The sequence below is a fragment of the Macaca fascicularis genome, chromosome 2, assembly GCF_037993035.2.
Source record: "Macaca fascicularis isolate 582-1 chromosome 2, T2T-MFA8v1.1".
Classification (NCBI taxonomy): Eukaryota; Metazoa; Chordata; class Mammalia; order Primates; family Cercopithecidae; genus Macaca; species Macaca fascicularis.
In genome coordinates this window covers 15841248-15909265 of record NC_088376.1, presented here as the reverse complement: position 1 = coordinate 15909265, position 68018 = coordinate 15841248, and the positions used below count along the sequence as shown (strand labels likewise).

General features: G+C 41.1%; 1 protein-coding gene across 1 annotated transcript; it reads right to left on the bottom strand.

Annotated features, from left to right (window-relative positions):
- Positions 1-17183: 17183 nt before the first annotated feature.
- DYNC1LI1 (dynein cytoplasmic 1 light intermediate chain 1) lies at positions 17184-65941 on the bottom strand. The gene is made up of 13 exons (XM_045387079.3): positions 65771-65941; positions 65492-65565; positions 36938-37054; positions 35964-36194; positions 32080-32249; positions 28432-28525; positions 26031-26166; positions 24484-24595; positions 21624-21683; positions 21451-21495; positions 20709-20829; positions 19641-19796; positions 17184-18116 (listed from the first exon to the last, which is right to left on the bottom strand). The coding sequence occupies exons 1-13, from the start codon at positions 65914-65916 to the stop codon at positions 18007-18009; spliced, it is 1572 nt and encodes a 523-aa protein (XP_045243014.1). The 5' UTR covers positions 65917-65941; the 3' UTR covers positions 17184-18006.
- Between the last annotated feature and the right edge of the window lie 2077 nt (positions 65942-68018).

The window sequence follows — 68018 nt, the reverse complement described above, 5'->3', positions numbered from 1 at the left end:
AAATGAGAAATCTTATTTATGGTGAAAAAAATACCACAAAAAGAAGAAAGGAAGATACACTAAATTTAGGTTTTAAAGAATATTCACTGTTTTCCTTTAAAAATAGATATTAATTTTTTAAAAAAGAAAGAAAAACATTCACAAGAAGAGATTGGGGAACATAATTTGATGGGATTTCAGACATTCAAAAAATAATGTGGTAGTGTTGGAGGCTGCTGCAAGACCTCAGTTCTTGTCTTCTTAGTTTAAAATAATTTAAACAAGAGACACACAGCAAAAGAGATGCAGCATAATTTATTGCGAAAGAAAAAAATATTTGGAAAACTAAATACAGAATAGACATCACACCCTGAGAGACAGAGAGAATTCAGGGCAGGCTGCTCGAAAGGACGAGACAGCGTTGATTAATGCTGGAGATTATTGCTAATCATGTATTATTTGCATGATTATTCATAAGGAGGTGGGAAGAAGTGTTACCGTTAGGTTCGTGCAAGAGTAATCGCGGTTTTGGCCATTACTTTAAATGCAAAAACCACAATTACTTTTGCACCAACCTAGTAGTAAGCATCTTCTGGCTGGTCCTCTGGCTGCACATGTGCAGTAGCTGTGCACGCATGTTCATCCCTCAGGTGTCCCATTAGCATCGTAAATCTCCACCCAGGGGTGTGTTTTATGCTATTATAATGAGCAAAGGGTCAGTCTGAGGACGGTAAAATCAAAGTGCTCATGCTGTCTACAGGAGAAATTCCCTATTGAAGATAGCTTTGCTCGATTGAGTTCAATCACAATTCAAATGCTAAGGCTTATTGTATTGACTGTTCGGGTCACCACGGTTGCTGCGTCCTGAAGATATGGGCACTTCCTTGACTATCTATCCTGCCTCAGTACTACTTTTTCAGTTCAGAGTTTAATTTTTTCAGCAGCTCCTGCTAAACAATTTTTCACTGGCTCTCTTATGGATATTAGCACAGTTAGGCAATAATGTGGATACAAAGTTAGATTATAGACGCTATCCTACAATGATACCACAGTAATGTCCACAAAGGACTATGTTACAAAATAGAAAGAGATATGTGTTATAGAAGAGATACAAATTAAATATGTTGCTAATTCAGAGCAGAGAGAGATAACTTTCAGTTAAAAGGATCACTACAGTGGAGCTTCAAGTTGGGGTTAAACTATACTTCGGTTTGGACATACAGATACAGGGCAGAATGTATTCAGGCAGTAGGGTGGTATGAAGGAAGGCAAAGAAAGTATGCATAGTGAATGAAGTACAGTGAATGAAGGGAACAGGGAAGGACAGAGTAGTTAAGGAATATAAGCTGGAGATCAAATTTTGGAAGGCTTTGAAAATCAAGCTAAGGAACTGGGCCTTTCCATTATTGTTGGGTAATGAAGAACCGCAGCAAGTTTTAGCAAAGGGAGTGGAATTATCGGAGCTTTTCCTTGGGGATATTTTTCTAGCAGCCTTGGGCACACTGGTTACAGAGATCCAGGTAAGGGCTGTTATAAAACTTCAGGAGAGAGGGAATAGAAGCTTAAACTCTGACGGTAGTCATGGGGATGGCGCCAAGAGAACATTGAAGGTAAAACCAGTGAGATTTGAGGACTGATTTGTTTAGAGAGTAAGAAAGGAATTGGAGCAGGTGCCAATATTTCAAGTCTGGATAACGAAGAGATTGAGGGAGAATAATAACAGACAGAGGTAATATAGGAGGCAGTAACACTTGTTGGTGTCAAAGTACAAATTTCAAAAAATTAAAAAGATAACTTTCATACAAGCATATGGTAAGCATGCTTCAAAGATTTATCTAACTTATTAATAGACCAGGCTCATGCCTGTAATCCAGGCAGGAGGATTCCTTGTGTCCAGGAGTTCAAGACCAGACTGGATCCCATCTCTAAAATAATAATAATAATAATAATAATAATACAAAATTAGCTGAGTGTGGAGGCATAGGCCTGTAGTCCCAGCTACTTGGGAGGTTGAGGTAGGAGGATCGCTTGAGCCCGGGAAGTTGAGGCTACAGTGAGCCTTGACTGTGCCATTGTGTCACTGCACTTCAGCCTAGGTGACAAGAGTGAGACCTTGTCTTAAAAATAAAATAAAATAAAATAAAATAAAATAAAATATTGCCTTTCCAGCTTGGACCCAGCAGAATGGTTCCCGCAAAGAAGTGTGCAAAGAGCAAAAGGGCGGTTCCCCATCAACGAGGTGGTGACCCGAGAATACACCATTAACATTCACAAGCACATCCATGGAGTGGGCTTCAAGAAGCGTGCCCCTTGGGCACTCAAAGAGATTCGGAAATTTGCCATGAAGGAGATGGGAGCTCCAGATGAGATGTGCGAGTTGATACCAGGCTCAACAAAGCTGTCTGGGCCAAAGGAATAAGGAATGTCACATACCGAATCCACGTGTGATTATCCAGAATAAGGATGAAGATTCACCAAATAAGCTCTATACTTTGGCTACATATGTACCTGTTACCACTTTCTTTCTTTCTTTCTTTTTTTCAGACGGAGCCTCACTCTGTTGCCCAGGCTGGAGTGCAGTGGTGCAATCTCGGCTCACTGCAAGCTCCGCCTCCCAGGTTCCCGCCATTCTCCTGCCTCAGCCTCCCGAGTAGCTGGGACTACAGTTGCCCGCAACCACGCCCGGCTAATTTTTGTATTTGTAGTAGAGACGGAGTTTCACTGTGTTAGCCAGGATGGTCTCGATCTCCTGACCTCATGATCCACCCGCCTCGGTCTCCCAAAGTGCTGGGATTACAGGCGTGAGCCACCGCGCCTGGCCAACACTTTAAAAAATCTACAGACAGTCAATGTGGATGAGAACTAATTGCTGATCATTAAATACATCAAATAAAGTTATAAAGTTAAAAAAAAAACAACTACCTAATTTATTAGTCAAGTAATCAGAAGAATGTAAAACTGGTTTAGAGGAGGATATGAGAGACGTGTGAGTGTGTGTATTCAGTAAAGAAAAAAAATAATGCTAGAATAAGATTGCTAGGTTAAATCCAAAACTGGTTAATGGTCTACCGGACAATAAAATTGTTAGCTTTGTGATGAACTCTAACACAGAGAAATCATTTTTATCTCCCTCTAACAAAAATCATTTGCAATTTACCAATTTTCTATAATTGATACCTTAATTACAGAATCTGGGTCCAAGTCAGTAATAAATACTAACTCAAAGAAAATTGTCTTTCCCTAGACCATCAGATGACCCTTAGGAGGGTTTTGTAGACAATGGTCTAGTCTAGAGGCCGGCAAATTTTTTCTTTAAAGAACCAGATAGTAACTATTTTAGGCTATGAGAGCCATATGGTCTCTGTCGCAACTACTCAACTCAACTCTGTTGTAAAATAAAAGTAGTTGTAGGTGATATATTAACAAATGTGTGTGTCTGTGTTCCAATACAACTTTTACAATAGCAGGCAATAGGCTGAGCACAGTGGCTCATGCCTGTAATCCTAGCACTTTGGGAGGGCAAGGCGGGCGGAGCACTGGAAGTCAGGAGTTCAAGAGCAGCTTGGCCAACATGGTGAAACCCCGTCTAAAATACAAAAATTGGCCGGGCGCGGTGGCTCAAGCCTGTAATCCCAGCACTTTGGGAGGCCGAGGCGGGTGGATCACGAGGTCAGGAGATCGAGACTATCCTGGCTAACATGGTGAAACCCCGTCTCTACTAAAAATACAAAAAAAAAAACTAGCCGGGCGTGGTGGCGGGCGCCTGTAGTCTCAGCTACTTGGGAGGCTGAGGCGGGAGAATGGCGTGAACCCGGGAGGCGGAGCTTGCAGTGAGCCGAGATCACGCCACTGCACTCCAGCCTGGGAGACACAGTGAGACTCCGTCTCAAAAAAAAAAAAAAAAAAAATTAGCCGGGCTTAATGGCGGGTGCCTGTAATCCCAGCTACGCAGGAGGCTGAGACAGGAGAATCGCTTGAACCCGGGAGATGGTGGTTGCAGTGAGCCGAGATCATGCCACTGCACTCCAGCCTGAGCGGCTGAGCGAGACTCCATCTCAAAAAAATAAAATTAAATTAAAAATTAAAATTAAAAAAAATAAAGCAGGCAGTAGGCTGGCTTTGGCCAACAAACCACAGTTTGCTAGCTCCTGCTTTAGTTCAGTAGTTCTCAAACTTAAGGGATCATCAGAATCCCCTGGAAGGCTTGTTAAGCCACAGACTGCTGGGTCCAACCCCCAGACTTTCAGACTCAGTAGATCTTGGGTGGAACCTGAAAATTTGCACTCCTAAGAAGTTCCCAGGTGATGGTGATGCTGCTGGTCCAGGGACCACACTTTGAGAACTAGCGTGCTAGTGTGACATTGAAAGGGTACTTGGTAATCCTTATTTCCAGGTCTGGGGTCATTTGTTCCAACAGAGGGAAGATGAACTCAGATTAGGGCATACTGAGATTGAGGTGCCAGAGGGGATCAAGTGGAATTTGTGATAAATAGTTTCAAATTTGGATCTGGAGGCTGGGTGTGGTGGCTCACACCTGTAATGCCAGCACTTTGGAAGGCCGACATGGGCCAATCACTTGAGTCTAGAAGTTCAAGATCAGCCTGGCCAACATGGTGAAACCCTGTCTCTACTACAAATACAAAAATTAGTCAGGCATGGTGGTGCATGACTGTAATCCCAGCTGCTACTCGGGAGGCTGAGGCACCAGCTCTGTTTCAAAAAAAAAAAAAAAAAAAAAAGGATCTGGAGCATTGGAGGGAGGAAATAAAGCATTTGGGAAATACTCATAGAACTAAATAGTTACAGCCATAAAAGTACTAAAGGGATGAACTTATAGGAAGAAGAGGATTGAGGCCAGAACTTTGGAGGGAGTAGGAAAGAAGGTGAAGAAGAACCAAGGAAAAGCAGTGGTTAAAGAGCAGGAGGAGACAAGAGCAGTGATGTGAAAGGCAAAGGAAAAGGAAACGTCTTGAATTGTATGAATATTTCCAAATTCCACAAAGTGCCCAAGAATACCAGATAAGCAAGAAGTTTGGGTCAGAGATCTCCTAGGAAAGACAGCTTATCAATGCTCCTCTCCCAACAAAACTAGACTAGAGAATAAGCAAGTAACATCATCAACCTCCACATTTTCTTTACACCAGCAGAGGGCCACAAAAGCAAAGGAATGCTAAGGCTTCTGTACTCAACCAGTGCAGGGTTAGTTCTTAGGTGTCGTTAGGGGGAAAAGATGGTGTGTCACTTAACCTCCTTGCTTTTATCATTATTTGGGTATTTTAGTCCAGGACAGTTTGACCACGTGAGTGAGGGATGTGATAAAGAAAGGTAGGAGCTTCTGAGTGCCTGGGGAAGGGAAAGGGTGGGGTCCAATATGAAATTTGGATTGCAGGGAGACCCCATCATCCCCAAGCAGCCCTAACACAGTCTAACCTCATAATGAGTGCCATTGCAGGTCATAGAATCAATCTTAGAGGTTTTGTCTTCATTATGGGTTAAATTTTATTTTTTGAAAATATGAAACCTTGATATGAAACTGCTCGGCTCAAGCAGTTCTCCTGCCTTAGCCTCCTGAGTAGCTGGGACTACAGGCATGCACCACCACGCCCAACTAATTTTTGTATTTTTAGGGTTTTTGTATTTTTAGGGTTTCACCATGTCGGCCAGGCGGGTCTCAAACTCCTGACCACCCACCTTGACCTCCCAAAGCATTGAGATTACAGGCGTGAGCCACCGCGCCTGGCCTCAGTGTAGTTTTAATGTGTACTTCTCCATGAGGAAAGCTGATCACATTTTCATATCAAGGGCCATTTTTATGTTATTTTTGATTTGTCTGTTCATGTCTTTTTTTTTTTTTTTTTTGAGATGGAGGCTTGCTCTGTTGCCAGGCTGGAGTGTAGTGGCGCGATCTTGGATCACAGCAATTTCTGCCTCCCAGGTTCAAGTGATTCTCCTGCCTCAGCCTCCTAAGTAGCTAGGACTACATGTACCACATGCACCACAACACTCGGCTAATTTTTTGTATCTTAGTAGAGATGGGGTTTCACCATGTTGGCCAGGATGGTCTCAATCTCCTGATCTTGTGATCCGTCTGCCCCAGTCTCCCAAAGTGCTGGGATTACAGGCGTGAGCCACCGCGCCCAGCCGAGACAGGGTTTTGCTTTGTTGCCCAGAGCTGGATGGAGTACAATGGCTCAATCTCAGCTTACTGCAACCTCTGCCACCCAGGCTCAAGCCATCCTCCCGCCTCAGCCTCCCAGGTAGCTGGGACTATAGGCATGCACACCCCGCTAATTTTTGTATTTTTTGTAGACCACCAGGGGTTCCTTACAGGGGTTGTATAAGGTAGACTATTTTCAAAAGACGACTAAGAGGTCATTTGCCTTTTTCACTGTGAGGACATTTGTTTGCACTGCTAATGGAGTAAAACTGCCAGCACCATAGCATGAAACAAGACAGTGATGCCAAGCTCCATTTGTAGTCATTGTATTCTTCACCACTACATGGGAAAAAATAAAGCCAATTTCACTTAAAAATTCCCTTGATGAACAAGTAAATGATTAATTTTGTTAAACTGCAGTCATTTAGTACAAGTCCTTTTACAATTCTATATGATAAGATAGGAAGTACACATATAGCATTTCTGCTGCACGCTGAGTGACAATGGCAGCTCTAGGAGAACAACTCATGCTATTGAGTTATAAGTAAGCAAAACTAGCCACTTTTTTAACCATCTTACTTGAAAGAACAGGTTTCCAGATTTAGGTATTTGGCAGACATTTTCTCAAAAATGAACAAAATAAGCCTGTCAATACAAGGTATACAACTGACAGTATTTGTTGCCATTCATAACATTTGAACTTTCCAGCAAAATTAGCACTTTGGAACACTTGTATGTACCAGTGAGCTTGATACCTTCCCAACACTTAGACTTTTCTAGTGAGATTAGTAGTAATATTAACAGATGGGACTTTTTTTTGGTTTTTTTTTTTTTTTTTTGAGACAGTCTCCCTATGTTGCCCAGGCTGGTCTCAAACTCCTAGGCTCAAATGGTCCTTGCATCTCAGCCTCCTGAGTAGCTGGGACTACAGGTGTTCACCACCGTGTCAGGCTACGGTGTGATTTTTTTTTTTTTTTTTTTTTTTTAAGACGGAGTCTTGCTCTGTCGCCCAGGCTGGAGTGCAATGGCCAGATCTCAGCTCACTGCAAGCTCCGCCTCCCAGGTTCACGCCATTCTCCTGCCTCAGCCTCCCGAGTAGCTGGGACTACAGGCGCCTGCCACCTCGCCTGGCTAGTTTTTTGTATTTTTTTAGTAGAAACGGGGTTTCAACGTGTTAGCCAGGATGGTCTCTATCTCCTGACCTTGTGATCCGCCCATCTCGGCCTCCCAAAGTGCTGGGATTACAGGCTTAAGCCACCGTGCCCGGCCGTCCAAATGTTTTAAATAATTCCTCATGTAAGCCAATTTTGCTACCTGTTGGCTTAACCTATGATAAAGGAAGCTTCTCGACATAATAGTCATGATTTTCCTCAACCAAACCAAACACCTGTAATCAGTTAAGAATTATACTTCCGGATGTTTCCAAATAAGGTATTCATACATCTTAGCTATTTTCTAGGCCATGTGGCTCAAGAAAGAAGAGGTGAGAATTCTAGCAAATTATCCTATACTATACATAGCTTGAATTTCTCCCTAGGGTTTATTAAAGTTTAAGCTATTATAGTGAAAGATTCACTCATTTTTCCTATAATTTTATAAAATGATAATGATCACAGGATAAGTCTTACACATTCAGCAAGAATTGCCTGGCATCATTTTCTACAATCTTATTTCAGCATGGGGAACATCTATTTAGTAAAAACATTAGTAACCATTACGTGAAGGAAGAACTCCCATATTCTGGGATTCTGCCAGTTTAAACAGCTAGTAATTTCTGTCTAAATGAAAGCCCACAAGTAAGAAAACTATACTGGATATTACCATTAGGTTCATTATTCCGTTCCATGAGGGGACTTATAAAGTGACATTTGATCATTCTACAGAAACAAATTTGACAGGTACTACAGCAATCTTACATGAACTCTTTACAAAGAACACAAACGGAATTGTCTTAGGAGGTCAACATAATCTTGATATAAAACACTGAAAAAAACATTAGGGGAAATGAAAATTACAGGTTAGCCTTTCTCAGGAGCATAATGCAAAATTCTAAAAAAGTTAGCAAATCAAAATCAGGAATACAATACAACTAATATATCAAGGAATACAAAGTTGGCATAATTTTTTTTTTTTTTTTTTTTTTTTTTTTTTTTTGAGACGGAGTCTCGCTCTGTGGCTCAGGCCAGAGTGCAGTGGCCGATCTCAGCTCACTGCAACCTCTGCCTCCCGGGTTCAAGTGATTCCCCTGCCTCAGCCTCCTGAGTAGCTAGGAGTACAGGCATCCACCACCACACCTGGCTAATTTTTGTCTTTATAGTATTTACAGTAGAGACAGGGTTTCACAGTGTTGGCCAGGATGGTCTTTATCTCCTGACCTCATGATCCGCCCATCTCCGCCTCCCAAAGTGCTGGGATTACAAGCGTGAGCCACCGCGTCTGGCTGGCTTTGTATTGTATTATATTGTATTGTATTGTACTGTACTGTATTGTATTGTATTGTATTTTTTATTTTTGGAGACGGAGTCTTGCTGTCGCCCAGGCTGGAGTGCAGTGGCGTGATCTCGGCTCACTGCAAGCTCTGCCTCCGGGGTTCACGCCATTCTCCTGCCTCAGCCTCCCGAGTAGCTGGGATCACAGGCGCCCGCTCCCCACGTCAGGTTAATTTTTTTTTTTTTTTTTTTTTTTTTAGTAGAAACGGGGTTTCACCATGCTAGCCAGGATGGTCTCGATCTCCTGACCTCGGGATCCACCCGCCTCGGCCTCCCAAGGTGCTGGGATTACAGGCGTGAGCCACCGCGCGCGGCTGGCTTAATATTTTAGAAGGTAATGTAGGCCGGGTGTGAACCTGGGAGGCGGAGCTTGCAGTGAGCGGAGATAGCGCCACTGCCCTTCAGTCTGGGCCACAGAGTGAGACTCCGTCTCACCAAAACAAAAAAAAAAGAAAAAAAGAAAAAAAACGAAAAAGAAAAAAAGAAAAAATAATAATGTACTCATACCATTAGTGGAAAAAAAGAAAACAATCTGTATAGATGAAGACAGCATTTGATAAAATTAAACACCCATTCATGACAAAACTCGTAACATAAACTGACTAGAAAAAAGGAGCACTTCCAGGTGGGGCGCAGTGGCTCGCGCCTGTAATCCCAGCACTTTGGGAGGCCGAAGTGGGCAGATCACTTGAGGTCGGGAATTGGAGACCAGCTCTGACCAACATGGAAAAACCTCGTCTCTACTAAAAATACAAAATTGGCCGGGCGTTGTGGTGCGTGCCTGTAATCCAGCTACTCGGGAGGCTGAGGCAGGAGAATCGCTTGAACCCGGGAGGCGGAGGTTGCAGTGAGCCGAGATTGTGCCACTGCACTCCAGCCTGGGCAACAAGAGTGAAACTCCATCTCAAACAAAGAACAGAAAAAAAGCACTTCCTTTTTTTTTTTTTTTTTTTTGCCAGGACATGTTCTCATCTGAGAGTACTTCCTTTTTTGACAGAGTCTCTGCAGAAAGCATGCAGCGAATATACTTAATGGTGAAATATCGAAAGCTTTTACTCTGGGATGGGGAACAATTAAAGGTGTTTCCTCTCACGAGTTCTATAATATTCTGTATTGGAGTGCAGGTGTAATAAACAAGAAGACATTACAAAGGAAGAGATAAAAGAGTGAGACTGAAAAAAAAGAGGAAGGAAGGAAGGAGCGAGAGAGAGGGAAAAAAAAGAAAGAAAGAAAGAAAAAGAAAGAAAGAGAAAGAGAGAGAGAAAGAAAGAAAAAGAAAGAAAGAAAGAAAGAAAGAAAGAAGGAAGGAAGGAAGGAAAGAAGGAAAGAAAGAAAGAAAGAAAAAGAAAGAAAGAAAGAAAGAAAGAAAGAAAGAAAGAAAGAAAGAAAGAAAGAAAGAAAGAAAGAAAGAAAGAAAGAAAGAAAGAAAGAAAGAAAATAAGAAAAAGTCAGGCCGGGCATGGTGACTCACACCTGTAATCCCAGCACTTTGGGAGGCCGAGGCAGGTGGACCACCTAAAGTCACGAGTTCGAGACCTGCCTGACCAACATGGAAAAACCCTATCTCTACTAAAAATACAAAATAGCCCAGCGTGAGAGCGCATACCTATAATCCCAGCTACTTGGGAGGCCGTGGCGGGAGAATCACTTGAACCTGGGAGGCGGAGGCTATGGTGAGCCGAGATCATGCCATCGCACTCCAGCTGGGCAACAAGGGCAAAACTCTGTCTCAAATAAATAAATAAATAAATAAGAAAAAGTCATATAGCCGCCCTCTCCACCTCCAAAAAGGACAAGACTCTTAAACAAGTACTTTACAAAAGAGGATATCCAAAGGCCAGTAAACATGAAATATGTTTCATTTCATTAGTTATCAAGGAAATACAATTTAAACCACAAGATCCTACCATACATCGGCAGAATGTCTAAAATTGCAGACAGTCAATAGTTTGTGTAGACAAGGATGTGGAGCAACTGCAACTCTCATGTTGCTGGTAAGTTATGGAAATTCTTTTTTAAAAAATTATATATAATTAACATAAAATTCACCTTTTTTTTTTTTTTTTTTTTGAGATGAGGAGTCTCTCTGTCACCCAGGCTGGAGCACAGTGGCGTGATCTCAGCTCACTGCAACCTCTGCCTCCTAGGTTCAAGCGATTCTCCTGCCTCAGCTTCCTGAGTAGCTGGGATTACAGGGGCACGCCACCACGCGCAGCAAAGTTTTTGTATTTTTAGTAGAGACAGGGTTTCACTGTGTTAGCCAGGATGGTCTCGATCTCCTGACCTCATCGTGATCCACCCACCTCAGCCTCCCAAAGTGCTGGGATTACAGGCGTGAGCCACTGCACCCGGCCCAAAATTCACCCTTTTGAAGTGTACAAGTCAGTAGTTTTTAGTATATTCACAAGATTGTGCAACTACCACCACTATATAATTCCAGAGTAGTTTCCTTACCCCCCAAATAAACCCCACTAGCAGCCACTCCTTATTTCCTCCTTTCTCTACCTTCTAGCAACCCACTAATCTACTTTCTGTCTCAGAGAATTTGCTGTTCTAGATATTTCACATAAATGAAATCACACAACATGACTTTTTGTGACTAGCTTCTTTGACTTAACACGTTTTCAAGGTTCGTTCATGTTATAGCATACATCAACACTCCATTTCTTTTCATGACTAATATTTTATTGTATGGATATGTCGTTTCATTTATCTGTCTGCTGATGGATGTTTGAGTTGCTTCTGCCTTTTGGCTATTATGAATAATGCTGCTGTACACATTTGTATACAAGTTTCTGTGAGGACATATGTTCTCATTTCTGTTTGGTATAAACCTTGACATGGAATGGCCAGGTCATATGGTAACATTTAACCTTATGAAGAACCACTAAACTGTTTGCCAAAGCAGTTGCACCACTTTACATTCCCACCAGCAATGGATGGGGGTTCCAGTTTCTTCAAGTGCTCACCAACACTCATTATTTTAGCCATCCTAGTGGTTGTGAAGTGGTATCTTATTGTGGTTTTGATTTGCATATTCCCAATGACTAAAGACGTTAAGTACCGTTTCACATGCTTATTTTACATTTTTATATCTCCTTTGGAGAAGTGCCTCTTCAAATCCCTTACCCATCTTTAAATTGGGCTGTCTTGTTATTGATTTGTAAGAGTTCTTTATATATTCTGGATACTGGGCCTTTCTCAGATCTATGATTGCAAATATTTCCTCCCAAGAATGGGAATTCTCAAAACCACTTTGGAAAAACTTTGGCTTTCTCTGCTAAGGTTGGAAACATATATAATCTATGGACCCAATAATCCACTCCTGCATATACACCCAACAGAAATGAAAACATGTTTTCCATCAGAAATATTCAACAGTGTTTACAACAGCATCATTCATAATAACAATTGAAATACTAAAAATCACCCAGGCATCCTGTGGTTAGGCTGAGTAACAGTGCCCCAAAAAACGTCCACTTTCAAATCCCTGGAACCTGCAAATGTTACATGACTTGGCAAAGAAACTTTGCAGATATGACTGAGGATCTTGAGGGGGATAAATAAGATTTCCAGTTCAGCATGTAAGGAGTTTTGAGGTCATCATTTTGTCCTAAGAAGTAGAGCTGTCAGGGCCGGGAGTGGTGGCTCATGCCTGTAATCCCAGCACTTTGGGAGGCTAAGGCAGGTGGATCACCTAAGGTCAGAAGTTCAAGACCAGCCTGGTCAACATGGTGAAACCCCGTCTCTACTAAATATACAAAAATTAGCCGGGCGTGTTGGCAGGTGCCTGTAGTCCCAGCTACTTGGGAGGCTGAGGCAGGAGAATCGCTTGAACTCGGGAGGTAGAGGTTGCAGTGAGCTGAGATGGTGCCATTGTGCTCCAGCCTCGGCAACAAGAGCAAAACTCTGTCTCAAAAAAAAAAAAAAGAAGTAGAGCTGTCAGAGAAATGGTCACAGGGCAAACCACTGCCTCCCAAATTGGAGGCAGACCAGTGACACACAATCACAACTTACTGGAGCAGAAACCAGTGGGCATACACCTCTGCGGGAACCGGTACTGGGACAGAGGAATCTGAACTGTAATTGATGAATTGCCCAGAGGCTCAGTTTGGGTAAGTGTGTGAGTTAGTAATCCTACAAAGACCCAGTCATAAGAGGGTCCCCACACTTCATGAGTTTTACCTCTAGGAGCTCTCCCAGGTTCTCACAGTGAAGATCAGAGTGAAGATCTCCCATGCTTCTAGCAGGGGAGGGGTAAAAAGTAACCATTTTGAAATATGCCAGAGCATTCTGTTCTTAACAAGCCCTGTCCTCAAGAGAAATTATTCTACCACAGTCTCACCTGTTGAGGTTTTATCAGAGCCAAACCAACCTGGTGGAAGGGAAACACCTAACTCCAGCCCCTTCTAGACATCCTGTCCCACCTAAAAGGGGTGGGGGTACTGAAAGGCACCTGTGAGGTTTACATCCCAGGAGCACAGGCTTGCTAAAACTGAGACCTTATCATAGGAATATAGAAAGCTTCCTCTCTCTACATACCACTAAAACACTACTTACCAGAGTTCCTTTTACTGCACATCATATCCAACTGTTAACACAAAAGTGTGAAGCATACAAAAAAACAGTTTGAAGACAGAGCAAGCATCAGAACCAGGCTGGGATATAGCAGGGATGTTGGAATTATCAGACCATGAGTTTAAAACAACTATGACTAATACGCTAAGGACTCTAGTGGAAAAAGTAGACAACATGCAAGAACAGATGGGTAATGTAAGCAGAGAGGTGAAGTCTAAGAGTGAATCAAAAAGAAATGCTAGAGACTAAGAAAAAGCTAACAAAGAATGCCTTTGATGGGCTCACTAATAGACTGGACCGAAGGAGACAATTGCTGAGCTGAGGAAAGAATTGCTGAGCTGGAGGACATGTCAATAGCAACTTCCAAAACTGAAAAGCAAACAGAAAACAGACACACATGCACACACACGCACACAAAGGAACAAAATGTCCAAGAACTGTGGGGCAACTACAAACGGTGTAATATATAGATAGATAGTAGGCATACCAAGAGAAGAAAGGAATAAAATCAATATCTGAAGCAATGACTGAGAATTTCCCCAAATTAATGTGACACCAAACTACAGATCCATGAAGTTCGGGAAGCATTAAGAAAGAAAAATGGGCCAGGCGCAGTGGCTCACGCCTGTAATCCCAGCACTTTGGGAGGCCAAGGCGCGCGGATCACAAGGTCAGCAGATCGAGACCATCCTGGCTAACTTGGTGAAACCCCGTCTCTACTAAAAATACAAAAAATTAGCCGGGCGTGGTGGCGGGCGCCTGTAGTCCCAGCTACCGGGGAGGCTGAGGCAGGAGAATGGTGTGAACCCGGGAGGTGGAGCTTGCAGTGAGCCGAGATGGCGCCACTGCACTCCAGCCTAGGTAACAGAGCGAGACTCTGTCTCAAAAAAAAAAAAAAAAAAAAAAGAAAGATAAATGGGCTGCGTGCGGTGGCTCACACCTGTAATCCCAACACTTTGGGAGGTCGAGGCAAGAGGCTTGAGCCCAGGAATCTGAGACCAGCCTGGACAACACGGTGAAACCCTGTCTTCACAAACAATACAAAAATTAGCTGGGTGTGGTGGTGCGTGCCTGTAGCCCCAGCTACTAGGGAGGCTGAGATGGGAGGATTGCTTGAGCCTGGGAGGCAGAGGTTGCAGTGAGCCCTGATTGAGTCACTGCACTCCAGCCTGAGTGACAGAGTGAGACCTTGCCTCAAAAAATAAAATTAAATTAATAAAATAAAATGAAAATAAATGAAAAAAAAAAACAAAACAAAACCCTACACCTAGGCATATCATATTCAAATTGCAGAAAATTAAAGAAAAAGTCTTGAAAGAAGCCAGAGGAAAAAAGCCCCTTTAGAGGAGCAAAGATAAGAATTTCATCTGATTCCTTTTCAGAAACAATGCAAGCAAGAGAGTGCAGTGAAATATTTAAAGTGTTGAGGGAGGGTATATGGAATTATTCAAGGGGGCCCAATTTAATCACTTCAATCCTTACAAGAGGGAGGCAGGGAGATCAGAAAGAAAGTGATGTGATGGATGCAGAGTTGAAGATGCTAGGCTGCTGACTTTGGAGAAGCGGCCAAGAGCCAAAGAATGCAGGCAGCTTCTAGATGCCAGAAAGAAAGACAACAGATACTCTTCTAGAGCCTCAAAAAAAAAAAAAAAAAAAAAAGCCAGCTCTGCTGACACTTAACTTTAGCCAAGTAAGGCTTATTTTGGACTTTTAACCTCCAGCATGGTAAAATAATAAATTTGTATGGTTTTAAGTCACCAAATTTGTGGTAATTTCCTGCAGTAACAGGAAACTAATACATACCCATCTATAGCATAATAGATACTGTATTTGCACAATGGAATAACATGCTGCAATAACTATTGATACATGCAACAAAATGGATTAACCACAAACCTGATATTGAAAGATGCCTGGCACTAAAATAATACTAACTCTGTAAGATTCAATTTATATAAAGCTTACAAATAAGTCAAACTTATCTGCGTATTTGTAAGTTAGGCAGTGGTTACTTGGTGGGTGGTGATACTGATTGAGGGGGCACACCGGAAGCTTCTGTGAGTGCTGGCTAATGTTCTGTTGCTTATTTTGGTGCTGGTTATATGTGGTCACCTTGTGATACTTCAAACCATACACTTGTACATTTTTTCTGTATTGTGTACTTCAATAAAGTTTGCTTAAAAACAAATAGCTTTAAAACAAATTTACTTGCAAAAAAATGCTACAAAAATAGGTTTCAGATTTTTTTATTTTTACTTTTTTTGAGACAGAGTCTCACTCTGTCACTGGGGCTGAAGTGCAGTGGTGGGAGCTTGGCTGACTGCAACCTCCGCCTCCCAGCTTCAAGTGATTCTCCTGCCTCAGCCTCCCGAGTAGCTGGGATTACAGGCACCCGCCACTATGCCCAGCTAATTTTTTGTATTTTTAGTAGAGACGGGGTTTCACCGTATTGGCCAGGCTGGTCTTGAACTCCTGACCTTGTGATTCGCCCGTCTCGGCCTCCCAAAGTGCTGGGATTATAGGCATGAACCACCGTGCCCGGCCTACCTCAAATATTTTATCAGACAAAATGTTTTCATAAATTTTGGTATGTCCATGAACACCATTTTATCCTCTCATATACACGCACGTGTATATCTATATTTATACATGTATATATACATATACACATATACATCTATGCATATATTTATACATATATATTATATATATATGTATTTTTTTGCAACAAGGTTTAGCTCCCAAACTGGAGTGCAGTGGCACAATCACAGTTCACTGCAGCCTCGACTTTCTGGGCTCAAGTGATCCTCCCACCTCAGCCTCCCAAGTAGCTGGAACTACAGGCATGTGCCACCACACCCTGATAACTTTTTGTAAAGATGTCGTCTCATGTTGCCCAGGCTGGTCTCAAACTCCTGGGCTCAAGCAATCCTCCCACCTCAGCCTCCCAAAGTGCTGGGATTACAGGTGTGAACCACCCACACCCAATCTCTCATGTATTTTTAACATTTATATTAAATATAAGGTGTCAAATACTGTTAAGACTAAATAGATTTTAAAGTTTTAATGAAGTGACTGTGTTAGATAATAGAGGTATTGTCTTCAAACTTTTTGTTTAAAAAAACTTCGGAATATTGATTTCAAAGCAGCAACAAAGACCAATTTAAAGGGCAGTAACCATTTTGCCCCCAACTATATAAATGACTCAGGTCAAATGTAGATGTGTTCTTTAGCTGAACTTCAATAAAAAGATCCATGTGTTCTTACTAAAGTTTCTAAAACAGTAATTGAAAACTGAGTATTGAAAAGGTGGACTCAGTAACAGGTGTTCTCACCTGTAAGGGAGTGGCTATGTGTTAGTGCAACTGCCAAGCTTTTAAAACAACTTCTTCCCGTTAAATGATAAAAGGCTGTATTTTTATCTACTAGATATGCTGACATACGATTCTACAGTTTGAGGCAGGCCTGTGAAGAAGATGTATTGACCAAGGCAAATTCCCAAATTAAGGAAATTTATAGGATAGGGAATCTCATGTATTCATTTATCTCTTAGGTCAGAATGCTTAATAATTATATTACTAATTAGGTCAAACATTTTAAATTAGTCAGCCCTCTGTATCTGTGGGTTCCATATCCATGGATTGAACCAATGGCAGAAGGAAAATATTTGGAAAAAAAAAATTGCAACTAAACAGGCACTTTGTTATTTTTCTCTGAACAACACAATGTAAGTATATACATAGCATTTACAGTGAATTAGTATTATCATCTAGAGATGATTTAAAGTAAACAGGAGGATGTGAATGTTATATGCAAATACTATGCCATTTTATATCTGGGACTTGGGCATCTGTAGATTTTGGTACCTGAGGTGGGTCCTGGAACCAATCCCTCATGGATACCAAGGGATGACTGTACTAATGAATCTCATTTATTAGCTGACACATGTAAATTTAAACATAAGAGAATGCAACAAGTTATTTGAACCTGAATGCAGAGAATAAATACTTTATTAACTGATTACAGTTGAAAGTCACAAACAAAAAAGGGGGTATATTAAGGCAAAGCCATATATATATATATATATGTATAGACAAATCCAAAGATTGTTACCTCTTTACATTTGAATAACCTCTGCATTTTTCTTTTATACATTTAGGCAGTGTGCTTTCTTTTCTTCTCAGTTAAAGAAACACCTTGGCCAGTATTTCTAAATCATATTTTGGTGACAACTTACAGGATCAGTGATTGAGACAATGACTAGTGTATCAAACGCTATCTGATAATTTTCTTAGCATATTCCGTGTGTGGTGGTACGTTTATTTTGGTGTGCAAAATCTGACAACTGACGATTTTTCTCTGTCAGCAAAACGAACAAATTTTTAAAAATGATTTTAATAGTTATAACTAAAATAAGCTTAGACTTCCAAGTCAGTCAATGCCCAGATTGCATGTTTTCTGCCCTTCCCCTAAACCCTTTTACGTTTTAAATAGCCTTTAGAATACGATCACATGGTTGTATTTCAGATCTAAAAGTTTTGAGATTTTCAAAATCAAAAATTACTTCCTTATGCAAAATGGCAATGCAAACAGCAATCCTACATAATGTAGAATAATTTTTCTTCTGTATAGCTCCTTCTAAAAAATGGGCAACCACACACACACACACACACACACACAAAAGACATAAATTTAGTCCATCTGAAGAAGCACTCCAGCTTTGTAATTCCACTTTTGAAGGAAAAGGCAGAGGCATGTTTACTTTATCCCAGAAAACTGAATAAATGGCTTTATTTGGTATCTTCAAGAAGCTTCTCCTTCCGTAGGAGATGTAGGTGTTGTGGGAGAAACTGTAACTGGTTTTCGTGTAATTCTATCTAGTTCCGCATGAACATCTAAGACAGGCTTCTGGCCTACATTGAAGAAAAAGAAAAGAAACAAGATTTAGATATAAGTGAAAGTATCGTTTTCACCAATATCTCTTCATTTAAAAATTGCTAACACTTTCATTAACTTTATTTAGCACACTAAATTATATAAACAACCCTTAATTTAAAAATTTCAAGCCAGATGTGGTGGCTCACGCCTGTAATCTCAGCACTTTGGGAGGACAAGGTGGGAGGATCACTTCAAGTGAGGAGTTCGACACCAGCCTGGCCAACATGGTGAAACCCTGCTGTAATCCCAGCTACTCGGGAGGCTGAGGCAGGAGAACTGCTTGAACCCGGGAGGTGGAGGTTGCAGTGAGCTGAGATCACACCACTGCACTCCAGCCTGGGCAAGAGTGAGACTCTGTCTAAAAAATAAAAAATAAAAATAAATACATTTCAAGAAAAAACAAATTCCCTCATTTTAAATTATAGATCTGTTACCAAATGGAGTTAAAACTGGCACCTATCATTTAACCTCATAAAGGTTTTTTGTTTTTTTTTTTTAAGGCACAGGACAATAAGAACAGTAAAACAGAAAACAGCAACAAAAATTTAGCATCTAGAGAAGATGATGAGTGGTAACAATAGATGACAATAAAAATGTAGCAAGGATATGGAGAAACAAACTTTCCTAACCTTCTGACTATTTAAAATGATACAGCATTTTGGAAAACATTCTGGCAGTTCTTCAAAACCTTTGTTTAAACCGAGTTACTACACAACCCAGTAATTCCACTTAGGTAGTTACCCAAGAGAATTACAAACAAATATCCACACAAAAATGGATGTTCAAAGCAGCACCATATTAATAATAGTCAAAAAGTAGATGAAACTCAGATGTCCATCACCCAGTAAATGGATAAATGAAATGCGGTATAGCCATATAATGAAATATTATTCAGCAATTAAAAAGGAATGAAGGCTGGGCGTGGTGGCTCACACCTGTAATCCCAATACTTTGGGAGGCTGAGGTGGGCAGATCACTTGAGGCCAGGAGTTTGAGACCAGCCTGGCCAACATGGTGAAACACCATCTCTACTAAAAATACAAAAACTAGCTGGGCATGGTGGCAGGTGCCTGTGATCCCAGCTACTCGGGAGGCTGAGGCAAGAGACTCACTTGAACCCTGGAGGCAGAGGCTACAGTATCACGCCACTGTACTCCAGCCTGGGCAACAGAGTGAGACTCCGTCTAAAAAAAAAAAAAGAAAAAGAAATGAAGTATTGATACATACTACAACATGTATGACTTTCAAAAACATTTGTTAAAGCCATACATTGTATAACTCCATTTACATGAAATGTCCAGATAGGCAAATCCACAGAAGAAAGAGAGAAGATTCAAGGTTTCTTTTGGGGAGATAAAAATGTTCTAAAATCAGATTATGGTAATGGCCTGCCCAACTTAGTAAAGATACCAAAACCACAGAATTATGCATCAGTGAACTTCATTATATCTCAATAAAGCTGTTATTTTAAAAAAGTGACTTGCTCCCCATACGCATACCTGACTTTTTGGCGGATGGTGGTAAACCACTGCTTCCACCTCCAGCCCCACCTGCAGGGCTACCACCACTTACACCAGGGCCTCCTGGAGAGCCAGTCTTTTTACTCAACAAACTGTTGAAGAAATTTGCCAGAACGCCTTCACTTGTAGCTCCAGCTATTTAAAAAAAAAAAAAAAAAAAAGCTTTAGTCAAAACATAAGATTTTTCCATAATTATTATAGTAATCACACACAGAAAATGAATAAACTTAAAATTTAAGAGTTTTATATTCCAAATTCAAGTCTAGTTTGATCTTTTGATGCTGAGTAATTTCTTTAATGAGTAAACTTTAAGAGTGTAATATTTAAAAATTAGAATGTTATTTTTAAAAGGTCAAAGGTATTTTAAACAAAAAGATGTTATATACTAATATATATCTCCCTTTTGAAAAGAATTCTTTAAAAATAGAACTGTTGAGAAATTGCCTCAAATATTAGGTATCCTACATGAAAACCGGTAGCAGTTCCCAGAGATAAATGGGCAAATGATAGCAATAAACAATTCACAGAAGAGAAACAAAAATACAAGGAAAATACTAGGGGAAAAACTCTTATTAGGTAGTATTTAAAGCATGTTAATTAGGTTGTGGTAAAACTGCAGCACTCAATGTTGATGACATGCAAAGTTGAATAATCCATTTGAAAAAATATTATCCAAAGGCATAAAAACATAAACTCTTTGACCTACTAATCCAATTTATGGCAATTGTTCCTACAGAAATAACTATTATGCATATAGTTTTTTTTCTTTATGTTAATTGCAGATTACCTACTATAGTGTAAATTGTGAATTTCTTCAATGATCTACCAGGAAAGTGATTAAATATAACAAAACTTCTATCATGGAAATGATACATCACAAATACACTGTAAAATGGTTTACAATCTGATTAACTATGAGATTATATGTCCATAGAGACAAAGCCTAAAAGATACTGCACAAGAATGAAAATAGTTATGGCAAAAGGTGGAATTTTAGATTTCTATCGTAAAATGTATTGTCTTGTTATCTCCTAAAAAGAGATGTACCTTTCATGTTTGGATCAATTTTTTTTGACCCAGCAGGGATGGGTGATACGCTGGCAACATTAGATGATACAGATCTATTTGGTGTTCGCGGGGAGCCTCCTGGGACTCTTGGTGAGGCATCCTATTAAAAATAGGAAAATACAATTATAAAAACCTGAAACTTCCATTTTCACAAAAGTTATTATTGTAAAAAGAAATTACTTTGCAACTATCCCCTGTTCTGCTGGTACTTTTATAATGCAAGCCATTGACAAAATTGTTAGCAATCCTGTCCTCATTATTAGAGAATGCCAGACAGAGGCTCATTACATTTTAACATACTAATTTTCCTTTCACAGAAAATAAAGAACATATTGACTGATGATGTATAGTTACAAGCTTGGGAGTCAGATTTGGTTTCCAATCTGGACTTGTATTCTACTAGCTTTATAATCTCAGGCAAGCCACAATGTCCTCCCTAAGGCTCCCATTTCCTCATCTGCAAAATGGGGCTAATAACAGCTCTGCCTCATAAGGTGGTTGTGAGAATTTGTAAAATGACACATAAATGGCTGAGTATTGACACACAACAAATGTTACCAATAGATCTTTACACTTTTAAAATCTCACAAATTACAGAAGAATTCTGAATTCAAGTTTATATCAAAGCACACCCATATGAAATATGTACATAATTAAGAAAAAAGAACTAAAATAATATGTACTGCATTTTAATCATTTTGTCAAAATTTGTAATACTGACCACAGGCCTTCCAGCTGCAGTTGGTGGCTGCTTTGCTAAAAGGGACTGAAAAAAACCAAAATAATCCTAGTTTAGACATTCATAGCATATACTGGTGTATTTTTAAAGAAAATACACACAAGAACAGTTTACTTATTAACCATACTAAGTCTGCTTCTGATATAATTTCATACCTGTAGCTTCATAAGAAACACTTGATCATCTTCTGCCATAATTTCCTTCTCATGTACAAACTGAAATGAGCAACGCACAAATGAGCAAGTTTAATATATTATGCTAACACCATTAGTAACTTATTCTCTAGATTAATTAAAAAACAGTTCAAGAATGTGAACATTACCTATACTATATTTACGTTCACATGTGTGAGCTGCCCTACCCGAGGCCTCCAGCAGAGATGTCCAGTAATTAGCTACAGTTCTAGAAATGTTCTATATCTCTGCTGTTCAGTATGGCAGTCACTAGCCACCAGTGGCTACTGAGCACTTGAAATGTGGCTAGTGTTACTAAGGAATTGATTTTTAATTTTATCTAATTTTACATTTAAAAGGCATATGAGGCAAGTGGCTACTGTGTTGAACAGCACAACCCTAGAGTCACAAGCATATTAATCATGCTTACAAAATTTGCTAAACAGCAGTTACGGTGTTTTAAAAGGGCCATTAATATCCTAGTTAAGTGAAATGCAACTTGTCCCTTGCTTCTCTGAAATCAAAATATAATGGCTCTTCTATGAGCTGAGTAATTAGGAAAAGGAATTGCAAAGTCTCCTGCTTCTATTCTTGCTGTATAACACATACCCAACCTATTTTCTTCCCAGGAGCCAGTGATTCTTTTAAAAGGTTAAGTCAGATTATATCACTCCCCTGCTCAAACTCTCAATCACTTTCCATCTAACTCAGAATGAAACCTAAAGTCCTTACTGTAGCCTAATGATAAAAGACCCACAATAACTTAATTCTGCCTCTCATCTCCTAGCACTCTAACCTTCCTCACAGCTCTTTCCTGCTCTGTCTTCCTCATACATTTCTGCTTCAGGGCATGTGCACTTTTAGTTCCCTCTGCTTTCAGCATTCTCCCCTCTTTATCAAAGACGTTCCCCCAGCGTTCATAAACAGCATGCCTCATAGCCCAGTCCCCTCGCTTATTCTCCCTACACCCTGCTTTATTTCTGTAGCACTTATCACTACTTGACAGGTGTCTATATATTGGTTTATTATATGTATCACTCTCCTTCCCATTTAGCACTTAGAACCTAAACAGGGCCTGAGGTGATACTCAATAAATATTTGTGGAATGAATAAAAGAAAAAGATAAATTAAAAAAGCATAATCTGTTAGTAAAAGAATGCAAAATATTTTTGCTCTTTTATTTTTATGTATGCATTTCTTTTAATAAATATCCAAACCAAATACCACACCAACTGATTTTTCATTTGACTTTTTCATTTTTTCTTTTTTTTGGAGTCTCACTCTGTTGCCCAGGCTGGAGTGCAATGGTGCCATCTCAGCTCACTGCAAGCTCCGCCTCCCGGGTTGAAGCGATTCTCATGCCTCCGCCTCCCAAGTAGCCGGGATCACAAGCACGCATCACCACGCCTGGCTAATTTTTGTATTTTTAGTAGAGACAGGGGTTCACCATGTTGGTCAGGCTAGTCTCGAACTCCTGACCTCGTGATCCGCCCACCTCGGCCTCCCAAAGGGCTGGAATTACAGGTGTGAGCCACCGCGCCTGGCTAACCTTTTTTTATTACTAACAATAACCCACGAACAGAAGATGGATGCTTTATGAGTGTTTGGATTCTGAAGACTCTAAATCAAAATTATTTTTTCTTGATACGTATGTCAAGATTAAAGTCAGTCAGTGAGAAATACCACCAGTTGAGTGTCCTTCATCCGAAATGCTTGCGACCAGAAGTGGAAGTGTTTCAGGTTGCTGAATATTTGCATTAATACCTACCAGTTCAGCATCCATGATCTGAAAATCCAAAACGTTTCAATAAGCATTTCCTTTTGAGAGTCATGTTGGTGCTCAAAGTGTTTCAGATTTTTGAGCATTTTGGATTTTCAGATTAGGGATAGTCTATTTATGCAAATACTCGTTTTTATAGAGCTTTCAGAAACATCTCTATCTATAGAACACTATACACTGCTTAACATGAAATCAAGATATAAGAAAGCAGTGTATCTTCTGGCATCTGATTTAATAGATAGAGTTAAGACTAAAACTGGGCTAGGCGCAGTGGCTCACACCTGTAATCCCAGCACTTTGGGAAGCCGAGGGAGGCGGATCACTTGAGGTTCGGAGTTCGAGACCAGCCTGGCCAACATGGTGAAACCCACCTCTACAAAAATACAAAAAAATTAGCTGGGCAAGATGGTGGGTGCCTGTAATCCCAGCTACTTGGGAGGCTGAGGCGACAGAATCGATTGAACCTGGGAGGCGGAGGTTGCAGTGAGCTGAGATCATGCCATTTTACTCCAGGCTGAGCGACACAGCGAGACTCCGTCTCAAAAAAAAAAAAAAAAAAAAAAAAAAAAAACTAAAACAATATAAAAAATTGCAAGTTCTTGGATAGCTGTGAGCTAATGTGGGTAACTAACTGGAGAGAAGATCCAAGACCTGCCTCAAAAGATAGAACCAACAGAATTATTCTAGCAATGTCTTCTTGGCTCTTGGCCAAGCTCTAGATTGGAAAGTTCACGGCTTCTACCTATTCAAACTCTGTAAGATCCACATATTCACTCATGCCAATCTCTGATTTCCAAGGCACTATATTAGAATATGGATTCTGCACTAACAATTGCTAATATAAATATGCCAAGGGCAAAGATTTAATTAGCTGAATAGCTGATGTATATTTTGCTAAAACAAATCCTTATGTAAACCGTACATTAGAAACACACCCAAATTATACTTAGAAAGCCTCCAGATGGAAAAAGAACATTTTTGCCTTTCTACCTTCAATCTTAAAATATGGACTTCCCCTCAGTCTAAAGTCTAAATATTGAAATTATTTACTAAAATGGTTACCTTTCGAACAGGTGGTTTAGTTATGATGTCTTCAAAATTATCTTCTGCTTTTAATGTTTGAAAATTTTCATGTAATATTCCTATTTTCTTATCATTATCCCACCCTGCTGGACTGGAAAGAAACACATATGGTAAATTCTCAAGCGTTTATATAGTCATTCTTGCATTCAGTCCAAGATCATGTAAAAGGAACACTTTTACGAAGTCAATCTGAACAATTATGTAAAACGAATTAGCTTTTTATTATGATGTCCATGATGTCCACGTTTTACTAATTTCTACTTAAAATGAAATCCTGGGCAACATGCCAAAACCCCATCGCTACAAAAAATACAAAAGGAAAAGAATTAGCTGGGCATGCATGGTGGCATACACCTGTAGTCCCGGCTACTTGGGAGGAGGTTGAGAGAGGAGCTTGAGCCTGGGAGGTAGGGGCTGAAATGAGCCGAGATTGCGCCACTGCATTCCAGGATGGGCAACAGGAGTGAGACCCTGTCTCAAAAAAGATTACCAATATTACAAATGTCATTGGTGTTAACTTGGGGGAAGGGGGCACTAATTATTACCTCCTAATTTTATATGGTTATCTTTTTTTTTGAGACTGAGTCTTGCTCTGTTGCCCGGGTTGGAGTACAGTGGCTCAACCATGGCTCACTGCAGCCTCCATCTCCCAGGCTCAAGTGATCCTCCCACCTCAGCCTCCCAAGTAGCTGAACCACAGGTGCGTACCACCACACCTGGCTGATTTTTAAACTTTTGGTAGATATGGGATCTCACGATGTTGCTCAGGCTAGTCTTGGGCTCTTGGGCTCAAATAATCCTTCCACCTCAGCCTCCCCAAGTGCTGGGATTTTAGGCACGAGCCACTGTGCCTGGACTATTCAGGTAATTTTTTTTCTTTTTTCTCTCTTTTTTTTTTTTTGAAATGGAGTCTCACTCTGTCACCTAAGCTGGAGTGAAGTGGTGCAATTTCGGTTCACTGCAACTTCTGCCTCCCAGGTTCAAGTAATTCCTGGGCCTCAGCCTCCCAAGTAGCTGGGACTATAGGTATGCACCACCACATCTGGGTTAATTTTTGTATTTTTTATTAGAGGGGGGTTTCGCCATCTTGGCCAGGCTTGTCTCGAACTCCTGACCTCAAGTGATCCGCTCTTGGCCTCCCAAAGTGCTAGGTATTAGAAGCGTGAGCCACCGTGCTCAGCCAGGTAACTTTTTAAAAGCATGTCTAGATCACATATTTGGCCATTTATCTATCATAATCAATTAAAGAATAAGCAGATACAATACACTAATATAGGCAACCAGTAGACAGTTTAGCTATAATAGTAAAAACCTTTGAAAAAGGGTTCAGGCCAGCAGTAAATCTAAAAGGCAATAATAGATAAATCAAGACAGGTTATAAACAAAAACCAATCTAGGAACAGATAGATTCTCACTTACTCATCATGGAAAGGTCTATTGGTCCCAACTCAAAACTGAAAATATGATTCACCATCAAATAGTAGCAATAATACATGATAAAATTACGTATTTAAGAGTGCACTTACATAAATACTGCATCCTTTTCCACAACAACAGCAGGAATCTTATAGGGAAATCCATATAGTTTCTGAACGATGTATTTATATACTAAGTCTATATTTTTGTTTTCTTTTACTGAAGTGTAAATAAGTGCTGCACCATCTGAATAATATGGTTAAAGAAAATTCTGGACAAATATCATGAGCAAATACCGTAAAATTCTGTGTTTTCAGCTTAACTTTTATTTCTATGCATTTTGGTTTCAGAAATAACTCTAAAGGTATACTATATGGTAATCAAGAACTTCAAAAGTAAAAAATACTACCTTCATATGGGCTACAATTGATAAAAGAATTTTTACATGATCAATTTAACCTAGGAAGGTAGAAGTCTCATTAAGTAAAGGTAAATCTAGAAATACTGACACTACTACTACTTCTATATTTAAAGCACATGAAAGGAAAATTTTTATGACTTTAACTTTCCTAAACTTCATGGAGGGGATATTACTTATCAACAGCTGTTTTGTTTGCCTTTTCAACAAAAATGGTATGTAACAGTGCTTCTTTGTAGTTTTTACTAAAGACAGGAATTAAGACTTCAGGGATAAGGCTCAGGACACTCATTGCAGAGGGCAAAAGAAACCCAGTGTTGAAAGGTGAACCAGCAGGTACCAATGAGGAAGCTTTCAGGAATAACCCAAGGCAAAAGCACATTTCATGACAAAACTTGAAATCACACAACCTCACATGAAGATGACCTTTTATCCAAAAGACACAGTGGATGTAAATATTAAGACATACGTGGACAATGTGACCACTGACCACTGATGGGTTCAGAGTGGCTCACCCAGCTAATTTTTTTGTATTTTTAGTAGAGACGGGGTTTCACCATGTTAGCCAGGATGGTCTCGATCTCCTGACCTTGTGATCCGCCCACCTCGGCCTCCCAAAGTGCTGGGATTACAGGCATGAGCCACCACACCCGGCCCTGTATTTACATTTTTAAGTATAGCATTAAATAAATGATTAAAGAGACTGTTTATTCTCAAATTTTCTAATCCCCAAAGATAACATTAAAAAAGGGCTATAGATACCTATACTACAATTACTCCCACTTTTTATTTCTGAAGACATTATGGTAGACTAGTATCCTTTAACTCAACCAACTCAGCCATTTGGTGACAAAAGAGAAAGGCCCATAAAGAGAAAGAACAGAAGGGAAAAGGGGAAAGGGAAACTATCAGTGTCAAGTGATCTCACTCAGGCTTTCTATAAGTGGTCCTTAAATTAAATGCCCACTAATGAAAATGATTTATAAATTGTAGACACTATAAACATGTGTGTATTACTCATTACTATCTATTCCTAATATCATTTCATTACATTTCAGACTCAAAAGCTTTGGCTGGGGAATGCAACTGCAAAATATCTGATCCAAGAGGGTTGGTGAGTTTACTCTTCAGTGTATTCAAGGTGTAACTAAGTTTTCAACAGTAAAGTCTCTAAAAAGTATTCACTGTTAACTTTCATTTTCTCCCTCTTTTAGATGTAATTATTACTCACTGGCTTACCTAATCCTTGCAATCTAGATTAACAAGACTTTCTATGATAGATTTTCCAGGAAGGTTTCTAATGTATAGATGATTCTCCAGCCTCCCTTTGGAATACTCTAATCCAATATGTCTAGATAGGCAGAGCCAGATATTGAAACCACTGTTAGGCTATATGTGGAGAAGATGACAACACACTAAATAAATTAAAAATGAAAACACAGAAAACGCAATATTGACTTTGCCCTACCACCCACCAACAAATACAGTTTTTCAATCAGATCTGTTCATACAGCTTACTAGACTTTTCCACATACAATTGATAATTTTCTTTTTTTTTTTTTTTTTTTTCTTTGAGACGGAGTCTCGCTCTGTCGCCCAGGCTGGAGTGCAGTGGCGCGATCTCGGCTCACTGCAAGCTCCGCCTCCCGGGTTCACGCCATTCTCCTGCCTCAGCCTCCCGAGTAGCTGGGACTACAGGCGCCCACAACCGCGCCCAGCTAATTTTTTGTATTTTTAGTAGAGACGGGGTTTCACCGTGGTCTCGATCTCCTGACCTTGTGATCCGCCCGCCTCGGCCTCCCAAAGTGCTGGGATTACAGGCGTGAGCCACCGCGCCCGGCAATAATTATTTTTCTTAAGCATACTTGAAACACAGCAAATCAAAGTAATATACTTCAATATTTGCTTTTCTATCTCGAAATATCCAAATATAAATAATTTGGGAATTAAAATGAAATTTCCAACCAGAGGCAGAAGGAGAAATGTTTACAGAATTTCTCAAGTCCATCAATTTAATTCTTTTAACTTTAAAAAACAAAAAAAGGTAAAGTGGAAAGTGGTACACTGAATCAATAATGTATTTAAAAGGATACACTGTAAACAAAACTTCCGGATATGTGACTGAATAAAATCAAAATGTTCATCTCTGTAGTCATGTTCTTTCTCCAATACACTAATGGCATCACACTGTTAAGTTAAAATAATTAAAAATAATACATTTAAAATAATCAAAACTAAATATAGTAATGTAAACAGTTCAATTCTGGATAGGGGAACATCATAAAAGTACCACTCTGATATGGTAAATGAACAGCAGGACACAGAATATCAAGTGCTCTATGAACTTGGAGGGACTAACGGATAATTTTATCTTTTTAAAAAGCATTAACTTCTATGTTAACGTTAAATCTGGTCAGAATACCAAAGAGAAAGTTTTAGTACATAAGGGAAGGAAGAATAACAAGCCTAGCGTGTTCTAAGAAATCATACTTGCTAACTCAACTACTTATATAACCTGGAACAAAGTTTTAAAAGATCTAACATCCATTTTAGTTTTATAAAACTCTTCTGCATATCCAGGGAGTCTCTACTTCTCACCATTTCTTCTTTGTTCCTGTGTTTATCTGATAATTCTCAAGTGACCTTAATTTCTTTTCTGGTGTTTTTATTCACGCTTATTACAATCTCAACTAATAACAAAATAAGGAAATTACAACTGATTTTTGAAATGTCACCCGTACAATCAATGAGACAATTCTGAATGCTGCTTGCTACAGAAAAATGCTAAGAAAAATACAAAGAAGTCATGTTCAAATATCACAACATCCAAATAATTTCACCAAAACACTTCTGAATTGAAGGTGTAAAATATAAAAATAAACATTTAATAATGGTCATTACACCCAATATTAGTTTCGGGTTAAATTTGCTATGTATTTTTTTGTTACATATATATATATACACACACACACTATATATATATATATATATATAAATAAATAAATAAATAAATAAAATAAAATAAAGTAACAACAACAACAAAAAAACCTAACAGGGTGCAGTGGTATGCGCCTGTACTACTTCGGAGGGTGAGGAGGGAGGAGTGAGCCTAGGAGTTCAAAGCTAGCTGGGCAACATAGCAAAACTCTCCATAAAAATGAAAATAAAAACATATATACGGCACGGAACAGTCTCATTACAGAATTATAATAAGCATTTCATTGCCCATTTTATCAAATACAGTGATTTCAAAAGATTAAAAATAATTATTATACTTTGACTTAATGACACTTTTGGAAAGGCATGGTGGTTTAGTATTAAATAAAAATATTTTAAGGCTGGGTGCGGTGGCTCACGACTGTAATTCCAGCACTTTGGGAGGCCAAGGCAGGCGGATCACAAGGTCAGGAGATCAACACCATCCTGGCTAACACGGTGAAACCCCATCTCTACTAAAAATACAAAAAAATTAGCCGGGCGTGGTGGCGGGGGCTGTAGTCTCAGCTACTCGGGAGGCTGAGGCAGGAGAATGGTGTGAACCCGGGAGGTGGAGCTTGCCACGAGCCAAGATCGCACCACTGCACTCCAGCCTGGGCGACTGAGCAAGATTCCATATCAAAAATAAAATAAAATAAAATAAAAATATTTTAACTGAAATCAGAGGATCTGGACTTAAGACAAGAAACTTAGTCTCTCTGAAATCTCCATTTCTGGAGTCTTTAAACTGATGGCATTGAACCACTATACTTCTCTCCCTTTGGAAACACACATTTCTCCATATGCCTAACACATTTTAAAAGTTCATAAACTGAAATACATCTGATAGTGTCTTAGATTTTATGAAATACAGTAGATGATCTCTTCTGGTTTGAAAATGTTATGACTCTATGACTCACTTGATACTGATTCCGGACCCTTTAAGCTTAACATTTTTCTTTTGGAAAGTAAGACTGCTTTTCATAAGGCATGTAGTGCTGTAAAATGGAACCAACTTCCAGTAAACAAACAGCTCTTCACCAACCAAAACAAAATAAAAAACAAATCACACAGAAGGATTTCAGTGTGAGATTTTAAGATACTGTTTTACAGAAAAGGTGTACGTAACAACTATACCAGAACCACCACTTGAAAGCAGATGGCAGACTTTAACTTAATTATTTTAAATGCTGTCACTCCATTCCTTTGTTATGGATCATTTTTGTAGTAAAGTAAAACCTAAGGTAGGTTTTAAATACTTTAATCAATTTTACTCCAACAATAAATAAATTCTATACCCTCCTTTAATTTTATATGCGCAAATTTTACATATTAAAAAGCATTAATTTCAGGTCTGAAAAGGACTTATGTTCTGTCATTTTCTTAACTATTCCATGACTTACAAACAGTAAAAACACACACTCAGGACCAAGCGGGGAGAACATGAACTTGATCTTTTTATTATTATTATTAATATTATTTGAGACAGAGTCTCACTCTGTCACCCAGGCTGGAGTGCAGTGGTACGATCTCGCCTCACTGCAAGCTCTGCCTCCCAGGTTCATGCCATTCTCCTGCCTCAGTCTCTCGAGTAGCTGGCACTACAGGCACCCGCCACCACGCCTGGCTAATTTTTTGTATTTTTAGTAGAGATGGGGTTTCACCGTGTTAGCCAGGATGGTCTCGATCTCCTGACCTCATGATCCGCCCACCTCGGCCTCCCAAAGTGCTGGGATTACAGGTGTGAGCCACCGCGCCCGGCTGATCTATTAAGTATTTTTAAATTAATTATTTATTTATTTTTGAGACAGAGTCTCGCTCTGTCGCCCAGGTTGGAGTGCGGTGGCACGATCACTGCAAGCTCCGCCTTCCAGGTTCCCAGGCTTGAGCCACCGCGCCTGGTCTTCTATTAATTATTTTTAAAGGAAACTTAATTTTATTACAAAACATATACAGTGAAATAACCAATAATATAATTTTGATAATAGTGATCCTATCAGAACCTTTTTAAAAACCAGAAACACTTGATAACTGCATGTCAACTTCATATAATGAGCACGGCTACATGTTTAAAAGTCTATTTTAAGTACATAATCCTCTGACATTAGAGAACATATAAAAATTCAATGTTGAGGCTGGGTGCAGTGGCTCACACCTGTAATCCCAGCACTTTGGGAGGCCAAGGTGGGTGGATCACCTGAGGTCAAGAGTTTGAGACCAGCCTGGCCAACGCGGTGAAAGCCCATCTCTACTAAAAATACAAAAAATTAGCTGGGAATGGTGGTGGGCACCTATAATCCCAGCTACTGGGGAGGCTGAGGCAGGAGACTGCTTGAACCAGGGAAGCGGAGGTTGCAGTAAGCCAAGATTGTGCCATTGTGCTCCAGCCTGGGCAACAAGGGCAAAATTCCGTCTCAAAAAAAAAAAAAAAAAAAAAGTTGAAAAACAAGTTTATAAAAACCAATAAACTATCATTTTACCTGTAAATTATTTCTATTAAACTGACTGATCATACAATGAAGTTCAATGGGAATTATGAAAATGAGATTCAATCATGAGTATTTGAAATAACATTTTCTTTCAAAGAAACTATAATTAAGACCACAAAAGCAACATGTTAATATCATTCAATACTTTAAACTATTATTTGTTAACAAAAAATCATCTAGGAGAACTAATGTGTTAACTCCAAAAAACCTGGAAAACAAAACAGTTGTTCATCCTCAGTGAATATCAGTAGCAGAATCCCTAGGAAGCAAACTAACCTTTGTGCAAACTACTAGTACTGGAATGCCCAAGTTATGTGTAAGTGTATCCGCACCCAGAGGTAAAACTACACTGTCATCTTTGTCCTCTTGTGACGCAGTATTTCTTCTCTGGGGAGAAGCTGGGAAGTCTTCTCCTGGTTCTACATATTCTTGGAAGTCTCTAATCACTGAAAATCAAAGTAAACACAATTTAGAAATTGCTTTATTTCAGCAGGTAACTTTTCTTGCCATAATCTAAAGATAAAATTTACTCCAATTTATACTTAGTCTTGTATAAGAGAAAAAACAAAAAGGGTTTGAGAAACCTATTTCAAAGAGAATATACAAACAACGAACCCACATTAATAATTAGGAGGCAGAATACTACTACTGCAAGGGATGGCTCTACAAAGTAGGGTTCTATCTAGACCTGGCTCAATTTATGCAAACTCTTTTGGTCAAGTCACAATTGGTTTTGTCTCTCTACCTTCTCTAATTCACAAAAGGCACTATACAGATAAAAGAAAAATAAATGTGGGAGAAAAAAATCCCACAATTTAAAAGACAGCCTAGATGACTTTCTAATACTAACTCCTTTCACTAAACCCTTTACTCAGGTCTCTCCTTTTTTACCTAGGCTCAATCTTAGTCCATGCTCATTCTGCAACCCTGGTACAACTTAATGAAATATTACCAGTGCCAATCAGTTTTTAGGAGTTATTTGCAAGGTTGTCAAAATTGTCACTAAAAAATATAAAGTAAACGTGAACGTAACGAGAGACTTGAAAATGTATGTTTAGACTCAGTAATTATTCTCCTAGGAATTCTCAAGGGCACAATCAGTCATGCACACACAGGGATTTCCATATAACTCTTTTCTTCATGTTTAAAAGCAAAACACATTTGGAAACAAACTGTCCATAGCATAGGATTAAAATGGTATATGAGAAAAAATTATACACAACTATAAAATGTCAAGTTTTCAAAGAATATTTAATGTTGCAGGAAATAGTAACATTAAAAGAGATATAAATAAAGCCAAAGTATGATTCCAGCTTAGAAATAAAAATACTGGGAAAAATACACAAAAGTTTGATTTACTGATTTACTGATTTGAGACAGGGTCTTGCTCTGTCACCCATGCTGGAGTGCGGCGGTGCAATCATGGCTCACTATAGCCCTAACCCAAGTGATCTTCTAGCTCAACCTCCTGAGTAGCTACAGGCATGTGCCACCACACCTGGCTAACTTTTTATTTTATTTTTGTAGAGACTGGGGTCTCACTATGTTGCCCAGGCTGGTCTCGAACTCTGGGCTCAAGCAATCCTCCCACCTCAGCAAACCAAAGTGTTGGGATAACAGGGGTGAGCCACTGTGACTGGCTATTTTCTTTTTCTTTTCTTTTTTTTTTTTTTTTTTGAGATGGAGTCTCACTGTGTCACCAGGCTGGAGTACAGTGGTACAACCTCGGCTCACTGCAACCCCCACCTCCTGTGTTCAAGTGATTCTCCTGCCTCAGTCTCCCAACGGACTGGGACTACAGGTGCCCACCACCACGCCCAGCTCATTTTTGTATTTTTAGAAGAGACAGGGTTTCACCATATCAGCCAGGCTAGTCTTGAACTCCTGACCTTGTGATCCACCTGCCTTGGCCTCCCAAAATGTTGGGATTACAGGCGTGAGCCACTGCGCCCAGCCCTATTTTCAATTTTCAAAAAACAAAGAATGTACATTATTACTTACTTAGAAAAAAAATGTGTGTTTTCTCTTTAAGTAATTATGAGCCAGATCTTTGGATCGTGAAGACTGACTCATATGGAGGAAAACTGTTCTGAATTTACATGGGGTCAAGGAATAGGGAATCCCGAACAGTTGGGCACCATTCCCTCCAGAAACACAGGGGTCTGTATTAACCCTTAGCAGCCTTGGTGACTACCACCCTTAAGATCAGAGGCTGTAATCTAACAGTGGCTACCAAATTTTATCATGCACCAGAATCACTTCAAAGGCTTGTTAAATCCCAGATTACTGTTTCCACCCTCAAGAGTTTCTAGTTCAGTGGTCTAGGATGGGGAGTGAAAAATGTGTATTTTTGACATGTTCCCAGCTATACTGATACTAGTGCTGTTGGTCCAGGGAACCACAGTTGAACAACTACTACTCTAGAATAAATCTAGACTTAGAGAAGAACAACAACAAAAACTCCACAGGCAATAGTAAACAAACAAACAAACAAACAAAATTAAAAGTATTTAGACATCTCTTTCAATGATTTAGTACATACAAGTTTTACTGTTTTCTTACGCATAAATTCCAGCAAGCCGTCAAATTCGCTTTAAAAGTTACTGTCAGTAAATAACAACAAAGGAGCTCATCTATGTATTTCCTTTTTTTTTTTTTTTGAGACGGAGTCTTGCTCTGTCGCCCAGGCTGGAGTGCAGTGGTACAATCTCAGCTCACTGCAATCTCTGCCTCCTGGGTTCAAGCAATTCTCTGCCTCAGCCTCCCAAGTAGCTGGGATTACAGGTGCCTGCCACCATGCTGGGCTGTTTTTTTTTTTTTTTTTTTTTTTTTTTGTATTTTTAGTAGAGACGGGGTTTCACCATCTTGGCCAGGCTGGTCTTAAACTTCTGACCTCGTGATCCACCTGCTTCAGTCTCCCAAAGTGCTGGGATTACAGATGTGAGCCGCCATGCCTGGCCCATCTATGTATTTTCTTATGCAAAGCACGATATTGGCAAATGAAGAACTCTAAGTGACATTAAAAAATATTACAGGCAGCTGAATGTGGTGGCTCATGCCTGTAATCCCTGCACACTTTGGGGGTCTGAGCAAGGTGGATCGCTTGAGCTCAGGAGTTCAAGACCAGCCTGGGCAACATGGCAAAACCCTATGTCTACGAAAAATAAAAAAATTAGCCAGGCATGGTGGTACGTGCCTGTAGTCCCAGATACTCGGGAGGCTGAGGTTGGGGGATGGCTTGAGCCTGGGGCGCAGACATTGCAGTGAGCCAAGATTGTGCCACTGCACTTCAGCCTGGGCAACAGTGTGGGACCCTGACTCAAAAATTTAAAAAAAGTAAATAAAAAATGTTACTGGCTTACAACCTGTTAGAAATGACTCATACAATTTTCATAATTCCCATAAAAATCTCCAATTCACATGAGCATGTATAAAATATGTACTTTGTAAATCATAAAACCATTTTAATATCTTTATATGTATACTGTCAACATCTTTCTAGGCACATTTCATTTTGACAAGGTCAGTAAGATTACTAGTTAAAAAATGAAACTGCTGAAAATGAGCAGCTGAAGAAAGATTCCATTTTTTCACCCTGCAAAGCTACTTTCCAAAATGAACACACACAGCTTTTTGGCAAGGAGAAAAGGCATCTCTACTAAACAGTTTACCATTGTGTCTTATGTTTCTAATTTGAAACTGTATTAAAACCTAGCACATCATCTACACAGAATTTTTAAAACAGTAGTTACAGGCCAGGCCGGTGACTCACGCCTGTAATCCCAGCACTCTGCGAGGCCGAGGGCGGTGGATCATGAGGTCAGGAGTGCGAGACCAGCCTAGCCAATATGGTGAAACCCCATCTCTACTAAAAATACAAAAATTAGCAGGGCATGGTGGCAGGCGCCTCTAATACCAGCTACTCAGGAGGCTGAGGGAGAACAGCTTAAACCCAGGAGGCAGAGGTTGCAGTGAGCCAAGATCATGCCACTGCACTCCAGCCTGGGTGACAGAACAAGATTCTGTCTCAAAAAAAAAAAAAAGTACTTACAATATGCTTACTTCATTAAACCTTTTTCATAGTCAAAAATTTCTAATGATTAAAGTCAGCCTAGATATTTTGTTTTTGAAACCTACATTATTATTTCTAGACTACTTACACTTTTGCTCCATTTGTTTCATTTCTTCAGGAGGGATTTTCAGTTTGTCAACATGTTCTCTAACAACACTTGCCCATTTCTGTAAAGAATCCAAAGCAGTCCAAGGCTTTGACATGTCAACAACCAGCATAACTAGGGTATCCTTCAGAGATACGGCATCCAGTGAAAATTTAAGGAGGCCTTTGTGATATAGGTCTCCATCTAAGATCCATACATTACATCTTGTTTGATCTACAACAGACAAAACAAAGTAACCAAGGCAACGAGATTAAGTAATTTCATCATCCAACTAACAGTACCACTTGGTATTTTAGTGCATCTCCACAGGAGATGTGCTATTGGCTTTGACAAAATTCAACAATGTAGGCCATCTACCAATTTATTTAAAGGCCTAAAATGACTTAACTGCCAGTAAAGTTCAACTATTTAGGCCATCTTCTAATTTATCTAAAGGCCTAAAATGACTTCACTGTAGCATCCTCTACTTCATATTTCTTAATCTAAAACCAGAGGATGCATAACTTGTTTGTTTTTACCATCAGCAGATAGAGATATGCATACCAAGATATTATATACAAAAATGAGAAGGCAAGTTATCTACAGAAGAAAAAATAGCTGATAGATAAAAGCTAAGTAGATAATATTTTTATCAGAAAATTAGAAGGTGAAATGGGAGTCAACAAAACAATCACTATCTGAGGGAAGATGAGCTGAAAAATTGAGATTCTTCAAGTATGGCCGGAAAGAAATATCTGCACACCAGGATAGCTTAAGATGCTTAAAAGTATCATATACGAATCCCAATCCCAAATTAATAAAAGTATGCCTAAACATAGCTATTTCTTGACCAGCATGACATCACAGAACTTCTAGTAAAAAATTAACCCCCCCCAAAAAAAAAAATCAAAGACTAATGTGAATGGCAGTGCACCTCACAACAGACTTCAGAAATTTATGTTACAAATGACACTCACCATCCCTGTCTTCATCATGCACATTTAAGTACAAATATTCCAGTCCTCTTCCTTTCTTATACTCCTCTATTCCCTGAATTTTCCTTATTAAGCTTGTTTTTCCGGCTCCATCTTCACCTAGATATAAAAAAAAGGATACATCTTATAAATTACAACACAGATTATTTAAGGATGCTTTCTAGTATCAAGTGAAAGACCCAACTGGAACTAGCTTCAACCAAAAAGACAATTTGATGAAATATAATGGAGCAGCTACAGTATCAAAGATGCAGACTTGGCTGGGTGCGGTGGCTCACACCTATAATCCCAGCACTTTGGGAGGCTGAGGCAGGCGGATCACCTGAGGTCAGGAGTTCGAGAACAGCCTGGCCAACATGGTAAAATCCCATCTCTACTAAAAGTAGAAAAATTAATTAGGCATGGTGGCACACGCCTGTAATTCCAGCTGCTCAGGAGGCTGAGGCAGAAGAATTGCTTAAACCTGGGAGGCAGAGGTTGCAGTGAGCCAAGATTGTGCCACTGTACTCCAGGCTGGGCAACAAAGTGAGGCTCTGTCTGAAGAAAAAAAAAAAGAGATAAAGATGCAGACTCCATCACGACCAGGATTCTCTCTCCCGGTCTTGTTAAATCTTGTCCTATCCTATTGCAAATGACTTCCTCTATGGATAATTTTCAGGAGATGAGAAGGTAAAGTGAAACACCTTAGGTTTCAGGAATTTCCACTCTCATGTCATCCCAGTTTAATCCACAAGGAACAAAAGACTCTTACTCTTGGCTTTCAGTCTGAAGAACCTCAGTTAAAGACTCTTAATTGGCCCAGTTTGAGTTATATGTCCACCTAAGGGCCAATGAAGGGGGATGGACGGTGCATCAATCAGTTCCCTGTACATCAGGACAGGGAACTGTGACCCTTACCAGAACCATGAAGCCATAATAAATACATAGCAGGAGAGATGGGGAGAAAATGGGGATAAAAAACTGGGCAAGAAAAAGTGTAGGGGGAATGTACAACAGACAAAAATTAAAAATAGACTTAAAAGTGTTAATGGCAGAAAATCACGTGATTTAAACTTGACACAAGTATTTTTTTAAAAAGGTTTAAAACTAGGCTAACTATGGCCAGGCGCGGTGGCTCACGCCTGTAATCCTAGCACTTTGGGAGGCCAAGGCAGGTGGATCACGAGGTCAGGAGTTCGAGACCAGCCTTGCAGCATGATGAAACCCCATCTCTACTAAAAATACAAAAAATTAGCCGGGCACAGTGGCGTGCACCTGTAATCCCAGCCACTCAGGAGGCTGAGGCAGGAGAATTGCTTGAATCCAGGAGGTGGAGGTTGCAGTGAGCCAAGATCGTGCCACTGCACTCCAGCCTGGGCGACAGAGCGAGGCTCCGTCTCAAAACAAAACAAAACTAGGCTAGCTGTTCAATGTTTTGGTGAGTGCTTTTTTATATTGTGAGTATTTAAATGCTACTTATATGTTACTGTTCATGGACTTGTTAGAATCACAGTAATAGTATTTATAGATATAAAACTGGAGTTGCTTGGATCTAAGGACTTATGCCTGGAGATTTATGAGTTCTCTGAATTTAAAAATTGTCTTCATTTTCATGTTAAGCTAAAAAAAAATACGTCTTAGGTCTTTGTATCTGAATGCTGCCACAAGATTGCAGTGCCCACCTCTGCAATGGTGTTTATAATCCTGCTGGGGCCAAGGGGAAGCCAAGTGAAGCAGACAGAACAGAAAAGAGAGTCAACACACAGGCACACCAAATTCAAAGTATCCCAGAGCAGTCAATTCCATATTCAATTGCACTGGGCAGACTGGTTCTTTTTATGAAGCATTTTCTAATACTTCATAGTAATAACTGTACCTTTACATAGGCAATAAAAAAGGTGACAGTAAGAAATCCAAAGGAAGTAAATATATTAAAGAGAATATCTGTACTCCCAATGTTCACTGCAGCATTATTCACAATAGCCAAGATATGGTATCAACCTAATTGTCCATCAACTCCATCAACAAATGAATAGATAAGGAAAATCTGGTATGTGTATGTGTGTATATGTACATATAATATATACACACATATATATTATACACACACATACCCAAAATGCAATACTATTTAGCCTCAAAGGAGGAAAGAATTTCCATGATATGCAACAATATGAATGAACCTGGAAGGTTCTTCATTATGTTAAATCAGGGGGCCCCAACCCCCTGGGCTGTGGACAGGTACCAGTCTGTGGCCTGTTAGGAACCAGGCCACATGGCAGGAGGTGAGCCAACAGCATTACCACTGAGCTCCGCCTCCTGTCAGATCAGCAGTGCTGGCATTAGATTCCCATAGGAGCCCAAACCCTAATGTGAACTGCGCATACCTGGGGATCAAGGCTGCATGCTTCTTAGGAGAATCTAACTAATGCCTGATGATCTGAGGTGAAAGAGTTTCATCCTGAAACATCACCACCCAGTCCATGGAAAAACTGTCTTCCATGAAGTCAGTCTCTGGTGCCAAAAAGACTGGGGACTGCTGTGTTAAATGAAAAAAGCCAGGCACCGAAAAGCAAATACTCCATTATTTCACTCATACGTGCAACCTTAAAAAGTTGATCTTACAGAAGTTGAGAACACAATGGTAGTTACCAGGGACTGGGGCCATGGTGGAGGAGGGAGTTGGGGAGATAGATGTTGGTCAAAGGTTACAAAATTTCAGTTAGACAGGAGGAATACCTTCAAGAGACCTATTGTACAACATGGTGACTATAGTTATTAGCAATATACTGTACTGAAAAATGCCAAGAGATTAGATTTTAAGTGTTCTCACAACAATGACAACTATGTGAGGTAATATATATATTAATTAGCTTGATTAAGCCATTTCATAACGCACATATATATTCCAAAACTTCATGTCCTGTAAATACATACAATTTAACCTAATTTAAAAAAAGAATTTGACGGCCGGGCGCGGTGGCTCAAGCCTGTAATCCCAGCACTTTGGGAGGCCGAGGCGGGCGGATCACAAGGTCAGGAGATCGAGACCACAGTGAAACCCCGTGTCTACTAAAAATACAAAAAATTAGCCGGGCGCGGTGGCGGGCGCCTGTAGTCCCAGCTACTCAGGAGGCTGAGGCAGGAGAATGGCGGGAACCCGGGAGGCGGAGCTTGCAGTGAGCCGAGATCGCGCCACTGCACTCCAGCCTGGGCAACAGCGTGAGACTCCGTCTCAAAAAAAAAAAAAAAAAGAATTTGACATTAAATTAGTATTTTTCAGTACTATCTTTACAATGTGCCATTAAACTGGCCAATCAACAAAACAGATTAGGTTTAAAAACAGTAATATCTATGATGACAATGATTCCCATAATGATCATGTCTAAAATGCTTAAAATAAAAATAATAACCAGTAAAAAATAAAATATAAAAATATTTCTTTCTATTACTAAACCCAACACTGGCATTTAATTTCAGCAAAACATCAGTTGTTATATTAATGTTGCTAATTTGAATTTTATCAAGTTCTACAGTTTCTATGGCATTTAATTTTATAAGTACTTATATAAATTAGTAGAGTTTCTATGGCATTTAATTTATAAGTACATTTAATTTATAATTTTGGGGTTTGGAGTTATTTGGGAACCATAAGCCAAAAAAAAAAAGTATATCTAGTTGCCTCGGTAGACACAAGCATTAGACTTTATATAATAAAACTAATTTAAATCACCATGTGAAAAGATCTATGAAGATCTTCTTTCAAAAGGAGCCTGAATCTGTTCTAGAACTAGGAAAAGAATCAAGATTTCTTAAAGTTTTTACTCTTATGACAGGCTACTTTCCTGAAAGAAATCCTCTAAGTTAACATGATATCAACTTAATTTGGATTATCCCACAAAAACAATGTTTTGCACTGTAAGTAAAAACCTAGTGCCCAGCCTTATAACAGAAGCTTATTGAACAACACAATGTTCAGTAAGTATTTTGTAAAGCATACACAGATCCATAAAATAAGCAGTAATCAGTTAAGTAAAACTACATATAATATGACCCAGGATCTATCTTATTTCTTTAATTCCCACTTTAAATGTTAGAAAATGAAAAGACACTAGTTTGATTGAGCCATTCCACAATGTACACACATTTCAAAACATATTGTACACAATAAACACAATTTTTGTCAGTTTTAAAAAAGTGAAAAGATATCTTCATAAGGGTAAAAACTTCAGATGAGTTTATTTCAACTTATTTCTTAAAATATTAACATTTGAAATTACTTAAATATAAAGGTTTCCAAATAAAAAATACATAACTGCAGAAAATCTCACAAATCTAAGCAAAAGAATAGAAACCATATTACCTAGAAATAATTATTGATAATTTGGTTATCTCTGATGGTGATATTATGGGTAATTTTTCAATAACAAGCTTGTGTCTTCCTTTTGATCTGTAAAGGTTTAAGTCAGTAGATTCAGAACAGATTTTGAGCCAAAATACGGTTGGCCAGGCACGGTGGCTCACTCCTGTAATCCCAGCACTTTGTGAGGCCGAGGCGGGTGGATCACCTGAGGTCAGGAGTTTGAGACCAGCCTGACCAAGATGGAGAAACCCCGTTTCTACTAAAAATACAAAATTAGCCAGGTATGGTGGTGCATGACTGTAATCCCAGCTATTCGGGAGACTGAGGCAGGAGAATCGCTTGAACCAGGGAGGCGGAGGTTGCAGTGAGCTGAGATAGCACCATTGCACCCCAGCCTGAGCAACAAAAGCGAAACTCCATCTCAAAACAAACGAACAAACAAAACTGTCAATGTAACTATATATGCTCACTATTTTAAGCTCTTGCAGCCATCACTAAGGCATGGCTGTTTCCTTTTTCTAAAGACTGAACACAAGTGGAAGGGTTCTCCTTCACTTATCATGAGATCAGAGTTTATTCCTCTCTGTGAATGTTGTCAATCATTCATTTCACTGGACGATTTAATAATTTTCTAACTATTAGAACTATCAGAATCACCTGCAGGATTTGTTATAAGGTATCAGAATCACCTGAGAAGTTTGTTAAAACACAGATTACTGGGGCCCACCCCCTTAGTTTCTAATCAAGTAAATACTGAGTGGGGCCTAAGAATCTGCATTTCTAACAAGTTTCCACAGATGCTGATGCCACTGGTACAGAGGCCACACTGAAAACCACTCCATGGCTGGATGTGGTGGCTCATGCCTGCAAACCCAGCACTTTGGGAGCCGAGGCAGGAAGATCACTTGAGCCCAGGAGTTCAAGACCAGCCTGGGTGATCAAGTGAGATCCCATCTCTATCTGTTTTTAAATTACAAAAAAAAAAAAAAAATTTAACAGCAAATTAAAAAAAAAAAAGAAAACCACTGCATTAGATATTTATTACACTAAGCCATACACTAAGAATGTGAAGATCCTTATATCAACATTGTTGTCCTCTAAGAGCTCATAAATTGGAAGGGGATAACAAATAGGAAACAGTTTCAAGATACTGTCATTAGGACTACACCAGAGATATGCAACAAATCAGGAAGTCAGCCCAGAGGGAAGAGCCTGGTTTTGCTTGGAAGTCAGAAGTCTTTGCAGAAAAGGTAACAATTAAGCCAAATCTTGTATGGTTAATGAACCATGGAGAGTTTGTCATTCCAGGAAGTAAGAACACACGAGAAAACCACGTACAGAGACCCAGAAGCAAAGAAGTGTCCTTCTAGGAAGGACAAATAATTTGAATGCATGTAATTTAGGATGTGAAGGGGAAAGGAAACAAAAGGTGAAAACAAACAGAGGCCAGATCATGAAGAGCATCTTATATCAGGCTGACAAGGTCAGACTATTCTGAAAATGAGGAACCACTGGAACAGTTTAGGTACTTTAGAAAGACTACTATGGAAAAGTGTGGAAGAATGACTGACAAGAATAAGTTAAGGAGTAAAGAGACTAGACAACAGACTATTAACGGAGTCCTAGCAAAAAATGAGGTAGTTCTGATCTAAGGTATGGAGGCAGAGACAACTATACTCAAAGGCTGTTTTGGTTGGGAGTTGGCAGAGAAAAGGCAGACACAGAAGTCAGAGAAGACTGCCTGGCTATAACTTCAGAAACACCATCCTCTTTTCCAGCTGCCTCTGAAGTGTTTGGTCCTAAGTCTTTTTGCAGACTGCTCTTCTATCCCTACCCAACATTTGTTACCTAGGGTTCGTTCCTCAGTCCTCTGCTCTTCTCACTGTATATGTAATTCCCAGAGGCTCTGCAAATCCATGACTTCAATTCCACCTAAAATCTGGTGACCCCACAGACTTCCTTCAAGGATCAGCTTCTCCTGAACTGCTTACTAGTCATTACTACTGGATGTCCCATGAATACCTCACATTTCAATATGCACAAAGCATTATCATCATCTTGCCACTTCCCCCAAAACATTGACTTACATAATTAATATAAGAGTCCAACCTCAAAGCCTTTATATCCACTATTCCCTCCACTTAGAACAAAGTTCCTTCAGATATCTGCATGCTGCCTAAACTCCTTTTTGCTTTCCCTCAAATATCACCTCCTCAGGTAGGCCTCCCTGACCACCTCCATTCATTCATTCCTTCTTACAAACAACCATTTACTATTCATTCATTCATTCATTTTAGAGACAGGTCTCACTCTGTTACCTTTCTTCATTCATTCATTCATTTTTAAAACAGGGTCTCGCTACGTTGCCCAGGCTGGTCTCAAACTCCTGGCCTCAAGCATTCCTCCCGCTTAGCCTCCCAAGCACTGGGATTACAAGCATGAGTCACTGAGACCTCCACCTTTTCTTCCCCCATCTCATTTACAATTACAACCTCCCAACATTCTTTATTTCTTGTTTTATTTTTTTCCACTGAACATACTAAGTTACTATGTATTTTACTTAGTCTCCCCCAACCTCAAAAGCAAGCTCCAGAAAAACAGGAATTTCTATTTTGTTCACTGCTGCATCCCTAGTATCTAAAAAGTACATGTGACAAACGTGCCTATAAACTCTGCTCCTTTCACAGCAAAATGTATACTTTGTTGTTGTTGTTGTTGAGATGGAGTCTCCCTCTCTTGCCAGGCTGGAGTACAGGGGCGCAATCTTGGCTCACTGCAACCTCCGCCTCCCAGATTCAAGTAATTCTCCTGCCTCAGCCTCCTGAGTAGCTGGGACTACAGGCACACCCACCATGCCCAGCTAGTTTTTGTATTTTTAGTAGAGACCGGGTTTCACCACGTTGGCCAGGATCTCTTGATCTCGTGATCTGCCTGCCTCAGCTTCCCAAAGTGCTGGTGAGAGGTGACAATGTGCTCGCAGCCCTCACTCTTCAGCACCTCCTCAGCATCGGCGTCCACTCTGGCGGCGCCTGAGGAGCCCTTCAGCCCACCACTGCACTGTGGGAGCCCCTCTCTGGGCTGGCCGAGGCTGGAGCCAGCTCTCTCTGCTTGTGGGGAGGTGTGGAGGGAGAGAAGCCCGCGGAACCGGGGCTGTAGGCGGAGCTCACAGGCCACCACGAGTTCCCGCAGGTGCGGGCTCCGGGCCCCACACTCGGTGCGGCCAGCCGGCACCACCAGCCCAGGACAGTGAGGGGCTTAGCACCAGGGCCCAGTTGTGGTGGGTGCACCAGATCCCCCAGCAGTGCTCACCTGCCAGCGCTGTGCTCGAGTTCTCGCCGGGCCTCTGCTGCCTCCCTGCGGGGCAGGGTTCGGGACCTAAAGCCCACCATGCCCCAACCGCCCCCACACGGTGGGCTCCCTTGCAGTCCGAGCCTCCCTGAGAAGCGCCTCCACCTCCTCCGCAGAGCTCAGTCCCATCAACCGCCCAGGGGCTGAGGAGTGCAGGCACATGGCACATGATGGGCTTGCAGCTTGGCCTGCAGCCCTGGTGGGGGAGACACTGGGTGAAGCCAGCTGAGCTCCTGAGTCTAGTGGGGAACTTGGAGAACCTTTATGTCTAGCTAACCGACTGTAAATGCACCAATCAGTACTCTGTATCTAGCTAACCTGGTGGGGACTTGGAGAACTTTTATGTCCAGCTAAAGGATTGTAAACACACCAATCAGCACTCTGTGTCTAGCTCAGGGTTTGTAAATACACCAATCAGCACTCTGTATCTAGCTAATCTAGTGGGGACTTGGAGAACTTTTCTGTCTACCACTCTGTGTCTAGCTAAAGGATTGTAAACGCACCAATCAACACTCTGCGTCTAGCTCAGGGTTTGTAAATACACCAATCAGTACTTTGTATCTAGCTAACCTAGTGGGGACTTGGAGAACTTTTATGTCTAGCTAGAGGATTGTAAATGCACCAATCAGTACTCTGTGTCTAGCTCAGGGATTGTAAACACACCAATCAGCACTCTGTCAAAATGGACCAATCAGCTCTCTGTAAAATAGACTAACCAGCTCTCTGTAAAATAGACCAATCAGCTCTCTGTAAAATGGACCAATCAGCAGGATATCGGTGGGGTCGGATAAGGGAATAAAAGCAGGATGCCCCAGACAGCGGTGGCAACCCGCTCAGGACCCCTTCCACACTGTGGAAGCTTCGTTCTTTCGCTCTGTGCAATAAATCTTGCTGCCGCTCACTCTTTGGGTCCACACCACCTTTATGAGCTGTAACACTCACCAGGAAGATCTGCAGCTTCACTCCTGAAGCCAGCGAGACCACAAACCCACCGGGAAGAACGAACAACTCCAGACACACCGCCTTTAAGAGCTGTAACACTCACCGCAAAGGTCTGCAGCTTCACCCCTGTCGGCGAGACCACGAACCCACTAGAAGGAAGAAGCTCCAGACACATCTGACCGTCTGAAGGAACAAACTCCGGACACACCATCTTTAAGAACTGTAACACTCACCGCGAGGGTCCGCGGCTTCATTCTTGAAGTCAGCGAGACCAAGAACCCACCAATTCCGGACATACTGGGATTACAGGCATAAGCCACAGCACCCAGCCTAAAATGTATACTTCTAAGCCTCCTACAGAGCAGCCACTGACACATCTTGTCTCAAACAACAAAAAGTGCTATTGGCTGGGCATGGACCTCAGCATTTTGGAAGGCCAAGGCAAGAGGATCACTTGAACCCAGCAGCTCAGGGCCAGTCTAGTCAAGATAGGGAGATCCTCTATCTACAAAAAAAAAAAAAAGAAAAATTGGCCAGGTGTGGTGGTGCACACCTGTGGTCCCAGCTACTCAGGAGGCTGAGGTGGGAGGATAGCTCAAGCATGGGAGAATCAAGGCTGCAGTAAGCTGTGATCATGCCACTACACTCCAGCCTGGGAAGCAGAGTGAGACACTTATCTCAAAAACAAAAACAAAAAACCCAAACCAAACCATAAAAAAGTGCTATCAATTCAGTTGCAGCCAAAAATTGATCTAAGTTTCACAAATCCTTGAATGCAGGATACAAATTTTGTCCCCTTACCTACTTTGAGATTATTTTAAAACTATATTATATATTAACGAGTTTGAAATGCAAAGGCCTGAAAAACTAGGACAGAAAAAGGATGAAGTCAACATGTTTCCATACAATAAAAATTAAAGACTAGAATTATGTCCCTTTGCCCATACCTTAGTCAAATGGAGCCACTAGTGTTCCCACTTCCCTCTCTACAGAAGCAGCAAGCAGCATACAGCAGTGAACACTTACAGAGTGCCTATCTGCAAGAGTATCCTGCCAACAATAACTAACACAACAACTCTGAGGGGCGTGATTATCTCCCATCTGGCAGGTAGGATACTGAGGCTCAGTTAAGTACCTTATCCAAGTTCACACAGGTAGGAAATGACAGAGCTAGGTCTAAATTCATAGGAATTTAATGCCAAGGCACACTCTTCCTAATACTCAACAGTGCTGATGTCTTTAGAGACCATTAAAGCAAGACTGTTTGGCAGCCGTGGTGGCTCAGGGCTATTGTCCTGGTGCATAAGAGGGCAAGGCTAGGCATTTGAGGCCAGCCTGGGCAACACAGAAATCTCTAATCTATGTAACAACAACAACGACGACAACAAAGACTGTTTTTATATTTTGTATCATGACTCACTGAAGAAAACAGTTATCTCCACTTCCAAGAGTCACTGCTATTTTCAGAAGAGAAAGAAAAATGAATTAATGCATTCTTCTCTGTGGACTTCCTCTGAGTGACAGGTGGATATGTTCCTAGTCTTCTGAATCTAACTTGAAGTACCAGAAGTTTGTTTTACTATGCTGATAGTTTTTTCTCTGCTAGAATTTTAAATGACAGCTACTCCTCTTAACATTCAGTACTTTGTAATGTGTTTTAAGTAAACTTTACAACATAAAATTTGAAAAAGGAAAGAGCATATGGTCAAATAAACGTAGTATGTTAAACATGGTAGTTTCAGATTATTTCCCCACCCTGTGATTTCAAAATTTCTCACTTCTTGTAACAAATTAGAAATGGTCACATTGAGAATCAATAACATTTCATAAACACAGCATTTTGGGGCTACAAGGAACTGTAATAAATTCCCGCTTCTTACAAATGGGGAAACTGAGGCCAAGGCTATAGTCACAAAGATTGGTGGTAGCATAGAATATTCCATGCCTCCGAAGAGAATTCAGGTCAACCTCTGCAAGGGTACAACTCCCTTTAGCTCTTAGGGTAAACAGAATAAGGAAAAAACAAAAACTTATTTCCAAGAATATTCTGACCACCTCACACAGTGCTTTGGCAGGAAGAAGGTTCTTAAAATGTTTCAGGAAGCATTTTATTTATTGAAACAAAATCTTTCTGGGAGCAAAATTTCTATCAACCACTCTTCCTCCTCTCTCACTTATCAACTTTAATAACATCTGGTAATTGAAATTTTTGATTTTTTTTTTTTTTTTTTTTTTGAGTCTCACTTTGTCACCCAGGATGAAGTGCAATGGCGCAATCTTGGCTCACTGCAACCTCCGCCTCCCGGGTTAAAGCGATTCTCCTGCCTCAGACTCTCAAGCAGCTGGGACTACAGGCGCACGCCACCATGCCTGGCTACTTTTTGTGGTTGTAGTAGAGACGGGGTTTCACCATGTTGCCCAGGCGGTCTCGAACTCCTGGCCTCAAGTGATCCGCCTACCTCAGCCTCCCAAAGTGCTGGCATTATGGCATGAGCCATCTCATCAGGTCCTGGTAATTGAAAATTGAACATTCATGTTTTATAAACATTTTAAGGCCACTTCTTCTTTTCATACATCTTAAGCTTCAATTCAAAATCCTTTTAAGACCCCTCAGGGGATTATGTAGCTTTCACTTTCTTTACACCTAAATGCAGTCTGACATAATTTGTCTTGATGGCAAATGCAACATTTGAAAACAGATCTGTTTTATAAAAGGTCTAAAAAGCTAAAGAAGACAAAGATTCTGTAAACAAAATCCCATTTTTTATCTCCTATTTTCCAGGAATCTGATCTGAGGTATCTGCAAAGATGCAGTCTTGTTCTAGGGTTATACACATCTTCCAATTATATTGTTTGTTAAACTGTTTTTCTCTTTTTATGTCTTTAGGCACAAAGCTTAACACACGGCCTCCTCCCAGTTCTCTTCTCCTCACTCTATTAATACACCACTTAAAAGTGAGCATTCAGTAAGTATATACCACCCCCAAATCCATTCCCATCCTGCAGCTGAGTGATCTTCCTGAACCAATCTCATCATGCCACTCTCCCTCTTAAGACCCTTCATCAGGGCATTCTAGTTAACGATACATATGCTGAAGTATTTAGAGGAAAGTGCACTGATATCTGCAACTTACTTCGAAATGCATTTTTAAAAAATGGGTAATAGAACAGGACACATGAGATAAAGCAAATGTAATTAAATGTTAATGGTAGAATCTAGGTTGAGATATATGAGTATTAACTGTAAAATCCCTTCAACTTTTCTGTATGTTTGGAATTTTCATAAGATCTGAGAAAAAAACCTGTCAGGTCTTCCTACTGTTCTTACAGGTAAAGGGCAAAATGTAAAGGTCAACATTCTTACAAAAAGCTCCCTTATCTTTCCTGCTCATTGTTCACCGTGTCCCCTACCAACATGCTAGGCTCTAGACACACAATTTCTTTCAGGAACTTCTAGTCAGAGGCCTCATTCTCTCCCAACTCTACACCTTCACATATGCCATCACTCCTCTTGGAATACTCTTCCCTTCCCCTCACCTGGGAGAACGCTATCTTCTTCTGGTCTCGAGGAAGCTTTCTTTGACTCCACGTGTTTGGTTAAGTGCCCTCTCTGTGCTCTGAATAGCCCACTGCAGACTTCTAGCACACTGTACTGCAGAGGGTCATCTTATACATGTGTTTCCTCCAGCAGTCTATAAGTGTGTCAGGTCTGCCCCTCATTCAACGAGTAACAGTCAGCAAGATATAAAGTCTTTGCTTTTAAGGAGATTGCTTGCTCACCAAAAACAGAAACTACATCTTATGTATAGCTTTTTCACCAACCTTCATATTCTTTTTGTTGCTTTGTGGGTTTCTTGTTTCTTTGTTTTGAGACAGGGTCTCATTATGTCACCCAAGCTGGGGTACAGTGTGCAATTATGGCTCACTGCAGCCTCAACCTCCCGGGCTCAAGCAATCACCCCACCTCAGCTTGAGTAATCAGGACTACAGGGGTGTGCCACCATGCCTGGCTAATTTTTTAATTTTTTGTAGAGATGCGGTCTCCCTATGTTAACCAGGCTGGTCTTGAACTCAAGCAATCCTCCCACTTCAATCTCCCAAAATGTTATGATTACAGTCATGAGCCAGGGCATCTGGCCCAAACTTTCCTATTTCTTGATTCCAACCACAGTCTCTATTTTCATAATATACTTCATAAATATGCTTTTCCTGGCCATTTATCACATTCATTAGTCATATATATAAAACTCAAATGGCCACCTCTCATCAATAACAGATCAACTAATAGTGTAAGCTCATAATACATTCCTCCTTCACTAACTTAGGAAAACTTTTTCTAGCCATTGGACTGAGGGTTAGTCCTTAGCTGCCTTGCCACAACCAAGCTGCACAATGTTTGAAGATACTAAAAACTCCATCATGAACCCTCTTCTCTTTATTCACCTATACAATTAGAAGGATAAAACATTTTAAAGTTCAGGATGCCTGCCCTTTGACATTGATATGTTTAAAAATCATGCTTGGCTGGGCACGGTGGCTTAGGCCTGTAATTCCAACACTCTGGGAGGCCGAGGCGGGTGGATCACCTGAGGTCAGAAGTTTGAGACCAGCCTGGCCAACATGGCGAAACCCTAGCTCTATTAAAAATACAAAAAAAAGGCCGGGCGCGGTGGCTCAAGCCTGTAATCTCAGCATTTTGGGAGGCCGAGACGGGCGGATCACGAGGTCAGGAGATCGCGACCATCCTGGCTAACCCCGTGAAACCCTGTCTCTACTAAAAAAATACAAAAAAAACTAACCGGGTGAGGTGGCGGGCGCCTGTAGTCCTAGCTACTCAGGAGGCTGAGGCAGGAGAATGGCGTAAACCCGGGAGGCAGAGTTTGCAGTGAGCTGAGATCCGGCCACTGCACTCCAGCCTGGGCAACAGAGCAAGACTCCGTCTCAAAAAAAAAAAAAATACAAAAAAAAAAAAAAAATTAGCTGGGCATGGTAGTGGGCACTTTGTAATCCCAGCTACCTGGGAGGCTGAGGCAGGAGAATCGCTTGAATCGGGAGGTGGAGGTTGCAGTGAGTCGAGATTGTGCCACTGCACTCCAGCCTGGGCAATGAGAGCAAGACTCTGTCTCAAAAAAAGAAATAAAAATAAAATAAATAATAAAAATTTAAAAATGCTTAATGACAAGCAATTTAAAAAATTAAGTCACCAAATTATAAGTTATTGTTTGGAGAAAACAACACACCTAATAGCTCCAGTAAAATAAAACAAAAAAAAATTTACCTTATTCTACACCATTATTCTACACCTTTAAAGTGGCAAGTATAGAAAAGGGGTTTCAAACAATACTTGAAATAATCCAGCTACTTATCTTCAGTTCCTTGGCCTTCAGCTGGCAGTGAAACAGACACATCAGTTGTAAGACTGCCAGCCAAATAGTTAATGATGTGTAAACATACAATTACACAAGTAGAGTTCCTGTTCAAAGACTGGATGAAAGCTCTTCCATAAAAAACCCTTTAGGTGATGATGCTAAAATTATTTTCTGAAGATTTTATCTAAATTTGCAAGTTTATATACTAGATTTTCCTAAAGAGGGTGTATTTAAAAAAACAAATCATTTCATTACAGCCTGAGCAACATGGCAAAACCCCATCTCTACAAAAAAATACAAAGATTAGGTGGGCATGGTGGCACACACCTATAGCCCCAGTTACTCAGGAGGCTGAGGTGGGAGGATCACCTGACCCCAGGAGGCTGAGGCTGTAGTGAGCTGTGATTGCACCACTGCTCTCCAGCCTGGGCAACAGAGCCAAGACCCTGTCTCAAACAACAACAACAAAAATTTCATAAAAGCAATACTATTATAATAAAGCTATTTTCATGTCTACATGCAGGTGCTAGAAAACGTTTTCTGTAAAGCACTAGACAGCAAATATTTTAAGCTTCTCAGGCCACATAGGTCTCTGTTACACATTTTTGTTTTATTCCTCCATCTCTTTAAAAATGTAAAAAACAAAAAAAAACTCCTCAAATTCCATACATGGTCACCAAAACAGTACAGGGTTATACTGTTTTATCCCCCTGACAGATCTCTAACTCAACAATAGAACTTAATCTCCATCAACTTTATAATAACAATTAACAGGGGGCTGGGTACGGTGGCTCACGCCTGTAATCCCAGCACTTTGGGAGGCCTAGGTGGGCTGATCACCTGAGGTTGGGAGTTTGAGTCCAGCCTGACCAACATGGAGAAACCCTGTCTCTACTAAAAATACAAAATTAGCCGGGCGTGGTGGTGCATGCCTGTAATCCCAGCTACTTAGGAGGGCTGAGGCAGGAGAATCGCTTGAACCCAGGAGGCAGAGGCTGCAGTGAGCCGAGATTGTGGAGGCAGAGGCTGCGACGAGCCAAGATCGTGCCACTGCACTCGAGCCTGGGCAACAAGAGCGCAACTCCGTCTCAAAAGATAATAACAATTAACAGATTAGAACTGTGAAGACTTAGAAATGTGACTTCTAACTGCAACACTGTCATTATTGATTGTGCAAACCTGGTCAGATAATTTCATTTGTTCTCCAACTTCTAAATGGAAGAGAGTAAGATCAGACCATCTCTATAGTGATGGATTTAAAATGCTTTACTATTATCATCCACTACTACTTCTTTTTTTTAAAGACAGGGTCGCGCTGTGTTGCCCAGGCTAGTCTTGAGCTTCTAGGCTTCAGCAATCCTCCCACCTGAATTTCCCGAGTAACTTGCACTACAGGTACTGTGCCCAGATTCATCCATTACTTCTTGATCAGTAATATGCTAGAAATAAAATTAATATATATGTATATATATGCGTATTATATATGTGTATGTGTGTATATATGTGTGTGTATATATGTGTGTATACATATATGTGTGTATATATGTGTGTGTATATATACGTGTATATACATGTGTTTGTGTATGTGTGTGTGTATATATAGTTTCTGTGTGTGTGTGTGTGTGTGTGTGCGCGTGTGTGAGACAGACAGGGCAACTCTGTTGCCCAGGCTGGAGTGCAGTGGCAAGATCTCAGTTCACTGCAGCCTCGATCTCCTAGGCTCAGGTGATCCTCCCACCTCAGCCTCCTGAGTAGCTGAGACTACAGGTGCATCCACCATGCCTGGTTGATTTTTGTATTTTTTTGTAGAGCAGGATTTCACCATGCTGCCCAGGCTGGTCTCAAAGTCCTGAGTTCAAGTGATCTGTCCACCCTGGCCTCCCAAAATGCTGAGATTATAGGCATGTGCCACCATGCCCAGCCCAACTCCTTTGTATCTTATATCAGCAATATAAGATACAATAAAAACATATATCTATAAAACAATAAAAAATAACAATATAACAATAAAATATATAACAATATATATATAACAATAAAAACAGGAATTGTGAAAAATGAGTAGTCAAAGCAAAACAATTAAGAACACATAATACATTAATGATAATAGCTATCTTGAACACTTCCCAAGTATGCATGCCACTGTTTGACATGGTCCCCAGCATCATGATCATCAGGAGACAGGGAATTCTAATCTGCTATATCCCTTCCTTATCCAATTGAGATATCAACATTGTAAAGCTGACATTTTTGATTTGGCCTTATATGACATAAATTATCCTATTTTATCTGAAAGCTCTGGTGAGAAGAGTCATGAGGGGTCTTCACTGAACTACTTGTGGCATACATCTTCTGCATGGCCTTCCACAGGTTATCTGGAGGACCCAGGTAAGGTGAGGGACTTTTGGTGTGCTCCCCATCTCCTAGAGGGCATCATCCTCCCTCACATTGGTAGCTAAGAGTAGGGAGAGACTATTAACCAAATGCAGGACACAGACAAAGTGACTGTAAATAAACATTTATGCATGCCTATTTATGACTACATCCCTCCAACATGTCAAGGAGTGCCTGTAGAGCAAAAAGACAAACCCAATTTTGAATTCCAGCTCAAGGCGAGGAGTGGTGGCTCACACCTATAATCCCAGCACTTACAGAGGCCGAGGCAGGTGGATCAACTGAGGTCAGGAGTTCAAGACCAGCCTGGCCAACAATGTGAAACCCCATCTCCACTAAAAATACAAAAATTAGCCAAGTGTGGTGGCATGCCTGTAGTCCCAGCTGCTCCGGAGGCTGAGGCAGGAGAATCGCTTGAACCAGGGAGACAGGGGTTGCAGTGAGCCGAGATCGTGCCACTGCACTCCAGCCTGAGCAACAGAGTAAGACTCCATCTCAAAAAATAAATAAAATGAATTCCAGTTCAGTTGTGTAACCTGGGGCTTAAAACCCTTTCCTGTAAAACAGTAAACATGCTACATAATACGGCACCTAGCAGAACACTCAACACAAGTCACAGACGCAATACATGATAGTTCCTATCCCTGCAGCTGGCCAAAGCTCCACCTTTGATCATTCAGCAATTTACATTACATTAAAAAAAATAGAACTTATCCTTAATCATTTTCCTTACTCCCACAGGCTGTCTAGATATGAATTAAAAATAACATTTAGTTGGCTGGGCACAGTGGCTCACGCCCGTAATCCCAGCACTTTGGGAGGATGAGGCGGGCAGATCACCTGAGATCGGGAGTTCAAGACCAGCCTGACCAACATGGAGAAACCCCCGCCTGCTAAAAATACAAAATTAGCCAGATGTGGTGGCTCATGCCTGTAATTCCAGCTACTCAGGAGGCTGAGGCAGAAGAATCGCTTGAACCAGGGAGGCGGAGGTTGCAGTGGGCCAAGATCGTGCCATTGCGCTCCAGCCTGGGCAACAAGAGCAAAACTCCGTTTCAAAAAAAAAAAAAACAAAAACAAAGAAAACATTTAGTTTAATCCAATAAATATTTACCGAGATCAGTAAATGCTAACCACAGTGGTTGATTACAATGGCTATTAATAGTTCCCATGCCCTAGGAGGTCAAAGGCACACTAAAGCAATGGTTCTTAATCAAATATGGTATGTATTCTACAATTAAATCATCTTTATATTAAGATGCAAATTTTTAACCTACTAGATAGCCAAAGATTAAAATGAATAATACTTAGTATTAGCAATGGTGCTAAACAAACAAGTACTCTCACATACTGATGGTAAAAAGGCGGGCACGGTGGCTCATACCTGTAACCCCAGCACTTTGGGAGGCCGAGGTAGGCGGATCACAAGGTCAGGAGATTGAGACCATCCTGGTTAACACGGCGAAACCCCGTCTCTACTAAAAAATGCGAAATATTAGCCCGGCATGGTGGCACACGCCGGTAGTCCCAGCTACTCGGGAGGCTGAGGCAGGAGAACTGCTTGAACCCAGGAGGCGGAGGCTGCAGTGAGCTGAGATAGCACCACTGCACTCCAGCCTGGGCGATAGAGCAAGACTTTGTCTCAAAAAAAAAAAAAAAAAAATAGTAAAATAGTACAATTTTCCTAGAAGACTGACAATACTTATGCAGAAAGATTTAGAAGACCTAACAATTCCACTTCTGGGAACTTATCCCAACCAAAGAAAATACTGGGCAAGTGGAAAATGAGGTATAACAATAATAATCTGTCCATTATAATATCAATCCATTATAATTATGGTATAGCTATATATACTATTCAGTCAATAAGAAACATAAAGCCGTATCTATTCACATGAAAAAAACTCATGTTACATGAAGTGAACCATGGTACATGAAGTTAAAAAAAATCTGACTGCAAAAGAGTAATATAATATAAATCATGAGTTTATTTTTCAGAAAAAAATATTCACATAGAGAAAATGAACACGACCTGATATGTTAATAGATGCTCATACCTATAACCCTAGCACTTTGAGGCCAAGAACAGAGGCTCATTTGAGCACAGGAGTTTGAGACCAGGCTGGGCAACATAGTGAGACTCCCATCTTTCCAAAAAATAGCCAAGTATGGTGTCATGTAGTACCAGCTACTCAGGAGGCTAAGGCAGGAAAATCACTTGAGCCCAGGAATTGGAGGCTGCAGTAAGCTGTTATTACACTATCATCGCGCTCCAGCCTGGGGAACAGAGCAAAACTTTCTAAAAAATAAAAAATAAATAAATAAGAAAAAATGAACACTTACCTCTAAGTGGTAGGATCATGCATTATTTTCATGTTCTTTCTTTCTTTTGGGACACGGTCCCGCTCTGTCACCCAGGCTGGAGTGCAGTGGTGTGATCACAGCTCACTACAACCTTGGACTCCCGGGCTCAAATGAACCTTCTGCCTCAGCCTCCCAAGTAGCTGGGACAAAAGACATGTGCCACCACACCAGTTATTTTTTAAATTTTTTTTGTAGAGGCAGAGTCCTGCTGTACTACCCAGGCTGGTCTCAAGCCATGCCCCCACCTTGGCCTCCCAAAGTGCTGAGATTGCAGGCAGGAGCCACTGAGCATGGCTATTTTCACTTTATCTTCTTACCTTTTTCTTTTCTTTCTCTGGCAAGAAACATGCATTACTTTCATCATTTAAAATAGTGATTTCCAATTGTGAGAGGAAAGTGTTTTAGACATAATTTCTTTTGGTTCTTTTAATCCCATGATGTATGAAATAATGTATGAAATAATCTCAGTTTACAGGTCAAGGGGTTCTAATTTGTCCACAACTCCACCGCTTCAAAGGATAGGGAGGCTGACTCAAAGATCTTGCGGCTTTTGTCAGGGCTCCTTCCACCATACCTAAACTGCCTCGGCCCTCTTCTCTGGGTTTTAGGCCCTTTTCACAGGTTGTTTTCCTCTCCACCCTACTTAGCAAAATTGTACTCAGATACCACCTTTTCCAAATGCTCATCATCACTGGCCATCAGAGAAATGCAAATCAAAACCACAATGAGATCCCATCTCACACCAGTTAGAATGGCGATCATTAAAAAGTCAGGAAACAACAGGTGCTGGAGAGGATGTGGAGAAATAGGAACACTTTTACACTGTTGGTGGGATTGTAAACTGGTTCAACCATTGTGGAAAACGGTATGGCGATTCCTCAAGGATCTAGAACTAGAAATACCATATGACCCAGCCATCCCATTACTGGGTATATACCCAAAGGATTATAAATCATGCTGCTATAAAGACACACGCACACGTATGTTTATTGCGGCACTATTCACAATAGCAAAGACTTGGAATCAACCCAAATGTCCATCAGTGACGGACTGGATTAAGAAAATGTGGCACATATACACCATGGAATACTATGCAGCCATAAAAAAGGATGAGTTCGTGTCCTTTGTAGGGACATGGATGCAGCTGGAAACCATCATTCTCAGCAAACTAGCGCAAGAACAGAAAACCAAACACTGCATGTTCTCACTCATAGGTGGGAATTGAACAATGAGATCACTTGGACTCTGGAAGGGGAACATCACACACCGGGGCCTATTATGGGGGGGAGGGTGAGGGACGGCATTGGGAGTTATACCTGATGTAAATGACGAGTTGATGGGTGCAGCACACCAACATGGCACAAGTATACATATGTAACAAACCTGCACATTGTGCACATGTACCTAGAACTTAAAGTATAATAAAAAATAAAATAAAATAAATAAGGAAGCATACCACAGGGGGAAAAAAAAAAAAAAAGACTTTTGGTCAGGTGAGATAAAAACTCAGAAAATAAAAAAATACCACCTTTTCCACAAAATATTTTGTGACCTATTTAGCAATCATTTCATACTGGCATACTTGATCTTTACTACTTTGAGTCTCTTCCCCACGGGAGTTTATAAGCTCCTGGAGGGCAGGAGCTGAGTCTCAGTCATCCTGTTTACCCCAGATGATTCAATAAAGCATTTTATATGTGACATGTCTCCAATAAATGTTTGGTGAAAAAAAGAATAAAATGATAATCTGGGGAGTCTTTCTAATAGCCACTGTCTTGATTTTACACATGAAGCAAATAAAGCCCAAAAATGTTAGTCCATGGTCACTTACTTTTTTTTTTTTTGAGATGGATTCTTGCTCTGTCACCCAGGCTGGAGCGCAATGGCATGATCTCGGCTCACTGCAACCTCCACCTCCTGAGTTCAAGCAATTCTCCCTGCCTCCACCTCTCGAGTGGCTGGGATTACAGGCGCCCACAACCACACCTGGCTAATTTTTCTATTTTTAGTAGAAACGGGGTTTCACCATGTTGGCCAGGCTGGTGTCGAACTCATGACCTCAAGTAATCTGCCTGTCTTGGCCTCCCAAAGTGCTAGAATTAGAGGCCTGAGCCACCACGCCCGGCCACTTACTTATTAGTGACAGGGTCCCACACTAAATTTTGGACTTCTCTTTTCCTATTTCAAGACTCCTTTCTGTTTTATATTTTCTAAGTGCTTTTGCTGACATTCTCTCTCACATGGATTTCACACCAACTGAATTACTGCTCCAGCCTATATCTGTGATTCGCCAGTTCTGTTTTCTGCTTTTGACAGTAGCACTGGGGGAAATATTATATGAAGTCCTCTTAACAATTCTTAAACCTGTGCTCAAACTATACCTAACTGGAATAACAATGATACTTTAAGTAAAGACTGTTCATCATTTGTTCAACACGTATTCATTAGGCACCTATTATGTGCCACACACCATATCCCATTAACCAGAAATCTCTATTAACTGGCATCTGTGCTTACTGATAAAACTGACGCCAATAATCACCTAACACAGCCAAGAGCTGTGCGTCATACCTATAATCCCAGTGATTCAGGAGACAGGTGGGAGGATCACTTTAGCCCAGGAGTTCGGGACCAGCCTGGGCAACATAGTAAATCCCTGTCTCTAGAAAAATATAAACAATTTTTAAAATTATCCAACATGGTGGGAATACATGCCTGCATTCCCAGTTACTCAAGAGGCTGAGGCAGGAAGATCACTTGAGCCCAGGAGTTTGAGACTGCAATAAGTTATGATTGTGCCAGTGTACTACAGCCTAGGTGACAAGGCGAGACCACGTCTCTAAATAAATAAACAAACTAACACAGAGGTTCACAAACTTCAGGCCACAGGCCAAAACTGGCCTGCTGCCTGTTTTTGTAAATAAAGTTTTATTGAAACAAGGCTGTATCCATTCATTTACATATTATCCATGGCTGTTTTGGAACTACAAGAGCAGAACTGAGTTGTTGCAACAGAGACCATATGACTTACAAAGCCTAAACTATTTACAATCTGGCCCTTGACAGAAAAGTTTGCTGACCCTATTATAAGATGCCAATATGCCATCTTACTCTCAAAACACTTTATATTTGGTGTATTTTTAGTAGCCGTAACATATAATAAACATGTAATAATTTCATGTTAATTCTTTGAAAAAATTCAATATCATATATATGGTAACAGTCTATTCCTTGCATATTCCCATAACCAGTCATGCCAGAAAACAGCATAACTCATGGAACCTTGATGATCTTTAATCCCAGCTCCTCCACAAATCAATAGTTTCAGACTGAACACTCTCATTATTTTTATAATCAGTCCTCACATAGAAAACCATACACTCCCTTGCCAGTTACAAGTTACTTCTCTGCACAGATCTCTGAATTCCACTGTGTATATCTTAAGGTTTCCTACAATAGCTCAAGCATAATAGAGTTTTATTCCTGAAGGGGGGAAAAAAAGACTTTCACATGTACTTACTGATGATGTTCAGCATTTTGTGGGACTTTTCTGCTGCATATTACCGCGGACTAATACCTTCAGGGAACAATATAGCGACTTTACATTTCTTTCCTGGGGGGAATTAAATGGCCCACATCTATATTAATTAATTAAAACCCAATTTCAATGTGCCTTAAAACATTTCTTTAAAAATATTCAATAACTCACAAGATTAAAACAAGAAAATTTATAAAATGTCAGATCAAACAAGGCTTTGGAGATCACTAAATTCAAATAGTCTAATTTACAGATGAGAAAGATGAGGCTTATATGACTTGACAAAGGACCAGCTAGTTTTCATTAATTCACACCGCAAATCAAAAAGTTATACTGAAGTCCTATCTAAAAACCAGGCACTGTGCTTGGGACCAGGGTTACATATGTTATCTTTGTTGACAATGAATTCAATTAATCTAAGTAAGTGATATTTTTTGCACTAAAAGATACACACCCAGAAGAATCAGATAAAATTCCTTAAAAACTGCTAAGCATCGCTTACTTACAAGGGAAGCTCTTTTCCTTTAGGGAGATTGTATAGATTAAGAGTACTAGGGCCGGGCGCGGTGGCTCAAGCCTGTAATCCCAGCACTTTGGGAGGCCGAGACGGGCGGATCACGAGGTCAGGAGATCGAGACCATCCTGGCTAACATGGTGAAACCCCGTCTCTACTAAAAATACAAAAAAAATTAGCCGGGCGTGGTGGCGGGCGCCTGTAGTCCCAGCTACTCGGGAGGCTGAGGCAGGAGAATGGCGGGAACCCGGGAGGCGGAGCTTGCAGTGAGCTGAGATCTGGCCACTGCACTCCAGCCTGGGCGACAGAGCGAGACTCCGTCTCAAAAAACAAAACAAAACAAAAAAAAGAAAAAAAGGGTACTAGCTCTGGGAGCCAGGCTGCACACTTTTTTTTTTTTTTTGAGACAGTTTCACTCTTGTCACCCAGGCTGGAGTGCAATGGTGCGATCTCGGCTCACTGCAACCTTTGCCTCCCCAGTTCAAGCGATTCTCCTGCCTCAGTCTCCTGAGTAGCTGGGACTACAGGAGCCCACCACTATGTCCAGCTAATTTTTGTATTTTTAGTAGAGATGGGATTTCACCATATTATTGGCCAGGTTGGTCTCAAACTCCTGACCTCAGGTGATCCACCCCCTGAGCCTCTCAAAGTGTTGGGATTACAAGCAGGAGCCACACGGTCGGCCTCAGGCTGCAAAATTTTGAATACCGATTTTGCCTCCTGGCTATGTAACCCTAGGACAATTTACTTAACATTTCTGTGTCTGGCAGGGTGTGGTAGCTCACCCCAGTAATCCCAATACTTTGGGAGGCTCAGGTGAGAGGAGAACTGCTTGAGCCCAGAGTTCAAGACCAGCCTGGGCAACACAGTGAGACCTCATCTCTCCAAAAAGTACAAAAATTAGCTAGGAGTGGTGACATGCACCTGTAGTCCCAGCTACTTAGGAGGCTGAGGCAGGGGGATGGTTTGAGCCCAGGAGGCAGAGGTTGCAGTGAGCCGAGATTATACCACTATGCTCCAGCCTGAGTGACAAAGTAAGACCCTGCCTCAAAAACAAAACACAAATTCTGTGTCTGTTTCCTGATCTTTAAGGGGACAGAGTACATAAACAATCCTTACATGACTAGTACCTGTAAGTGCTCTATGTTAGGTATTATTAATTATTATTTTCCTTAGGGAGTTTTCTTATCAAAACATGGGAAAGTAATCAATATGGAGAAACTGCCTTTAAAGGCAGCTATTAAAATACAAATATGCCCGGCAAGGTGGCTCACGCCTATAATCCCAGCACTTTGGGAGGCCAAGGCAGGCAAATCACCTGAGGTCGGGAGTTGGAGGCCAGCCTGACCAACATGGAGAAACTGTCTCTACTAAAAATACAAAATTAGCTTGGTGTGGTGGCACATGCCTGTAATCCCAGTTACACAGGAGGCTGAGGCAGGAGAATTGCTTGAACCTAGGAGGCGGAGGTTGCAGTAAGCCGAAATCATGCCATTGCACTCCAGCCAGGATAACTCCATCTCAAAACAAACAAACAAACAAACAAACAAAAAATATAATCAATTGTATTAAAAGTAATTAAATATAAAAGATAAAAAAGAAAATGTTGTTCTTAAAAAGGACAATTTAGAAGTTAGAATCTACTTAAAATACATGCGCAAGAAGTCCTACCTTTATTAAAAACAAATCTTACTGAAATCCATTCTCAAAACCTTTCAAGAAAGAAGAGTTAATATCATAGACTTTCTGGATTTCATTAGAAGTCAGGCCTAGGCAGATTAAATAATTACTTAAACACAAGTGCCATGGCGACAGCTGCATCCCAGAATCCAATAAATATGTGGATTTTCCTTTAAAATAATTACCAGTACGTTTGCTCAAAGACAGGCTTTGAGTAGAAAGAGTTTTGTACCTGGCACTCTCTCCCTTGTGGGAACTTCTATCAAGTCAGAAATCCATGCCAGAGTCACAGAACAGGGCCCTTATGTTGTGTGACCTTGGAAAATCCACTCAACAGGTCTCTACAATTCATTACCCATCTATAAATTGGTGCCCTGATCTGGGAGGAGAGAGGAGGCGAAATGAGATTTGTATTAAAATCCTTTGAGAATGGCTCTTACACATACACACATTACTAGTCATGTCCCTTTTCTCCCATCAGGTAGTAGAAGAGAGCATGTGGAAAGCTAAACTGCCATTTGTGTGTGTTGTGAGGGGAGTACTTAGGTCTATACCATTGTTCCTATTCTAGGTTGTTTCTGAAATGTAAAGCCTTGCAAAAGGCTCAGATTTGTTTTACTTTATTTATTAGTATTATTTTTTGAGACATGGTCTCACTCTGTTGCCCAGGCTGGAGTGCAATGGTGCGATCTCAGCTCACTGCAACTTCTGCCTCTGGGGCTCAAGTTGTCCCTCCACCTTAGCCTCCCTGAGTAGCTGAGACTACAGGCATGCACCATAATACCCAACCTTTTTTTTTTTTTTTTTTTTTTTTTGAGACAGAGTCTTACTCTGTCACCCAGGCTGGAGTGCAATGGCACGATCTTGGCTCACTGCAACCTCTGCCTCCTGGACTCAAGCAATCCTCCTGCCTCAGCCTCCGAGTAACGTGTATGCCACCACGTCCAGCTAATTTTTGTATTTGTAGTAGAGATGGGGTTTAAACATGTTAGCCAGGCTCGTCTGGAATCCTAACTTCAGGTGATCCACCCACCTCGGCCTCCTAAAGCACAGGCAGGAGCTGCCATGCCAGGCCAATTTTTTAATTTTGTGTAGAGATGGGGTTTCAACATTATTACCCAGGCTGGTCTCCAACTCGTGAGCTCAAGCAATCCACCCCTCAGCCTCCCAAAGTGCTAGGATTACAGGCTGGGTCACTGTGCCTGGCTTTAGATTTGTTTTTTGTTTTTTTTTTTTTTTTTTGAGACGGAGTCTCGCTCTGTCGCCCAGGCTGGAGTGCAGTGGCCGGATCTCAGCTCACTGCAAGCTCCGCCTCCCGGGTTCACGCCATTCTCCGGCCTCAGCCTCCCGAGTAGCTGGGACTACAGGCGCCCGCCACCTCGCCCGGCTAGTTTTTTGTATTTCTTTTTTTTTTTTTTTTTTTTTTTTTTTTGAGACGGAGTCTTGCTCTGTAGCCCGGGCTGGAGTGCAGTGGCCGGATCTCAGCTCACTGCAAGCTCCGCCTCCCGAGTTTACGCCATTCTCCTGCCTCAGCCTCCGGAGTAGCTGGGACTACAGGCGCCCGCCACCGCGCCCAGCTAGTTTTTTGTATTTTTAGTAGAGACGGGGTTTCACGGTGTTAGCCAGGATGGTCTCGATCTCCTGACCTCGTGATCCGCCCGTCTCGGCCTCCCAAAGTGCTGGGATTACAGGCTTGAGCCACCGCGCCCGGCCGTTTTTTGTATTTCTTAATAGAGACGGGGTTTCACCGTGTTAGCCAGGATGGTTTCGATCTCCTGACCTCGTGATCCGCCCGTCTCGGCCTCCCAAAGTGCTGGGATTACAGGCTTGAGCCACCGCGCCCGGCCTAGATTTGTTTTTTAAAATAAGAGACTCCAGAGACCACTTGCATTCATGAAAGATATATTAGGGCCAAGCATCCTCCTGCCTAGCACCTTCAAACTCATAACAAAGAAAACCACAATCCCTATTTGTGTATTTCTTTCCTCCACCAGCACAGAGTGAATGCTGCCATATGTGATAGTAAAATGTCTGAAAGAAATCTTCAGGGGTATCTTAGAAGTTAACTCTATTTTTGTAACCAGTATACAAATCAGTTATTAGCTTCTTCCAAAGCTGAAAAGGACTCTGATGAAAATCCCAACAGTACTGAAAGAAAAATATTAAGTTTCAAGCTCATATTACCTGATACTAGATGGAACTTTATGAACTATTAAGTTCATAAAAAAGGAAATTTAATCTATTCTTGTATGGTGGCGTGAAGGAGGCTGGGACCTCTAAGAACACTCAGTCCCATGCACAGACCCAGTGTCAAAGGGGGGTTTTAAAAAAAAAACCATGGCACAACCTCAGTGCAAATTCGGTATACCAAAAAATGAACAAAACTGCCACTTTTGTTTTACCACAAACAGAATAATCTATGCAATATCTAATATGCAGAAATAACTGGAGGAAATGTATAAAATAAGAATAAAACTACTGAATCTTACCTTTACCATGGCAGTGTTTCCAAATAAGTCTTACTTAAAGTAATTAAAATAGAATCGATTTCAATGAGGTCATATGATCTTAAATCCATTTTAGCTTAGTAATGAGTGGTAATTTGTTTAAATTAGTAAATTAAAAACATATTCTACAATTTTTTGCTTTTGGAGCCTAATTTATTTTTGCCCTATTAATATCACTTATGAAGGCACTAATTCAATTTTTTAAAAAGTTCTGAGCACAAATATTTTCTAATTCAGTTTAAGATAAATATATCACTTGCAAATATTATCACTATACAAACATTAACTCATTTGATCCTCCCACAACCCTAGAGGCGGGTATTTTTATTTCCATAACAACCATTTTAAAAATGAAGAAACTGAGGTTTATAGATGTCAAGCAACTTGCTTAAGATCTTAGGGCTTATATGTGATAGGACAGTGACTCAATCCAGGCTAATCTGCAGTAGGTGCTTTCAATCACATTAAAAACAAGAGTAAAAACTAATTTTTCAACTAGCTCCATGCAGCTTTAAAGAATATCAATAATCATATGTTCTTGCTTGGCAGAAGTCTATTAAAAAAGTAATTTTTTCTGTGTAAACATTCATATTTAACCATGCAGCCTATCAAGTAGCATTTGACTTCTTTGTTTCCTTTCCTGTTTTTAGATGGACATTAAAAAAAAAAAAAAGAACCTCCGGTATTGAGCCGATATCAAACACCAAAGTTTTTCAATTTAATCATCGCATAAGCCAAACTTCAGTTATCTTGCATGTATAGAACTATAGAGAGAAATTTCTCCTATAAATGATTCAGGACCTAAGCCTGCAAAAATGCGAACCTGCGAACTATTCTCCCTCAGTCCTCTATCCCCACCCCCAGAGTCACTAAAGAAACAGAATACACAACTTCCAGAGAGCCGAGGAGATACAGAACAATCAGGAGAACTGACACTGGACCATTTCTCCCTATTACATCCATTTGGCTGAAGAGACTTAACTAGAAAGGTGTGTTCTACTGTCTTTTACAGATTTCAGAATTACATGTGACAGTTAAGGTAGCTGCAACACGAGCACATTGTACCAGAGAACACTGGATCAAGAACATTTATCGCCAGGTCTTAGTTGTAGCTTCTGTCAATTATACAAAGAGTCAGCTATTAAATATTAATGGCAAGCCATTTGCGCCGGAGCTCTTGCAAAGAGTCTCCTGCTACCAATTTTTGGGATGAAAGAAAAACTGTCAATTTCTAGATAAACCCTAGGCCACCAGAATCCCTCAGATGAGCGATCGAATTCTGTCCTTCCCAGGGGAGGCTGTCAGGGCCACCCCCATATCCCGGGGAGGAGGAGGAACCTGAGGGAGGGCGGGTTCCCGTAGGTCCTGGGTCGAGGGTCTCGGGTTCCCCTTCTTGCCCAGCCTTCCGCGACAGGTCGGGCGGCGGGGCGGGGCTGGGCCGGCTGTCCGCACAAAGAGAGCCAGCGAGCTAGCCGGCGGACCAGGTACCCCGGGCCGCTGGGGGCCAGGCGGGGCGGGGCGAGGCAGGGAACTCTTACCCAGCAGTAGCACGTTCTTCCCCGCAGGGAGCTTGGAGCGCGAGCGGGTGGAGACCTCGCTGAGGATGCAGGACCTAACGGGAAGCAAGGCGTATGGTGAGGCCGGAGGCCGGAGCCGCAGCGCGGGAGGAACGGACCCGGCCTTGGCGCGCCGGGGATGGGGCTGCCGGGAACGCAGTGGCCGGGCCCGGCGCCGAGCTCCAGCGGGCACGGGATCCCAAGGCGTCCGCGCAAGGCCCGGGGAACCAGCGGGGGCTGAGGGAGGGGTGGAGTCGTTACCAAAGGTTCTGCCCGTCCTCGTCGTCGCCTGCCGCGGCGCCACCGTTGCCCGACGCTATCTCGTTGCTCAAGGGGCCGCCTGTGTAAGTCGCAGATAATCCCGGCGGAGAAGAACCGAAGGAGCCGACTCTCCCTACTGCCGCCATCTTGGTCGGGAATCACACCACTCCCGGCAAGACTAAATATGCGAGGCGGCTGAGGCGGCGGCGGTGGAGGCGGCGGGAACCCGGATATGGGGCGTTCAGCGCACGGGAGCGGGGCGGGGCCTGCGGGGGCGGGGCCCCGGGCCGGGACTGATGGAGCGAGCGAGAACAGACTGCGCGTGCGTTGCTGCCTGGCCTGCTCGGAGGGACTGAGCGTGTGCGGGCGGCGGGGTGGGCCGCTCTGCTGCAGCTCAAGTCCACTGATCTGACAGTATTGAACCGCTTGCCTTCCGTTCATCCGCGGCCCTGGACTGCAGCAGGGGGGTTGGGTGTGTCAGGTGAAAAGTGCTCCCTCCCACCCTTCCGACAGATCCCCAAACCCTGCAGCAGGCGCGGAATTCCTGCATTGTCATTGCGGGCCCACCCACTGTTCAGGCTGGGAGCGGTCCCCCGCCCACACCGGTGCTTCGCGGGCGCCTAGATAGAAATGGGTCGCCCGGCTGGTAAAGAGGCTGCCCTGCAACCCTGGGCAGGAGTATTGCTGTGGTCCTGGATTTCTGGACTTTACTTGCATTCTCAAGTGGCGAAGTGTTCCTCAACCTGGACCCACATCAGAAGCAGGTTCTCCCACCCCTAAGCAGCGGCGTGACAAAGTAATTGTTTACCCTGGAAATAGACTGTTATTTTAAAAAAATTATTGTCAGGGCTTGCTTTAATGTTCTTGATGTTTTTGTATGAGATCCTCCATGTGAGATTTGAAAAGACCCACTACGCGGGTCCTCTAACCGGTCACTAGACATTAATTCCACACTTACTACGTCGAGCACAGTTGACACTGGGAATACATGGATGGCCTTATACTAGCCCTAAAATAACTCTTTTTCTATTAGAACTTTACTAGGTAAATGTATTCGAATGTCTGAACTCCATGTTTAGAAGGAGTCAATGGTTTTAAGGCTCTATCCTAGTACACACCTGTAAGAGCATTTGCTTAAAATTGCCTGACCTTTGTACGTTATCTCTATCATTTCATATTTGAAAATCACTTGCTAAAATATGACCTGATCAATGCTGTTATGCTAGTGAGAAAATCCACAACTAAAGACTATTTGCTGTATATTAGCGTTACAGTTAGAAGTCTGGAAGCCTTTGGAGGCTGGCAAATCTGAGTCCAGGTCTAGCTTTTTGAGTTTACTGGCTGTGTAACCTTAGGCAATTTACTTAACCTCCGTGAGTCTCGGTTTCCTTATCTGTGAAATGAGGATAAAAGGACCTAGAATTGTTGTGAAGATTAAACGGGATGATTCATGTAAAATGGCTTAGAATAACGACTGGCAAATCTTAAGCGCTCACCACATGTTAATTGTTATCAATGACTTTCTTTACCTTTCAAACCATTAATATCTGACCAACCTCTAGAAGTGATGGGCCTAAAGAACTCTTGGAGCTAAAATTCTTTATCTGTCAGCTGTAATGTGAGCACTTTGGGAGGCCAAGGCGGGCAGATTGCTTAAGCCCAGGAGTTCGAGATCAGCCTGGGCAACATGGCGAAACCCCAGCTCTACAACAAAATACAAAAAATTAGCCAAATCCCAGCTACTTGGGAGGCTGAGGTGGGGGGATCACCTGAGTCCAGGAGATCAAGGCTGCAGTGAACTGCGATCATGCCACTGCAGTCCAGCCTGGGTGACAGAGCAAGACCCTGTCACTAAATAAATAAATAAATAAATAAAATAAAACTTTTGATTTTGTTGTTTGTATACTTAGGAAAGGAACCAGAACCCTCCCCAGTAGTCCTACACCACCAGGAGAAGCTGAGTCTTTATGTCACTGTTCTAAAGGAGAGCTGTATACTGCTCTTGGCCCCTCTGAAAGCCAGTTTAGTCTACTTTATTCTTTCAGTCATCTTTTTCCTCAGAGCATTTTCCCATCAATTTTGTTGTCAGTTCCATATCATATTTGCTTAGTCTGAGAAGTGTTTACTTTTTTTTTTTTTTTTTTTTTTTGAGACGGAGTCTCGCTCTGTAGCCCAGGCTGGAGTGCAGTGGCCGGATCTCAGCTCACTGCAAGCTCCGCCTCCCGGGTTCACGCCATTCTCCGGCCTC

Coding starts and splice junctions, on each gene's coding strand:
- DYNC1LI1 (XM_045387079.3), bottom strand. CDS start 65,916: ATGGCGGCAGTAGGGAGAGTCGGCTCCTTCGGTTCTTCTCCGCCGGGA. Junction 65,566..65,770: donor GAGGACGGGCAGAACCTTTG/GTAACGACTCCA, acceptor GCTTCCCGTTAG/GTCCTGCATCCTCAGCGAGG. Junction 32,250..35,963: donor GAAACAAATGGAGCAAAAGT/GTAAGTAGTCTA, acceptor TTTGATTTTCAG/TGATTAGAGACTTCCAAGAA.